We start from the raw sequence: 72,089 nt of genomic DNA on the forward strand, positions 1-72,089 counted from the left end.
AGGAGGCCATTCAGCCCATTGAGTTTGCACTGGCCACCATCCCATCCAGGCCCTATTCCTGTAACCACACATATTTACCCTGCAAATCCTCCTGATACTAGACTCAATTTATCAGGACCAATTAGCCTAACCCGCACATCTTTGGACTGTGGGAGGAAACCGGAGCATCTGGAGGAAACCCGTGCAGACATGGGAAGAATGTGCAAACTCCACAGGGACAGTGGCCTGAGGCTGGAATTGAACCCAGGTCTCTGGTGCTGTGAGGCAGCAATGCTAACCACTGTGCCACCATGCTGCCTGAGTGAGTTGTGAGCTCATAAGGCCCAAGTGTGAATGCAGGACCTGTCCTCTCAGCAAATGGTTCTGCTATTCCCTTAGAAGTCTTAGAGAATGTCTTAGAGGGCTAGAGGAGATGTATCCTGATGATCAGATCTTCTTGGAACCTTTCAGCTTTTAGAGTATCGTGGGCACACGTTCCCTCCTCCATGGCATCAGCATGCTCATGTTGTCCCTCAGCATCCTTTAAGTTTCCTGCACCTCTGATTCATGAGCCAATTTTTCTGTGGGAAGTCCTCACCCACCAGCAACCATCCCTGCAGATGCTCTGTCCCCACACCAATCCCAAACACCATGGAGTGACTGACGATGGAGTGACTGAGTTACGGGGTCTCCCCGGGAACCATACACACAAGTGCGGCATGGCGACACAGTGGTTACCACTGCTGTCTCACAGTGCCAGGGACTAGGGTTCAATTCCGGCCTCGGGTAATAGTCTGAGTGGAGTTTGCACATTCTCCCCGTGTCTGCATGGGTTTCCTTCAGATGCTCAGGTTTCATCCCACAGGCAGATATGCTGGTTAAGTTGATTGGCCATGGTAAATTGTCCCTTAGTATCAGGGAGATTAGGACTTTACTTATTTGGGGTTACAGGGATAGGACCTGGGTGGGATTGTTATTGGTGTAGGCTCAATAGGCTAAAAGGCCTCCTTGCGCTCTGTAGATTCTATCTATCTAAGTGCAGGATTTGCAATTGATGGTCACGCACCGACTGTAAGTTGATGGAAAGGAAGACTGAGAGGCAGACTAAGAAAAACATAAAATTATGAAACGTTTTGATTAAATGAACATAGGGAAAATGTTTTCTCTTGTAAGGATGAACATAATTAGGGACTATCAATATAAGAGTCACCATGAAATCCAATAGGAAATTCAGAAGACATTTCTTGATGTAAAAACTGATGACAAAATGGAACTCATTACCACAGGGAATAGTTGGAGTGAATAGAAAAGATTCATTTGAGGGGATGAAGGAAATCGAGGGTCACAATGATAGATTTAGATGAAAAAGGGTGGGAGGATGCTTGGGTAGAGAATAAATTGCGGCGTAAATTGGTTGGCCATCCATCCTATATATTCCTTTCAACATAGTGCCAGACAGCGAGATGCCATTTTCAGGAAGCTTACAACGAAATAACGCACCTTGTTTTTTGATTTCTGCATTTAATTGTGCATCCGCCCTCACCTAGAGTCGTTGTGTCATTTGCCCTTCCGTAATGGTGAGGTCTATTAGACTCGCTGTTACTTTGACAGCAATACTTGGGCCATTATCTTGCTGATCTGTTTGTGCCATTATTTGTGTAGCTCTGGCTGTGCGCTGCATTAAAAAGTCTGCTCAGGTAAAAAAAAAAGACATGGTTCATTTAGCTTCATTAAAAAACAGACCTTCCTCCTTGTTCACAACCTTGCCAAAATGTGACAAGAGATTTATGTGTTTGGAGTCCTGTGTCTACAGAGAACCGGCACACTAGAGCAGTCTTGTCAAAATCTGTTGGTGCTTTGGGACCACCCGCACAATTGGAAGGGAGAGATTTGCCATTCAAGCAGCTACCCTGACTTTTACTTATAGTCAAGGGCTTTCGCGTCTCCGTGAGAATGTGTTTTCTGGTGACAAGGAAGGGAAAACACATCATTACCCTAGAAACGGACATTTGAAACCCTGGCCAAAAACACAGACTTCACACTTATCAAAACCTCCTTCCTGTACATTAATGAGTCCTCCAATTATGGTGTCCCCAAAACACTTTGCAATATGATAAATTGGACCGTAATGCGCGGCATACAAGTGCAATTTCAAAGATATGAATGCAGAGTTATACTGAGAGGTTTGCATCTTACTGATACCGTGTATCACCAGTCCCCTTAAAGCATATGATCTTATTTCCCTCTGGAAAGCTGCCTTCCTGAAGTCACCGTTACTTTTTCCACCAACATGCTGCCGCATCCTGATTAAATTGATGCCAATTAATTTACTGAAGTTGTCCTTTGCAGTTGTGTGTAAAGGTTATTAATAATTTATGTTTTCAATTTTTCCTGATGTTCGTCCACATTAAGATGGCTTAAAATAAACTTTTGATTATTTAAAACTGCTAAGGAAATTTTTGGAACATTTATCTAGATTTGGTGTTGATTAAACAAGAATTTAATTGCATTGACCAGTTCCCAAAATACTTCAATATTCTTAAGGAACATTACTTTGATGTTTCCACATTCATGTTTACCAATGTCCCACTATTATCAGGAGTTTTCAATTTCCATAATTACAGAGAATGCACCTTCAGCCTCATTATGTATGCTTAGTTGACAGCCTAGAAATTCACTAGTGTATTTAAACATCTGAGCCCCAGAGAAATATTTCTTGATTGACAGCTCTGTTTCTCTGATCTATGTTGTCAAATTCATAATGTTTAGTTACACAAAGTAACAAGGCTTCGAGTGCTTGCAATTTCAGCTATTGCTACTTTAAAGGGTCTGAATATTGACACCTTTATTGGGCTGCAGTGGAAAGATTTTTTTTAACAGAGTGGTAATTTATTAATGAATGTTGTTTTTATAAAGCATATCTTTTTGCACATCCTGCTGTTGCTATTGTGTTCTTTGTTTCTGTACCGTGTATAGTAGGGGAATGAGCATAGAGGTGCCACACCTTGGCATGGGAGCATGAAGGGACATAAGGGTTCTTTTGGTGGCATGATTTGACATAGTGGCATGAGGGAGCCATAAATGTCATCTGGTGGTATACCTTTGCATGGGGGCATATGGAGGATAAGAGGGAGGTGGGGAGCATACCTTGATGAGGGAGCAAGAGAGACAATAAGGGGTTACAGCAGGGGCATAATTTAGCATGGGGCAAAAGCACCATTGAAGTTATATAAGAAGACAAGCCTTGGCATGGGGCACACTGGCATTCTTTGAGGGACATACCTTGTGATAGGAGGCATGAGGTGGAATTTTCCAAAATGTTCCCTTATGCGGGCCATAGATCTTGACACCTCTGATGTTCCGTGAACCACAATTCTTTGAAAGGTTGGTTTAAGTACCTGAAAATTGAGGAGGAGGAGGCTTGAATTGCTGAGTGGCTTACTCCTGCTCCTAATTCATTTGAGTGGGTCATGACTACCCCCGCATTAGAATTGGCTGAGTCAGAAGCGCAGGGTACAGAATCACTACCTGAACCAGCCCGCACCTTTAAAAGGCACTCCTGAAAATTGTAAGCCCTGGAAATGGGGTCAGGAATCTCGGAACTGGGACAACTCAGCATATCTTCAGAGTCCCCAAGTCATCCTGAGTCAGTGAAAATCCAGTCCTAAAAATGAGAAATCTGACAGCTATCAACCCTCAACAGTGAATGATTCCATGGAGAATCAAGAAGTTTCGCATCTGTTACAGCCTTAAGTATCAGCTGATTATAACAGGGGGCATTGTCAGCACTGAATTTTCTATTGTTGGATCCTCCATAGACATATAGAATTAAATAGAGAGCAATTGAGAAGCTGCATCTAAGTCTTCACTGCAGCCAAGTAAAAATTTACTAGTAGAAGTTATTCTTTCAAAATAATTGGTTAAATTAGATCAATTTGCTATTTTCATACTTAGCGATCCCTGCTGTCCACCTCATGATCTTGCGTGTCAAAAGTGTCATTAACTATTATATCCTTGGCAACTGCTATATTTTAAATGATGTGGAGATGCCGGCGTTGGACTGGGTTAAGCACACTAAGAAGTCTCACAACACCAGATTAAAGTCCAACAGGTTTATTTGGTAGCACCAACCACTTTTGCTACCAGATAAACCTGTTGGACTTTAACCTGGTGTTGTGAGACTTCTTACCCTATTTTAAATGAGCAATGATCTATATCTAGATAGTAAGGGAAGGGAAATGGTAGACTGCTCTCCTGCAGACACATGGAAGAAAATGGACACATTTCCCTATTCAGCTGATAGCCATGACAGTGCTTTTAAAGTTAAGGAGTGTCACAAATTGAGAATGGTTGTTACTCTGTCATTTATGTGACACTGAAAACCTTGTGTGCAAAAATGACGACTTACCATGCTGTTGTTCATTCCACTGGGGGCTGGAGCAGTTCAGCATGAGGTGAGGTGAGCAAATTAGACCTATGGAGCTCTGAAGTGATATAATGTGTAACTCCACTGTGGTGGCAAGTTGGCTTGTAAAGAATGTCATGGAGGCTTGTTCACCTTAAACAGAGCTCCTCTGTAATGTTCAGAGGATCCTCCCATATTTTAGGCCCCAAATTTGCTTTTGTCCCACTTTCTCAGGGAAAATATGACAAGGCAGAACTCCTAGCCACTCATTAAATGTGGCCCTATCCCAATTTGTAAATACTTTGGGCTCTGCGCATGATCTCAGTTAGGGAGCAGGATTTTTATTTACTTCTGCACTGGGCAGGATTTTTCTTCCTCTCTGCGGGATGTTTGGTAGTGGTGGGAGGTGACACACCAGTTGCTGATGGTAGGATTTTATGGCCCCTGTGTTGTCAATAGGGTTTCCCAATGAACGCACCCTTCACCGCCAGGAAACCGACAGGGGTTGCGGGGGGTGGAGGGGGGGGGGGGGGGGGGGGTCGCTGTTGCCAGGGCCGTAGGATCCTACTGGCGGGAATGGAAACAGGATTTCGACAATGATCTCCTTCAATGTCAGACTGAAGGATAGACAGCTATCTGTGCCATTCAAAGGCTTAAAAAATGATCTCAATCTTCTCATCTTTTGCCCTTGATGCCTTCCTTACTGCAATGGTCCATGATATATTTATTTATTCATCACAAATAAGGCTTACATTAACATTGTAAGAAGTTACTGTGAAAATTCCCCAGTCACCACACTTTGGTACCTGTTCCAGTACACTGTGGGAGAATTTAGCATGGCCAATGCATCCAACCAACACATCTTTCGGGCTGTGGGTGGAATCCCATACAGACACAGGGAGAATGTGCAGACTCCGCACAGACAGTGATCCAAGTCGGGAATTGAACCAGGGTTCCTGGCGCTGTGGGGCAGCAGTACTAACCACTGTACCACCATGCCACCCAATGATGGAGAAACCAGCCACCCACCAGCCATCTATGGCATCACAAGGCCAACAATCCCTATGCAACACTGGGTGCCTCAGTTTGCACTGGCATCCATTATGCAAATGCTGAAAGAGGCTTTTTGCATGATCTATTCATCTCATTAGCAGGGCATCTTTGCGTCCCCACGTACTGTTTATCAGTTGAGAGCAGAGCTCTGCACATCTATAGAGCAAATGGTTTGCAGAACTCTCTCCTGGCCTGAGAATTCAACGCAGAACCAGAAATGATAAATCAGGTGCTCCCAAACTGGGAGCAATTCTTTCGCTATCAGCCTCACACCAATGGCAACTTGTCTAAGTGCAGCCTCCAAATCACTGAAAACGCATGAAGCCCGCTAAGGCAGGATCTGTACATCCTCCCTGGAGAGACAACTAGGCCTTGCCAAACTTGCAGTTGCTAGCTAATGAGGTAAGTTAGCCTTAGCCAAGTATAACAGTAATATTTCTCTGCTATATGGAAATACAGTTCATTCCCTCCATATGTTTCTTGATGAATTTCTACTCTTGAAGGCATACAGAGAAAAAAAAATTGGAAAACTGCCAACAAAGTACAGGGGAAAACACATAGCTGCGGGAGAAGTCTGCCAATGAACTATGAATGCTGGATACATTCCATAAAATAACCTTTCATTGTCATATAAATATGGCTTCAAGATTCTAAATACCTGCATAGTAGAGTTTGTTACCAAACCAGTTGATCAAAAACCACACACAAGCCCGAAATAACCTGACAAAAAAACAATCCTATGGTAGATAAGTGGAATGCAAACGGAATCACTCTGGGGCTGGATCTGAAACCAATGTTAAATCAGTTGGAAATAGAATATTCCAATATAAACTGATAACCCAAATTTGTGCCTACATCAGAAAATGTAGTTTAACTGTTAATTAATATCATTTCTCCTCATAAAACTTGTCATGTTTTGTGCAAACACCAGGCCCTCTGTTCTCACCATTGCTGATGGCGGGATTCTTTACAAGCCAACTTGCCACCACAGTGGAGTTACGCATTATATCACTTCAGAGCTCCGTAGGTCAGATTTGCTCACCTCACCTCATGCTGAACTGCTCCAGCCCCCAGTGGAATGAACAACAGCATGGTAAGTCGTCATTTTTGCACACAAGGTTTTCAGTGTCACATAAATGACAGAGTAACAACCATTCTCAATTTGTGACACTCCTTAACTTTAAAAGCACCGTCATGGCCATCAGCTGAATAGGAAAATGTATCAATTTTCTTCCATGTATCTGCATCCCACCATTCAATTTATTTGAAGAGAACAGTCTGAATTTGCGTGCTGGTTTTTGATTTTTGAATGGACCTTTTTTTTAAGGTGAAAGGTCGATGTAAAGTTTATTTATTGGACACAAGTAGGCTTACACTAACACTGCGATGAAGATGCTGTGAGAATCTCCTCATCGCCACACATCGGTGCCTGTTTGGATACAGCTGAGGGAGAATTCAGCATGGCCAATTCCACCTTTCGGACTCTGAGAGAAAACCAAGCGCGTACCAATGTTAATCACATTTATTGAAGGATTTGCCAGTTCTATCGTACAGACTTGGTGAGTGGGCATGGAAATGTGGCGGGGTGAGGGTATGAAGGAGGGCATGGCGCTGGCATGGGGAATGGATGGGAAGAGTGAGGCCTGGAGGGCCTCGCAGTCATTTTTCCATCTGGGACAAACTCGCAGAGAGCTGAGAGATAGGGTGAGATTTTCCCATCCCGCCTGTCACAGGAATTGTAGCAGGCGGGAAAGGACCATGCAAAAGTCTGTTGACCTCAGACGGGATTCTCCCGCCTTGGGTTAGAAAGTTCAACCCATAACATTTGAACTCACCCACCTCTGAGCCCGCTCCAGAATTGCATCCAAAGCTGTCAGACCCGAATCCATCCCATCATCTCCCACCTGGAAGGAAAATATCAAAGAATGAATGGGGGTCTTTTTAAAGGAGATAGTTCATATAATCTACAACATGGAGACAGGCCGTTTGGCCCAACAGGTCCATGCTGACCAAAATACCCAACTAAACTAGCCCCATTTGCCTGCCTTTAGCCCATATCCCTGTAAACCTTTCTGATCCATGTTCTGCCAATTCTGACTCAGAATTTCCACTACAATGGTGAGGATCTTCCCGTCTCGCTGAGGTGAACGGAAATTCCATTGGCTCACTGACCCTGCTGCAGGGGATTTAACAAAAAAAATTCTAAGCACCAAACAAGCAAGAAAATAGGAGAGTTTCACACCTTTTATTTGGGTGAGTTAAAAAATGCAATCTTATGACTTTTAGTGGAATAAAAGAGCCAGGACGTGATTCTTGCCAGCAAGGACCTGGGTAGTGGAGCCTGAGCTCACCAAAGGACTCAGTTGCTGAGCTCGAGTAGCCCAAAGTTGGGCGTGGTGAGGTCATAAGATTGCACCCAAGTCTTTGAGAAAGCTTTTGGTCATGTAGGTCAGGATTTTCTGGCCCCTCCCACTGACAAGATCTTCAGTCCTGCTGAAGGTGACCCCGACCCCCCCTCTGCCCCCGCCCCCGTGGCAATTTCCCCATTGCACAGCCAGTGGGCATCACAAATGGCCATCGATTTTGACAGGACTGGAAGATCCAGCCGATGGCCAATGGTGAACCACCTCTGCCACCACTGAAAAACACGCCACGGAAGGAAGGGGTGGCGGGAAGCCTGGCCATAATCTAATAACCCTTGTGTGGCCGAGCATCGCATTCTGTCAGTAAACGCTCCTGCAAGGCAGATTGGGATGTCTTCCAAAACTACACATGCTGCCAAACTATCTTATTGTTAATGTTGCACTGACACAGAATAAAATCAAAATAATGTGTCGCAATGTAGCGTGGCAGGCATTCAAAGCGAAAGAAGCCAAGTTAAACAAATTAGTTTTCACATTTCATGCTGAAAAAGAGAATAAGTTGAAGACAGAAATTTGCATGAGCTTAATCTCCCTCTCTCCATTCCTAGTGTTGTTAGGTTCAAAGGCAAAACTGAGCATCTAAATGATATTGGAACTTCAGGCATTAAGGTGTGTTCACCAGATGAGTAATGTATGGATCATTTGTTTAGCTAAGGAAAACTTAGCAAGGGCTGAAACTAAGGAAATTGACAGGACTGTTGGTATGCAACAAACTAATCAAACATTTCATCATTTGCAAGATACATTGCATCAATATGCTCATGCCCTACAATGCACTTGTGCACAATATAGTTCTGCAATAAATAAGTCTATTTAAAATACTCAATAGATAATTTCACAAGTGTGGAGCCTCACTCATCCACTCAAAGTGTACAAAGAGAATTGGGGTGCATGCCTGCTTTGAATTTATTTTCTAATGAAGTTATTGAGTAAAATATCATGGGGCACATAATTGCAGATACATTCTTCCAGCAGGTGAGACTCTGCATCAAGACAAATATAAACCATACAAATAACCCTTTCTTCACTAAGCAGGGAACACAGAGATGAGCCACATCAAGAATGTCATTCATTTAAGAAGCAAATCTCGCCACCTCCTTTCTGAAGTAGACATTACAACAGTTACAAAATTGGGACCACCTATGTTGTTGAGCAAGTACAGAGTGAGGCAGCAATAACTGATGAGGAAATTGTGGTACTGATGGTTCTTTTATCTTTAAAACCCCTACCTCCCACCAGACCCATCCTGGCAAGGTGAGCCTATTCGCTTGAACATATTGCTGGTTTAAAATCTTAACTAAAAGAAATTTCTATGCATTAAAGGAACAAAATCATAGACTGGGTCCTCAAATAAAAAGTTATCTTTCCCCAGGAGTCTCCAAGTTGGCAAAGTCATCAAAGAATGGGACATACATTGAGGCATGTCTTAGTCAACCAAACGTCTTTGGAGGTTTACTAATACAGCCCCCTTTGTGGTCTAACTCCTAGCAGAAATGAATGTGTGGGTCCTCGATATAATGGTGAGGAATTACTGGTCTCCCTATGGTGTGTTTCTCATGGCAGGTGGGGGTGCGCTGTTCACCAGTGGTGGAATCCCACCACCGTCAATGAATTTCACTTTGACTGCACCCATGCCATCGGGAAACCCACGGCAGGGATGCACCATCAGCAGGAATAGGAGAACTCCCAGGCATGAACAGCTGGAAAATTCTGGCCAATATATACTTGCGAATACAACGCTTTGTATGCGTGATTGATACGTGCCTTTTATTGAGCCATTTTTGGTTCATACATGAGATTATAGATACTGACTAATGCTAATCATAACATGTTAATAATGTTATAAAAAACATATACATATTAAATCCACCTTCTCTGAAATTTTGGATCTTCAAACAAGTATTGATAGAAAATTATACTAGTAATTCCAATATAGTTATATTAGATTTTGAAGCACCTTCATCTCAAAATCAAACGAGGGGAAATTCAACAAAGGAATGGCACAGTGGTTAACACTGCTGCCTCACAGTGCCAGGGACCTGGGTTCAATTCCAGCTTCCGGTCACTGTCTGTGTAGAGTTTGCACATTCGTCCCGTGTCTGTGTGGGTTTGTTCCATGTGTTTCAGTTTCCTCCCACATTCCAAAGATGTGCAGGTTAGGTGGATTGGCCATGCTAAATTGCCTCTTAGTGTCAGGGGGATTAACAGGGTAAATACAGAGGGTTAGGGGGATAGGGCCTGGGTGGGATTATTGTGAATGCAGGCTCAATGGCCCAACTGGCCTTCTTCTACCTACACTATCAAGATTCTATGATTCTAACTCACCCCTTGTATACAAAGATAGCTGGCCTGTTCAGCTAATAGTCAGTGTTGTTAAAGAAAATTTCTTAGCAGAATTTTAAAAGGACTTTGCGCATTGTGTTTCTGAAAAATAATCAGCCTTGACTGAGTGAGATCTCACTTCATCAGGGATCCAATCATAGTGTTTCACTCTTGGTAAAGGCATGTGGCTAATCTGGCTGTTCCAAATTGACAAACTCTGAAGGACATATTATTTACTCAATACATTTTGACAACAATTCAAAAATTTTCATGTCATGCTACATTTTTATTCTGCTATTTTGGAATTAACATTTCAGTTTCCTTATTAAATGTGTAATATCTTGAACTGTATCAGTTGCAGACCATGATGAGGCATTGGTTGGTGTAGGGCAATTGTCCAAAGTGGCAGGTTCATTGGATTACAGAACTTAAATCATCCAGCATTCAAAGTTCTGAAGCAGCAGTCTCTGGCCTCCTTCCAAATAAAATACAAGACCAGATCAAGAATCCAAAAAGAAGCAGAAAGGCAAAATACTGTGGATGCTGGAATCTGAGACAAAAACAAAAATGCTGGAGAAACTTAACAGGTCTGACATCATCTGTGGAGAGAGAATAAAGCCAACGCTTCAAATCAGGATGACCCTTCATCATCACATCATCAACATTATCACATGTGAGAACACCACCCCTCAGGTATACGGTACATACTCATGTAGTTCAACCAACGTTGTTTACCTCATATGTTGCAGGAAAGGGTGTCCTCAGACATGGTACATTGGCAAGACTATGCAGACGCTACGACAATGGATGAAAGGACACTGCTCAACAATCACCAGGCAGGAGTATTCCTGTCCTGTCAGGGAATACTTCAGCAATCACAAGCATTCAGCCTCCGATTTTCGGGTAAGCATTCTCCAAGGTAGCCTTCAAGTCACATAACAACACAGAATCGCTGAGCAGAAACTGACAGCCAAGTTCTGCATGCTTGAGAACGGCCTCAACTGGGACCTTGGGTTCATGTCACCCCCATCAAATGACTTGTGCTTGCAAAATCCTACTAACTGTCCTGGCTTGAGACAATTCACACCCCTTTAACCTGTGATTGAGCCTTGCTCCACTGCATTGTCTGTACTTGTAAAGACTTGATTACCTGTAAAGACTTGCATTCCAACCATTACCTTGCAATTGAGTTTGTGTCTATATATGTCCTGTTTGTGTATCCACTCACCTGATGAAGGAGCAGCACTTTGAAAGCTTATGATACCAAATAAACCTGTTGGACTTTAACCTGAGTCTTGAGATTTCTTGCTAGGATGGCCCTTCAACAAATCTGATGGGACAAATAGAAACTATGTTTCATGGGAATAATTACCAACAGTTGTATGCACTGAAGTCAGCCTTTGAGTATAGAGTACCATTCCACAGCACTAATCTGTGACATTCAGAGTCCCTTCTGAGCAGATTATCCTCTGCGGCCAAGGCTTTGGTACAAACTCCTACCAACATCAAGAACAATTATAGTGAACCAAAAGCTTCTGAAATCCCATCCTTCTGTGCAACGTGTATTGTGAGGAGGGGCAGGGTAGTATAACATCAGCTGGTTGACATCTTGTCCACGGCTGTTCCATGCTACCACAAGGCAAGCGCAAACAACACAGACGGTCTTAGTGTTACAACTCACCATTTGGCAATGCACCCATTGACATTCTTTCCTCTGAAGTACAAATACTCTAATTGTGGATATCTCCATAGCCAATGTGGAGAAATCACATCACACAAAGATCAAGATGCATCAGCAAAACACATTAGATCCCAGTGCCCTACAACTTCAAAAGAAGACATCTTTTAAAATATTCCACACTGCCATTCTTTCATTGTGAAGGAATATAAAGTATCCATTGTCCAGTAGTGAATCAAAGTTTTCCTTGTGAGTACTGGGAAGGTCCCAGTGGCGTACAAATTAAATGGGACCAATCACTTCCACTGCCTTCAAAGTGTACTGAGGGCAATCTATTGTCACTGCGCGCCTCTTAGATCTGATGGGACAAACCTCTGTTCAGAATTTCTTACATACTCCTTCTAAGCCATCCTTAGATAACTGACCTTCTTTCACAGCATACAACCCCTGGTATAGTTAATACTGTAGCTTGTGTTCCTTTCATGCCCTCTGTACTCTGAGACAGTCCTCTTCTCCTCCTCCTCCTCCACTGTGATGCACTGACTAATGGCTATTATATCCACGTTCTCAGCAGAAAACACTCTCCGTCCTAGCCACTTCTGTGTTACATTTCAAAATCTTCCCCTTTCATCAAACAGATAAAGGTCGAGAGTAAATTATTCCATTTCAGTTTGAAACCCCGAGTGCTGCGCAATCTCACCATTCATATACATAGTTTGTTAAAAGCTGCTTTTTGCTACAAGTCTTTTTGCTGGCCTTTTGAACAGCCTGTGTGCAGGGGTTGGAACATTCAGAAGAGCATTCACAAACAGTACATCATGAAGGTATTTGCACTTTTCTGTTTATACTACACCACAATTTACTTGTGCTTATTTTTTTTCATGAGGATTAACACGTATATCGGTGTCATGTTCAATATTTGCCCTTGTTTTTCTCTCATAATCCTCCTATTTATTGCAATACATCTTAGAATAAAATCCCTACTGTGCAGAAGGAGGCCATTCAGCCCATTGAGTGTGCACCCACTCTTACCCAGACTTACTATGTAACTCCTTGTATTAACCCCGCTAAGCCACTGAATCTATATATCTTGGGATACTAAGGGGCAACTTTGCATGGCCAAGCCATCTCACCTGCACATTTTTGGAGTGTGGGAGGAAACTGCAGCATCCGGGGGAAACCCACGTAGACAAGGAGAGAATGTGAAAAATCCACATAGCCACCCGAGGCCAGAATTGAACCCATGTCCCTGCCGTAATGAGGCAGCAGTGCTATCCACTGTTCCACTTGATATTCAAATTGTTACTACAAATGGAAAATACCTTGATGGCTTGAAGGCTTCCAGCAATGGCTTGAATTGTCCCTAGGCCTCACTTTCACCACAAAAAAGAAAATACATCAACAAAATGAAGTGGAAAGAAAAGAAGAGTTAACTTTATGACTTAAATTTACGATAAATAGCCTTCAAGGCACAAACATACCTCAAATATCTGAACCTACTTTACTATAAAAGAAAGAATTGCATTGAAGACTGACACCCTTAGTTTGAAATACAATTTTCCATTAGCCTTACATTTTGGCATCTGCTATTAAATTCTCTGATGCATTTTAAGTGTATCAGGGTCATCACTCAGGGGTAAGGATTCTCTAATAATGAGGCCTTTTGATGCTATAAAGAATCATTAGCCTCTAATGCAGATTCGGTGCATTCACAACATGTTTCTCAGCAGTTGAACCAAATAGCCGAAACAATTATTACTCAGCGGTGGTTTCTGGCCTGGATATGAAATGTATTTTGCAAAAAATTATTGATATTTATACTGCTAATGTTCTTACATGAATAAAGGTTAAAAAAGAAGTTATAACTCATACATTGTCATGTTTAAGCAGCAGAAAGAGGGCAGGGAGCAGCTTTGTGGTGTTTAGCATCATGGGGCAAAGGTCACATTATTCAGAAGGTAAGTATCTTTATAGATATTGCTTTGTTCATTGGATAAAAGCAAATTACTGCAGATGCTGGAATCTGAAACCAAAAGAAAAAGTGCTGGAAAACCTCAGCAGGTCTGGCAGCGTCCAAGGAGAGAAAAATGTTAAAGTTTCGAGTCCAGATGATCCTTTTGTCAAAGTTGATGAAGAACCATCTGGAATTGAAACGTTAACTTTTTTCTCTCCTCACAGATGCTGCCAGACCTGTTGAGATTTTCCAACCTTTTCTCTAATGCTTTGTTCATTGACTGGTTTTGATCACACAAGAGGAATTTTCCAGGCATTTTTTTTTTCGTTATTGGTTCTGGTATTTTTCTCTTTTTTATACTTCTCCTTTGCTGTGGAGGTAGTGGTGGGGCAGTGGGGTATCAGGGGTGAGTAACAGAGGGGAACAAAGTAAAGAGCTTCTCAGTAATAATGTTCTAGCCATGAGCGTCAGGCATGCATAATGGATCCCATAGCCCCTTCCTGCCCCATAGGTTTTGGATGCGCATCTGGTTAAGGTGTACGGGCCAAGGGCTGTGGAGAGCAGGCTTCAAGCATAAATTTTAAATCACACTGCAAGGACACATGGAGGAGACAAGGTAGCAGAAATTAACCGCAAAATATTGTGGAAGCTGGAAATCTGAAATAAAAATGGAAAATGCAGGGTAAACTCAGCAGGTCTGGCAGCATCTATGGAAAGAGAGAAAGAGTTAATATCTAAAGGACCCTTCTACATAACTGAAGGGGATAGAAATGTAATAAATGATATAGCTAGAGGAGGGAGGGGCAGAATGGAAGGTCAGGGATGGTCAGAGTTAAGGGGAAATTGACAAAGGTGACATGGTCATAAGACAAATGGGGTGTCAATGGTGCCATTAAGGACTGAAGAAGTGCTAACAGTGGAAGAAGTGTAAGAAAGCAGAATGCTATCCCAACCCATTAGCAGCTTCCAACCTCTCCCTACAGCATCAACTCCCACCGACCTTGTTACCCTCTGCCCAACACTTCCTTCCAACCCTCCCATATCCCAGCCCATCACACTACCAACAACATCAGACTGGTTCTAAAATAAAGACTTACCATTTTTCTAGCAAGAACTCCCTCAGCTGCAGCACAATTGCTGTTGACCTTTGAGCAGTTTCATGACCTCCAGGCTGGCTTTTCAAAACAAAATCCGAAACCATAGATGGTAGGAGACAGTTGGCACAGCAACTCAATGAATGGGAAAGGCCTAATTTCTTTATCTAAAACCGGTTAATGTCAGTGTTTCAGGTCTGCCCCCTGTCTGTGAGTGCTCTGGCTATGGTACAAGGAACTCCCTTTGAAGCAACAAACACCCCCCTAGCCTCTGGGCGCTGGTGTTTGGCACTGTCTGTACCTCCTTCCCCCAGCCCCTGCACACAGTAGATGCTAGCTCCAGGAGATTCAAACTGCAGATCAATCAGTAAAAATCGATACCTACTTGTATTTATAGAGCACCTTTAACATTGTAAGGTTTCCCAAGGAGTGTTTTCAAACTAAATTTAACAGCAAGCCACATTCAAAGATATTACAGCGTGCCAAATGCATGGCCATGAAGTAGGTTTTAAGAAGCATCTTTAAAAATTGAAGGCAGAAAAGTGGAGAGATTTCTTGAGGAAGTTATAGAGTTCAGGACAAAAACAGCTGAAGGCTAGCAATTATGGAGTGACTGAAACATGGGATGTACAATAGGTTAGAATTGGAGGAACGCAGAGGGCTCAGAAGATTATAGGCCTGGAGGGGGTTACAGAGATGGTGGCCAAAAACAGATTGGAAAATAAGGATGTGAATTTTAAAATCAAGACTTTGCCAGATCAGTGGGTGGCACAGTGGGTAGCACTGCTGCCTCACGGCATCAGGATCATGGGTTTGATTCCTGCTTGGATCACTGTCTGTGCGGAGTCCACATGTTCTCCCTATGTCTGCATGGTTCTCCGGGTGTTCCGCTTTTCTCCCACAGTCTGAAAGACATGCTGTTTAGGTACTTGGCCATGCTAAATTCTTCTTCAGTGTGTACTAACAGGCACCTGAGTGTGGTGGCTAGGAGGTTTTCAGAGTAACTGCAATGCCGTGTTAACGTAAGCTTACATGTGACACTAAAAAATTAACTTCATTTAAATTTTAAATAAGCAATTCCAGTCTTGGACGATTGTCTGTGTGGAGTTTGCACATTCTCCCCATGTTTGCGTGGGTTTCCTCCCATACTCTAGAGATGTGCAGGTTGGGTTGATTGGCCATGCTAAATTGCCCCTTAGTGTCCCAAGATGTATAAATTAAGGGGATGAGCAGAATATGTGAGGTTATGGGGATAGGGCCCAGGTAAGATAAAAAGATGATTCGGTGCAGGCTCAATAGACCAAATGCGCTCCTTCTGCACTGTAGGGATTTTATGGTTCTATGGATTGGGAGTCAATGCAAGTCAATGAGGACAGGGTGACAGATGAATAGGACATAATGCAAGTTGGTTTTGGGCAAAAGAGTGCACATTCTTCCCATGTCTGCATGGGTTTCCTTTGGGTACTCCAGTTTCCTCTCACACTCCAAAGATGTGCAGGTTAGGTGGATTGACCATGCTAAATTACCCCTCAGTGTCCCAAGATACATAAGTTAAAGGCATTAGCAGGGTAAATGTGAAATAGTAAAGTGAAATGTGAACTTTAAGTCAAAACTGCTGGCGATGTGCCACAGGTTATTCATCATCTTAATGAATTGAGACAGTTGAATGTTTCAATCTAAAATGTGGACTTAACCTTTTCCTAGCCAGCATTTATTATCCATCACTAGTTGCCATTGAGAAGGTGGTGAATTGAGTGGCTTACTTCAGAGGGCAAGTGAGAGTCAACCACACTGCTGTGCCTCTGGATTCAGACCAAAGATTTTTTTGAAGTTTATTTATTAATGTCACAAGTAGGCTTATATTAACACTGCAATGAAGTTACTGTGAAAATCCCCTAGCCGCCACACTCTGGTGCCTGTTCAGGTGCACTGAGGGAGAATTTATCATGGCCAATGCACCTAATCAGCACGTCTTCCGGACTGTGGGACAAAACCGGAGCACCCAGAGGAAACCCATGCAGACACGGAGAGGATGTGCAAACTCCACACAGACAGTGACCTGAGCTGGGAATCCAACCTGGATCCCTGGCGCCGTGAGACACGAGTGCTAATCACTGTGCTACCCAGAGTCAGGCCTGGAGTCAGGCCAGGCCAGGTAAAGAAGGCAGATTTCCTTCCCAAAAGGACATCAATCAATGCTTCAGTCCAGATATTTTTTATTGAATTCAAATTCCACCATCTGCCATGTCGGGATTCGAACCATGATGTGCAGACCAGTAGCTGATTTTCTGGATTAAAAGTCTAGCGATAAAAGTCTAGGCCGTCATCTTCCCATTTCCAACAGTCACTGTTATTACCTCATTTTGTTCATTCAAACTGTGTCAACTACAGTTGAACTGTGCTTAATACCTGTGACCAGCTATTGAAGATCCCTTGACAAGTATGGTTCTCTTCATCAAATATTGATAGATCTTTACTTTATGCAATAGTGGAAAGAGATAATGTTTTAATCGACTTCAATGGAAATAATAATTGGGAGAGATGTAAAACAGGTCACCGACTTGCTATCACCTATATTACACTGTCATGCAGAGTCAAAATCTACCCCATTAACCTAAGCCACTTAATTAATGCTACAAAATTAAACAATCAATAGCTCTTTCAACCGAGGATGTTATTATTGAGTAAAGAATTCTGGGAACTCATTTAACATCTCAATGTTGTTTCGTACTCCTTTTCTGAGCCACCGACTCATTGCTGGTGTATCTCGATACTCTCCAGTAACCTGATCAATATTCTTTCAATGTGCATGATTGCAGATAGCAAGTGCTGGCAGGTTATTTGGCCATGAAAGATACCATGAGCACAGCTTAATCCTGCCCTCAACCAATGTGTACACATTTGCCAACAAACGTCAGTGGGGCACAGATTCGAAGGACAGTACGTTACAGAAAAAAAGCAACCTGCGTGAGCCATATCACTCGGTCTCAATTCTGTTTCCAAACTGGAAAATGCAGTACGCAAGAATTATCAGAGCCCCTGTCATGAATGCATACTCTCCACATGAAAATGGCGTGGATCATTTCTTCACAATAGGGAAAATGCCACCGAAACTGGGGCTGCAGAAACCAATCTTTGGCAGAAGAACATGCACTTCATAGACAGGTTGACACAAATCTGATATCCAATTCTGCTGAGTCCTTGATCATAGTAATACCACTGTGGGGAGACACCATGGAGACAGTGGACGATAAATCATTGGGAAAAACCATCACCAGGGTGCTCTCGTACACTTGCTGACAGCTACCACCGAGCAGCATTGATGTGGACTTGCAAGCGAGTTATATGCCTGTCCTTTCAGCCACATGTAGTTTGACCAGAAAAGGGAAAAACGGGGAGTAAGTTCTTATATATATAAAAACGGAAATTTAAAGTGATTCATTGAAAGTAAATAGAAATATTTAAATTATTAGTTGCAAGAGATGCTGAAGTTAAGTACATTCTAGTAAGACATCCGCGCGTCCTGGTCTAGCCAGATGTAGCCAATCAGTAAATAGGTACCAGCTGGAGCTAAAGGCCTGCCAAAAATTACGAATAAAGCCAGATTGGCGTGAAATAGTCCGTGCCAGATAACCCTTAGAGAAGACCTTGAGAAAGAGCTGTTACAGGAGTGTTGCATTCTCATAGTGATTTGGACACTTGGGGGGAGAAAAGAAACAGGTAAAGAATAATTGGGAATATCAATAAGAATGAAATTTGTCAATTAAAGCTCATGACACAAAGGCCCGGATTTTTGCATCGATGTCAGGTGCACAGATATGGGAGAAATTCCAACTTTACAAGTCCAGCCTGTGAAAATGGCTGCCAGATTTGAAATCCAGGAGGTGGGGGATTGGGTGGGGGGCATTGGGTGGGTGGGGTGGGCGCCGGGGGTGGGTGGGGGGAGGTGTGGTGTAGGGGGTGGTGAGTTGGATGGTGCATTGAACTAGATAGCTGGATAAGACATGGAAGTAGGTGACCCAGGAAGAACTGAGGAAGATGCCAGGTATGGAGACGAGCTGGGCAGGCGACTTGCCTTAGGTCTCTGCTGCCATCTTCAAAGTTTTAAGATAAAGATTAAAGCATAAAACATTCCACCTGCCCTCACCCCACACCCCATCACATATGCTTCATCCATATCAATCCATTCTATCTCATGTCCCCACAGGAGCCCCATGCACTTGTGTAGCCGCTATACCAACTTAGTGCTCATTCATGTCAACCTATATCCCTCACACACTACCCTTTGCCCTTAACCTACTGTGTCAACACACCCAGTATCCACTATGAGCAGACCTCAGCACTCATGCAGAGATGAGGTAAAATAAAGTTCTATGAAGTAAAATTCTCTATTGCAAACTCTCAGTCATAAACAAATCATTTACTAAATTTACATCCCTCCAACTAAATAAAACCCTGTAACAAACATTTCAGTCAAGTGCAAGTTCCCTTATAATATCAAGCATTAGAAGTCATAGGCCAATATCAAACATCTATAAATATCATAGCTGTCATTCAAACTGAAATAGCAGGCACCCTAATGTGATAATGGATGGTTGTAAACTAGGCCACAGAGCAACGATATAGTAACAGAGATCCATAGGCTTATCATAGAATCACTATAGTGCAGAAGGACGCCATTTGGCCCATCAAATCTGCACAGACTGTCTGACAGAGAATCTTTTCCAGGCCCACCCTCCACCCTATTTATGTCACCCCACACACTTACCCAGCTAACCTCCTTAATCCTATATACCTTGAGACACAAAGGGACAATTTAGCATAGCAAATCCACCTAACCTGGGCATCTTTGGATTGTGGGATGGAACTGGAGCACCCAGAAGAAACCTATGCAGGCACAGGGAGAACATGCAAACTCCACACAGACAGTGACCCAATCTGGGTCCCTGGCACTTTGAGGCAGCAGTGCTAACAACTGTGCTGCCTCGTAATCCTGTGCTGTAGCTTTACCAATTTGATACTTCATTTTTAGGCATGTGTGGTGCTGCTCCAGGCATTCACCCTGCACTAGAGTGAAATAGCATGCATTTTTTTAATACTCCATATATTTAAAGGGCAGGCAATTAAATACCTTGACAGCTCTTTTTGACAGCTTCCTTTGACGAATATTCCTGACAGTTTTGACAGTTATTTTGGGCAGGTCTGGTGACAGTTCCATTGAGCTAAAAGTAATGAGTTGATATACTTCCTTACACACATTTATGCCTATTTTTAACAATTTCAAAAAGCACTTAGCACACCCTAAAGGGCATCTGACCTCCACCACAGAGCACAAAGTTGTCCTTGAACCAGATCCAAAAGGGGTACTTTACCTTTCTAAAAATGGTTTGACACCACAAAGTTCAGGCCTGCTTATAATCCGAACATTGAGTCCAACCTTCTGTTCAATCAAAATCTGCCTTCAGTGGAGGCAGTTGATTTAAATGCCCGGCTGCCTCTGTAGAATGCGTGTGCTTGAAATATGTCCCATCCCTGAAAAATTGGGGAGAGCAATGTTTGGGCACAAGCTTAACATTTTTCGGCCAATCCCACCATTTCTCAACAATAGAGAGGCTCTCTGCTGTGGTGAAAATCTAGGCCATATTGTTTAATTGTATAGTCATTCATAAACCTGAATTGTGCACATTTTTTGGCTATGCTATTTACGTTGGGTTGTTCCTTGTTATACTTTAACACATTTTAGGTCAGACATTACCTATCTACCTCGAAAAGTGGTGGACACGATCCTACCTGCTGTTCACGCCGTTCTCCGACTGCAGCGAGGTCAGAGAATTTGGCAGCCAGTCAAATCTCCGTCCACCGGAGCAAGATGGGAAAGTCCCATCTGCGTGAACGGTGTTAAGATTTTGGTTGTTGATTTTCAGAAAATGTTATGAAGTTTTTAAGGAAGATCTTGAAAAGTTGAGAATAATATTTAAGAGTGCAAAGTTAAGAAAGCTTTAAACATAAGAACATAAGAACATAAGAAATAGGAGCAGGAGTAGGCCATCTAGCCCTTCGAGCCTGCCCCGCCATTCAATAAGATCATGGCTGATCTGTCGTGGCTCAGTTCCACTTTCCCGCCCTCTCCCCATAACCCTTAATCCCCTCTCTTATCAAGAACCCATCAACCCACTTCTTAAAAATATTTAGCGAGGCAGCCTCCACCACTTCAACGGGCAGAGAATTCCAGAGATTCACCACCCTTTGAGTGAAGAAGTTCCTCCTCAACTCCGTTCTAAACCGCCTCCCCTTTATCTTGAGGCTGTGCCCCCTAGTCCTACTGTCTTTTTTGAGCGGGAAGACTCTCTCCACCTCTATCCTATCCATCCCATTCATCATCTTATACGTCTCAATGAGATCTCCCCTCATTCTTCTAAACTCTAACGAGTACAAGCCCAGTTTATTCAGCCTCTCCTCATAGCTCAATCCCCTCAACTCCGGTATCAGCCTAGTAAACCTCCTCTGCACTCCCTCCAGGGCTAAAATATCCTTGCGCAGGTGCGGCACCCAAAACTGCACACAGTACTCCAGCTGCGGCCTCACCAATGCCCTATACAGCTGCAGCAAGACCTCCCTACTTTTATATTCAATCCCCCTCGCTATGAAGGCCAGCATCCCATTCGCCTTCCTGACCACCTGCTGCACCTGCAAGCTGGGTTTTTGCGACTCATGCACAAGGACCCCGAGGTCCCTCTGCACTGTCACCTGCTGCAGTTTTTCGCCACGTAAGTAATAGTCCTTCCTACCATTCTTCCTACCAAAGTGGACCACCTCACACTTGCCAACATTAAATTCCATTTGCCAGTTCCTGGCCCATTCGCCCAGCCTATCTAGATCCTTCTGCAGACTCTCCACACCCTCCGCACAATTTGCCTTTCCCCCAATCTTGGTGTCATCAGCAAATTTCGACACCCTGCACTCGGTTCCCTCCTCCAGATCATCTATATAAATGGTAAATAGCTGAGGCCCCAGCACCGACCCCTGGGGCACCCCACTAGTCACCAACCGCCAATCCGAATAGCACCCATTGACCCCCACTCTCTGCCTCCTATTTGACAACCAATCCTCTATCCACGCTAACACCCTACCCCCAACTCCATGTCCCCTGACCTTCTGCAATAACCTCTTGTGAGGTACCTTGTCAAACGCCTTCTGAAAATCCAGAAAGACCACATCCACCGGCTCTCCTCTATCCACTGCCCTAGACACATCCTCATAGAACTCCAGTAAATTTGTCAGACACGACTTCCCTTTCATGAAACCGTGTTGCATCCGCCCTATCAAGCAATTCCCTTCAAGATGCCTCGCAATTTCCTCCTTAATGACGGATTCTAACATTTTACCTACCACAGACGTTAAACTAATCGGCCTATAATTCCCCGCCTTTTGCCTGGCACTCTTCTTAAACAACGGCGTAACATTAGCCGTTTTAAAAAAGGTTAAATACTTAAATAAAGGCAAAAATAGAAATTGCCAAATCTAAGACAACAGTTTGATTGCACAAGTTTAATAGTGTACAGAAAAAAACATACAACAGTAACAGAGAATCGCACACATGTGAGATAAGCTAAATCTGAAGAGAATGAAAGAAGAAAGTTAGCCACATTCAATCACTCACTCACTAGACGTGAAGGCAAAACTATCCGACACCACAGTGGGGTAGAGTATGATGTTATGTCACATTGCAAAATGATGGTCTGACCACTGGAAATTTACCAGTGATACATTTGTCAGAATGTTCCCGCCTCGCCCTCCCAAGAATTGCAATGGGCGATGCCCGCAGAACAGCATTGTCCGTTGGCCACCAACGGGATCTTACCAGCCTCAGGTGGGCAAGGCTCTAAAATTTCGGGAATTGTGTCCAATCTAGAAAATTATCCTTCCTGAAATTTTGGCATATTGATGATAATCTTGATATAAGAAGCAAAACACAGCAGGATGTTGAGGTATTGGCTACTTTTAAATTACTGGAGGTAAATTTCCACTTTGTCACCTAGCTTTCTAACAAGAAAGGGGGCACCCATGGTAACACCCTTTAGGAATAAAAACTACCTCAAGCTTCTGATCAGATTAGCACCGAGGTGATTGATGTTGAAGGTACATTAAATTCTTGTTTAATATCTTTCATTTTGGGGATAGTGGGATAAGCTAACAAGGGTAAAGTTAATTTGGGCACCAGGTACTAAACTTGAGTCACGAATGGCAAATTCCAGACCAAATGACTGCAGCGCAGGAGTTGGTGAATGCAGTGGGAGGATTTGCCTGATATCCTTTAACTAATATCCATTCTATAAATGGAATTTTCAATGCAATATTGTGTGTAAGATTTATTATGAATTCATCCTACATATTTCCCATATATTTAACCTCCAAAATGGCGATAACTTCAATTGTGCCTTGAAGCAAATATTGATTGAATCAACAGCAGTTAGTGAAGCTTACAAAGAAGGAATATCTACAAGGAAAGGAGGCAAAAGGGCAACCTGCATGGATAGAGCCATATTTTATGATTAGTTGGAACCTTTAGGGAAAGAGTGGGAAATAGATACATTGGCAGGTGCCTCCTATCTTAACCGCATTCCTTGCTCAATTTACACAACAGTTTAAAATAATTTCTTGTATTATTTCCAATGCAAACAGCTCTAATTGAGATTCTTATTTACAGAAGCTTTAAGGCTTCTCATTGAGGTATTGCTTGATTACTGAATGTTTTAAAAATTCAGAACACTGATGTAAACACCAATTAAAATCTCCACTAAGATTTCCTTGAGGCTCCGCTGGGTTATCCAGTGAGTAATTGAACTATTGGCATTGGATTTGATCCTTGGTCGATGTTGAATTGGCTGATCTCAACCAATGGTAACAATCCCTTCAGTTAAGCTCAGACGGTACTCCTGAGGGCTATCGAGCAACCCTTGTTGGTATTGAGTATAACTGGGCAATGGGAGGTGACAGAATCTCCTTTGGTTCTTATACCTCCTCCTAACCATTAATGTTCCAGATGCAGAACATTCAGTTAGACAAGGCGATGGTTAGCTGAGAAACTGTACCATGATAACAAGTGAATGTTTTCAGAAGAGATGGGGAAAAGAAATTGCCTCTGGATTGATCTGATATATATATTTCTGAACATGGAGATAGTGAAAGTGTAGCATGATTGATTCAAGGCTGAAACCTTCCATTTTCACGGTACACATTATTTACCTTATAATCCTTCAAAAAGCATACATTACCAAGTAGACAAAACAATTGCAACAAGCGACAAATTGGTTTCAATGGAAAGGACGTAATTACATAAAAGTGTCTAATTCTAATATGCATTATACAAATGTTTCTCTTACTCTCTTAAGAAGGATAAAGGAACGCTGGGTCAGAAACCTCCTATCCCGCTCACCCATCACGGAAATTGTAGCGGTGACACGGGAAACTTGACAGGCCATTTAAAGATCCATTAACCTCAGGTTGGAATTTCCAGCCTCAGGGCACACACAACTGGAAAACCCCACCCTTCGTGTTTATTGCAAGGAGAATTAAATATAAAAGTAGGGAAGTTTTACTGATGCTGTACAGGGCTTGATGAGACCACATCTGGGGTACTGTGCACACTTTTGGTCTCCTTGTTTGAGTAAGGATATAATTGCATTTATAACTGTTCAGAGAAGGTTCACTCGACACATTCCCGGGGTGAAGGGCTTAAGTAATGAATAAATGTTCAACAGGTTGGGCTTGTATTCATTGGAATTTAAAAGGCTAAGAGATATTGAAACTTATTAGATCTTGAGGGGATTTGATAAGGTGTACACTGGAAACATACTTCCTCTTATGGGGAGACTAGGACCAAGAGAAACTGTTTAAGAATAAGAGATCTCTCCCTTTTAAGACGGAGATGAGGAGAAATATTTTCTGCCATGTTTCTGTGGATTTCTCTTCCCCAGAGAGCAGTGGAGACAGGGTCAACAAATTTATTTCATCATTGAATCCTTGTAGTGCAGGAGGAGGCCATTTGGTCCATCGGGTCTGCACTGACTCTCCAACAGGCATCTTATCCAGGACTTCCCACCTGCTCCGTTTTAAACAAATTAGAGAAGAACCTGCTTAGGAACCAACACAAAAATATCAGATGCTGAAAGTCTTTATGGAAAATAGGGAACCCAGGAATAAAGGACTTAGGACCCTGTTCCGCCATTTGATAAGATCGTGGTTGATCTGTTTTTGGTCTCAATGCCACTTTTCTGTCTGCCCCCTGAGAACTCTTGACTCCCTTGTCTATCTAAAATCTATCGAACGTCACCCTGGGCGGCATGGTGGCACAGTAGTTAGCACTGCTGTCTCACAGAGTCAGTGACCCAGGATCAATTCTGGCCTTGGGTGACTAAGTGGAGTTTGTACGTTCTCCCGTGTCTGCGGGGGTTTCCTTCGGGTGCTCCAGTTTCCTCCCATAGTCCAAAATGTGTAAGTTAGGTGGATGCTAAATGTGTCGGGTGGCAAGGATAGGGTGGAGGAGAGAGCCCAAGTAACACAGTCTGTCAGAGAGCTTGTTGATGGGCCAAATGGCCTCATTCTGCACTGTAGGAATTCTGTGAGTTAATAACTGGAAATGTTCTGCCTCATAGTATTGTGGAAAATCAATAGATCAAGGACACTTCCCTGAGGAATAACTGGACTGCTATCCTGGAATGTGACGGTTAATCTATGACAATTACAACATCCTCTGCACCTGGTATGTCTCCAGCAACTGGAGGGATTTCCACTTAACCTCTGTTGATCTCAGTTTTGCTTGGCCTTCTACTTTAACGGTGGCAGTAATTCATAGAAAATGCCTTTCTTGAAGAACCATAATGGGTAATAAATGATGGCCTTGTCTACTTATCCAGATAGCAAGAAAAATGTTTTTTTTCAAACTGTGCATTTGATGGGTGTGTGAATATCTACAGAAGAGCACTTTGGAACCACTCAATGACTGAGGGATAATGACTTCGTAAGATGTCACAGGAAATTAAAATGATAGTCGAGTTTAAAGGTTAATATGACAGGTTTAGAAATAGTGGAGTCAACTGTTCAACTTACTTAAAAGACTTAGCTATGCACAAATATTATTTCAATCTTTTGTACAAATGGAGTGCAAACTGAGATGAAAACATTAGGCTGTTTCTAAGTTGTTTGCAATGTTCCACAAATACTGTAAGTATCCTTTCAATTATTGAATATAGTGCATTGTTATTTTAGAAATGGATTTCAATACAACTAACAATAACACAGAATGACTATCTCAGGAATTCCTGTAATCCCTTCAAAATGCATTTGAGTAAAGGTGAACTTTGTTTACAAACATGTTCTGCCTATGGGATAGAAAAGATAAAAGAACAGAATATTAAAATTTCAGTAGCATGATAACGTCAAGTTCAAATAAAAATGAGTTTAAAGAGTTTATTTATTAGTGTGACAAGTAGGCTTGCAATGAAGTTGTTGTGAAAATCCCCTAGTCGCCACACTCTGGCACCTGTTCAGGTGCACTGAAGGAGAATTTAGCATGGTCAATGCACCGAACCAGCACATCTTTCAGATTGTGGGAGGAAACGGGAGAACGTTGAGAAAACCCCCGCAGATACGGGGAGAACATGCAGACTCCGCATAGGCAGGGACAATGACGGGAATCAAACCCAGGTCCCTGACACTGTGAGGCAGCAGTGCTAACCACTGTGCCGCCATTTCGCCCTTCTGGCAGGTGGCTACAGCGACTGGATACACATTTAATTTCACAGTAAAACATCAGTAATTATTTTCAATTTCTTATAGGCTAATTTTCTCCAATTAAATATTGGAAAGACTGAAGCTATTATGTTTGATCCCACTATAAACTCCATCTCTCACCCTGGAAAATGTCTGAATCAAATTGATGGCAACCTCAGAATCACGGAGTTGCTACAGTGTGGAAGTAGGCTACTTGGCCCATTGTGTCTGCACCAGTTTCCCAAATGAAAATCATAACTTAGTGCGATTTCTCCATACCCCTGTTTATATTCCAATAATCATCTCATGCCCTCTTGAATGTCTCGATTGAACCTGCCTCCATCACACGTACAAGCAGTGCATTCCAGACCTGAACTACTCGCTGTGTTAATAACTTTTTTCTCACATCACATTTCCTCTTTTGCAAATTACTTTAAACATGTTCCGTCTCACTCTCAGTCCTTTTACGAGCAGGAGCAATTTCTCACTGTCTACTCTATCGAGTCCCCTCATCATTTTGAACGCCTCCATCAAATTCCCTATTAGCCTTGTTCTCTCCAAGGAGAATAGTCTCAGCTCTCCAATCTGTCCACATAACTGTAGTTTCTCATCCCTGGAACCATTCTTGTAAACCTCTTCTGTACTCTCTCCAATGCATTCATATTCCTGTATAAGACCAGCACAACCTGCTTACTCTTGTACTCTATGCCCCTATTAATACTAAAAACCCAGGGTACTATATGCTTTATTAACTGCTCTCTCCACCTCTCCTGCTACCTCCAATGATCTATGCATATATACAACCTGGTCCCTTTGCTCCTTCACCCACTTAATTATCCCCTTTGTTTTATATTGCCTGTCCATGTTCTTCTTACCAAAATATATTACTTCTCAGTTCTCTGCATTGAACTTTATCTGCCACCTACCTGCCCATTCTACCAGCTCTTTTGAAGTTCTAGACTATCCTTCTCACAGTTTACAATGCTTCCAAATTTTGTACCGTCCACAAACTTTGAAATTTTCCCCTGCACATCAAAGTCCTGATCAGTAATATATATATCAAGAAAAGCAAGGGTCTCAATGCTAACCCCTACTGAATTCTAGTACAAACCTTCTCCCAGCCCAAAAAAATCTATTCATCTTTACTGTTTCCTATTACTCAACCAATTTTGTATCTAAGTTGCTACTGTCTCTGTTATTCCATGAGCTATAACATTGACGTCAAGCCAGAACACATATCTGTCTTAGTATTAAAAGTGACTATTTTCATGACTATACTGTAAGCCATCTCTGTCCCACTTAAGGAAATCTGCAACCAACACCCTCATCTATATTTTTGCTATCTCTCGACTGGACTATTCCAAAGCACTCCTGGCCAGAGCCCACATTCCACCCTCTGTAAACTTGATACTGTCCGAACCCCTGCTGCCTTTGGCCCTGACAACCATCACTCCTATCCTCACTGACCCACATTGGCTCCCCTTCAAACCAGGTCTAGGTTTTAAAATTCTCATCCCTGTTTCCAAATCCATCTACAGTCTCATTGCCTCACATCTAGAGAGTTTCCTCCAGCCCCATTACTCTCCGTGACATCTCCCCGTCTCTAATTTGGCTCTTTGAAGGATCTCTGGTTTTAATCGCTCCACCGTGGGTGGGATTTTTTTTGGCCTTTCTCACCGGAAATTCCACTGAAGTGGACCACCCACCCTATGTGAGGTTCCCTGGTGGCAAGATGGGAAAGCCATGCCAAGCGCCATAGATATCAGCGGGATCAGCAAATCCCAGCAGATCAGCAGATCTCATCCATGGCCAATGGTGTGCCACCTCTGCCACCACAGATCATGTCTCCGGAAAACACTAGAGTGCAAAACCCTGCCCCAAGTCTTCTGTTGCAAAGACCCTAAGTTCTGGAAATTCACCCCTTCAAATGGATTCAAAATGGGTCGATGTTAGGGAGCAATACGTGATGGTCAATGGTTATTTCTCAGACTGAAGGCCTGTGACTGCTGGTGTGCCTCAGAGGTCAGTGTTTGGACCCTTGATATTTGTTATTTATGTATATGATTTAGATGTGAAAGTACAAGGCATGGTCAGTAAATTTGCTGATGATACTAAATTGGGAGGTGTCATTGATAGCGAAGAGTATTTTCAGAAGTTAGAAGGCAATCTTGATCAGTTAAGGAAGTGGGCCAAGGATTGGTAAATGGATTTCAATATGGATAAGTGTGAGGTGTTGCATTTTGGGAAGTCAAACCAGGATTGAGCTGCCAGAGAAAGTGGTGGAGACAGTATAATAACAACACTTAAAAAACTATTGGATAGGTAAGTGGATGGGAAAGGATTAAAGGACTATGAGCCAAACATAGGCAGTAGGGACAAGCTGGGAAGACATCATGGTTAGCATAAACCGGTTGGGCTGACGGGCCTGTTTCTATGCTGTATTACTCTATGACTCTTAAACCACTCTGCCTCTTAACCACCCTTTCCTCCTGTAAGATGTTCCTTAAAAACTACCTCTTTAACCAAACTTTAAGCCAACTGCCCAAATAACTGCTGCTCTGGCTCAGTGTGAAACTGTATGCTGGAATGTTTTATTACAACAAATGTTCTAGATAAATGTGAACAGTTGTTTGTTAATGGAGGATGTTCTAAAATTCCAATTGTTCCATGCTGTTCTCGCTATATAAATTTATTGCAGTTCGGTAATTGTAGGAATAAAAGAAACAGTGCAGTTTGTACAGGAATAACTATGTGGGATCACTTGCTACAAGCAGCACCGGCAGAAGATGAATGAGCATTGATTAACATTGACTCCTCTTGTATACGATAAAGGAAGCAGGTACTCTTGGTCAATCTAGGATGCAATGGAAAAAAATCTACCAATCAATGATAGCTTTCTTCTGAGAATAATTAAATGTTGGGGACTTCCTGGCAAGAATCCTGGGCAATAAATAACGTTACATGTGTAATTCAGGCAACAACATCATCACTGTAACTAAAACCCATCAGTTAATGAGGGATAAAACAAGGGACAAGAATAATAGGTTTTGTGTATTTTCTTAATTCTATTCAACCAACGGATCTAATCATTCATCAGTTAGTCACTTCGGTTGAGTGAACAGTGCAACAAACAGAGAACATTTTCCAACACTTACAAATTACAGAAGTATTGAATGTTTCACATTTAATTCCTTGATGGTATGATAGAGTAAACTGACTCACCACTTTTCTACGCTGAAGGTGACAGAACATTCCAGAACCAAGAGGTAAAAAATTTCAAGCTCTTTGCTGAAGGAACTGTCACCCAGGTGACACCCACATCCCTGAAAATTGACAGTGCAGTGAAAGGGTTCTAGTTCTTTTCTCTTTGCTTGTATGCAACAGTAGGCTTACACGATAAGGATATATTTTCCAACATTTTGGTTTATCTTTCCCTTTGAACAAAATACTCCCCTTTTGGTTCACAAATTATTTGGTCTCAACTTGACACCCACCCTTCCATGAAAGAAAGCAAAAAATGGCAGAAGTGTTTTTTTCTGGGCTCCAAACTTCATGATATCAGTAACATTTACAATTAACCTCAGGAGTTGAAGGTCTTCCATTACCAGATATAGCCATGACCCTAATTTTTGTCTTCTTTAATGCACTGCAGGAAGAAATGGTAATTGCAAAGATTTAAGTGAAGCAAACTTTACAAAATCCTTCAGTCCACTTTTTTTATTCGTTCATGGGATGTGGGTATCGCTGACTGGGCCAGCATTTATTGCCCATCCATAATTGCCCGAGAACTGAGTGGCTTGCTGGGCCATTTCAGATGGCAGTTCAGAGTCAACTACATTGCTGTAGCTCTGGAGTCATGTGTAGGCCAGACCAAGTAAGGATGGCAGATTTCCTTCTCTAAAGGATATTAGTAAACCAAATGGGTTTTTTCGACAATCGATAATGGTTTCATCGTTCAGCAGTAGATTCTTAATTCCTGATATTTTTTATTGAACTCAAATTCCATTAGCTGCCGTGGCAGGACTTGAATGCAGGTCCCCAGAAAATTGGCTGAGTTTCTGGTTTAATAGTCTAGCGATAATACCACTAGGCCATCACCTCTCTCGAATCCACACATGTACGAGAGATTTTCATTTACTTTCCTGAAAATGTCAGGCTGCAGGAAATTGACTTTGAGCTTTGATGACCACACTGTACTGGTTCTGTTAATAGAACAGAAAATACTTCTGATCAATAAACCCTTATTTCTATTTCAGGACATGAAGCCTACTCTACCATGAGGCCTAACCTGTTTTGGTCTACATTACTGGTTTACATTACCTTGGATCATAGCAGCTGATCATCAGATTCAATGTGCTCACATGAAGTAATTTTATGCTATAAATGGATTTGATCTGTCAACTGTGCTTTCGTTCTGCTGAGGGGGAGGTTCAATTAAACATTATTGGAACTGCCTTTTGGGGAATTATAGATAATTGACATTTTGGCATAAATAAGAATTTATGGCAACCCTTTTCTTCCAGTCTACCTCGAGACTGCAACGGGCCATCAGATTTACAAATAATTGGAAACTTATTTATATTACTATTTGAGAAACAAAGATGAAGGCACAAAACCCATTATAACTGGCGTTACTAAGAAAAGGAGATATAGTGCAAGTCGGGGTGATGAAAAGTGTGAAGGAAAGACAAAGAAACGCAGTTCTACAGTTCAAACATCAGCGCAGTGGCACCGTTGTCAGCACTGCTGCCTCACAGCGCCAGGGATCTGGGTTCAATTCTGGCCTCGGGTCACTATCTGTATGGAGTTTGCACATTCTCCCTGAGTCTGCATGGGTTTTCTCTGGGTGCTATGGTTTTCTCCCACAGACCAAAATTGAGCGGGTTAGGTTGATTGGCCATGCTAAGTTGACCCTACCGTGGGGGCATTAGCAGGGTAAAATATGAGTTACAGGGATAGAGCCTGGGTGGAATTGTGATTGGTGCAGACTCAATGGGCCAAATGGCCTCCTTCTGCACTGTAGGGATTCTATGATTGTTTGAAGAGTGAGTTAGAATAACTGTTTTTAAATTTCAACCATCTGATGAGCATGAAGCACGTAAGAAAGCATATTTTGCAATTAGAACTATAGAACCATAGAACATGACAACACAGAAACAGGCCTTTTGACCTTCTTGGCTGTGCTGAACCATTTTTCTGCCTAGTCCCACTGACCTGCACCTGGACGATATCCCTCCACACCCCTCTCATCCATGTACCTGTCCAAGTTTTTCTTAAATGTTAAAAGTGAGCCCATTTTCACCACTTCATCTAGCAGCTCATTCCACACTCCCACCACTCTCTGTGTGAAGAACCCCCCCCTCGCAATATTCCCTTTAAACTTTTCCCCCTTCACCCTTAACCCATGTCCTCTAGTTTTTTATTCTCCCCTAGCCTCAGTGGAAAAAGCCTTCTTGCATTCATTCTATCTATACCCATCATAATTTTATACACCTTTATCAAATCTCCCCTCATTCTTCTATGCTCCATGGAATAAAATCCTAACTTATTCAACCTTTCTCTGTAACTTGGTTTCTCAAATCCCGGCAACACCCTTGAAAACCTTCTCTGCACTCTTTCAACATTATTAATATCCTTCCTGTAATTAGGTGACCAAAACTGCACACAATACTCTAAATTCGGCCTCACCAATGTCTTATACAACCTCACCGTAACATTCCAACTCTTATACTCAATACTTTGATTTATAAAGGCCAATATTCCAAGAGCACTCTTTATGACTCTATCTACCTGTGACGCCACTTTCAGGGAATTATTTATCTGTATTCCCAAATCCCTCTGTTCTACTGCACTCTTCAGTGTCCTACCATTTACCTTGTATGTTCTACCTTGGTTTGTCCTTCCAAAGTGCAATACCTCACACTTGTCTGCATTAAACTCCATCTGCCATTTTTCAGCCCATTTTTCTAGCTGGTCTAAATCCCTCTGCAAGCTTTGAAAACCTTCCTCACTGTTCACTACTCCCTTAATCTTTGTATTATCAGCAAATTTGCTGATCCAATTTACTACATTATCATCCGGATCATTGATATAGATGACAAACTACAATGGACCCAGCACTGATCCCTGTGGCACACCATTGTCACAGGCCTCCACTCAGAGAAGCAATCCTCCACCACCACTCTCTGGCTTCTTCCACTGAGCCAATGTCTAATCCAATTTACTACCTCACCATGTATACCTAGCGATTGAACCTTCCTAACTAACCTCCCATGCGGGACCTTGTCAAAGGCTTTACTGAAGTCCATGTAGACAACAGCCACTGTCTTCCCTTCATCCACTTTCCTAGTAACCCCCTCAAAAAAGTCTAATTTGGATGAAATTTTGGATGAAAATGGTGGTGGAAAGCACGGGGTGGGGGGGATCATGATGTTGATTTTGATTATCAGCCATGATCATAATGAATGGTGTAGCAGGTTCGAAGGGCCAAATGGCCTACTCCTGCTCATATTTTCTATGTTCCTAAAAGGGGAAAGTAAAAATTAAAAAAATTAGTCATGAGGTGGAGATGCCGGCATCGGACTGGGGTGGGCATAGTAATAAATCTCACCACACCAGATTAAAGTCCAACAGATCTAAAAGCCTGCACATAGTTTGTACTTGTAAAGCTTTGATTATCTGCAAAGGCCCACATTCCAACCATTCTTCACATTCCAATCTGTAATTATCTTGCAATTATGTCTTTACCTATGTATGCCATGTTTGTAAACCTACTACCACTCACCTGATGAAGGGGCAGTGCTGCAAAAGCTCGTAATTCCAAATAAACCTGTTGGACTTTAACCACAGTGGCGTCCATACAACCAAGAAAAATGATAACATGTTACAATTCAGAGTGTGACTGTAAGATATAAGAGGGGATTTTCCTACTATTTCCTTATAAGTGTCTGGGAGATTCAGAGCGATCAGAGTTCCTGCTCAGTTATGGGAAAAATATTCAAGTTTCAGGCAGAATTGAATGTTGCAAAGAGATTTGTTAAGGGGACAAGTTCTTGGAATCAAAGAGTATCCAAACAAGTTGGGTGTTGCGGTATAATTTGGATAAACGTGAGGTTATTCACTTTGGAAGTGAAAACAAGAAGGCAGATTACCAACTGAATGGCTGTAAATTGGGAGAGGGGAGTGTGCAGTGGGACCTGGGTGCCCTTGTGCACCAGTCACTGAAGGTAAGCATGCAGGTGCAGCAGGTGGTAAAGAAGGCAAATGGCATGTTGGCCTTCATTGCACGAGATTTCGAGTACAGGAGCAGGGATGTGTTGTTGCAATTATATAGGGCCTTGGTGAGCCCACACCTAGAGGATTGTGTGCAGTTTTGGTCTCCTTTCCTGAGGAAGGATGTTCTTGCTCTTGAGGCAGTGCAGCAAAAGTTTACCAAGTTGATTCTGGGGATGGCAGAACTGGTGTATGAGGAGATATTGACTAGGTTAGGATTGTTTTCACTGGAGTTTGGTTGAATGAGGGGGTTCTCCTGGAATAGAAAAAGTAGTGCATTGAATTGGTCCTGGAATATAAGCGTCAGATCCCCTTGGAATATCAGTCCAATTCCTGCTCAGATGAAAGATTCCAAAACACCATTCAAAGTTAAAGCAGGAGAATTTCCTGCGATAACCATAGAATCCCTGCAGTGCAGAAGGAGGCCATTTGGCCCATCAAGTCTGCACCAACAACAATCCCACCCAAATCCTATGCCCATAACCCTACATATTTACCCCACTGATCCCTCTAACTTACACATCCTGGGACACTCAGGGTCAATTTAGCATGGCCAATCAACCTAACCCACACGTCTTTGGACTGTCAAAGGAAACAGGAGCACCTAGAAGAAACCCCCACAGACGCAAGGAAAACATGCAAACTCTACACAGAGAGTGACCCAAGCCAGGAATCGAATCTGGGTTCCTGGAGCTGTGAGGCAGCGGTGGAAACCACTGTACCACAGTGCTACCCATGATGATCAATGTCATTCGATCCCACTGATCCCATTGCTCATTATGACATCTTGCTGAATACATCTTTGCTGACAAATCTGCCTACATTGTAACAGTATAACAATGATTTTGCCAGGAAGTGCTAGGGGACATCCTAAAGATGTGAAAATTGCCGCATGAAACATTTGTTTTCTTGTTTTTAGATCCATTTCTGCACTCACCACCACTGTGCCATTTTGAAGTAAATTTGATTAACTTTTATTGCCAAATTATGATTGCTTTGGGATTTAAATGCCAGTCAGTCAGACTTTCCTCAGACAGTCCCAGCCTCTGTACTTGTGGAACTGGGAGATTATTTAGCTTATTAAAAGGTTCACATTGAACCTCTGTGAACCAACACAGTCAAAGCGGAGTAATTTTATTGGATGAAAATATTTGTGCAGAAATCGTAACCAGTTCTGAAAAGCCATCTTAGCTCACTTTTAAACCCAGCTCCTGCTGGTGGCACAGTGATCAGCACTGCTGCCTCACAGTACCAGGGTCCCAAGTTCAATTCTGACCTCAGGTCACTATTTGTGTGGCATTTGCACATTCCACCTGTAATTGTGTGGGATTCCTCCCACACTCCAAAGTTGTGTGGGCTAGGTTGATTAGCCTTGCTAAATTGACTAATGTGTTGGGGGGGGGTGGGGAGGTTAGCAGGCTAAATGAGTAGGGCTTGGGTGGGAATAACACTAATATGTCAGTACTGGTGAAGTGATTGAACATTAAAAAGGTCAATAATACTTTGGCTTACACATCTCTGTCCTGAATGGGTGACCTTTTAGTTGTAAACAGTGGCCTGAAGAACTTGATGGGCCAAATGGCCTCCTGCTTACATAGGATCCTATGGTTCCCTAGGAGTGAAGTGCCAAGCCCATGCTTAATCCACAATGCAACATAGTTTTAAGGCAAAAAAATGTATTTGTGTTTTTATCTAACCGATGAGATTGCTGTTGAGGGAGACATGCAATCATTCCAAACAATTGAACCACAGTTTATCAGAGATTCTACATTTGAACTTAAAGGTATGAATCAGTGGGGATTTTAAATTTTCATCACTGCTCTCCTGTCCGTGAAATAAGATTAAGATAATGGAATTGTTGTTTTAAAATGATCAACAATTTGTTTAAAGAAAATAACATATGCAATAGATTTCTCCAACATACAAGCGTTGTACTAATGCTGAAAACAGCAGGGACTGCACTGAAACATGATTGTAAACTCATTGCTTTCGATTTCTGAACCCAGGCACTTCCTCAGTTCAACTCCAATCCCGCTACCATTCCTTCACAAACGGTTTCTACTTTAATCCCATTTCAAGATACAACATCACGGTAGGAGCTACGCCCAGCCTATGCCACGAAATATCCAGCTAATAATCAATCTAAATTTGATGAGTTATGATTGCCCAAGAGTAGCAGCAGACCCTAATTCAGTCCCAAATATCAAAGATTCATTTCCCAACTGAGCGTCCAACAGGCGCGATGGCGCAGTAACATTGTCAGAGGCCTGGATTTAATATGATCTGAAGACATGAGTTCAAATGCCACCACTGCAGTTGGAGAAATTTAACTTCAATTAACTCATTCATCTGGAATGAAATGTTAGTTTCTGAAATGACTGGATTGCTGCAAAAAACTGATTCGCCAATGCCCTTGAGGGGGACAAAATTGTTAATTTGATTTATTGTTGTCATGTGTATCATTATACAGTGAATAGTATTGTTTCTTGCTCGCTATACAGACTGTACATAGAGAAGGAAAGGAAAGAGTGCAGAATTTAGTGTTACATCCTTCACTAGAGTGTAGGGAGAAATTAGTGCAAGGTAGGTTCATTCAAAAGTCTGATGGCAGCAGGGAAGAAGCTGTTCTTGAGTCGGTTAGTACATGACCTCAGACTTTTGTATCTTTTTCCCGATGGAAGAAGGTGGGAGAGAGAATGTCCGGGGTGCATGGGGTCCTTGATTATGCTGGATGTTTTTTCCAGGCGGGGTAAGTGTACACAGAGTCAATGGTTGGGAGGCTGGTTTGTGCGATGAATTGGGTTACGTTCACAACCCTTTGTAGTTTCTTGCATCTTGAACAGAGCAGGAGCCATACCAAGCTGTGATACAACCAGTAAGGATGCTTTCTATGGTGATTCTGTAAATCTGCTGGCTTATACGTGATTCCAGACTCACAAAAAAAATGGCTCATTTTACTTGTCGTAAAATAGCCCATAAGTTGTAGCTGGCTCACCATCACCTGCTCAAGGGCAATTAGGGATGGGCAATAAATGGTGGCCTTTCCAGGTTTACACGCATCCCAGAAACAAAATTTAAAATGTGTTGGGGATCTGCAATCAATTGTAATTAGAACAAAAATCAAAAAAAATTACAGCACAGGAACAGGCCCTTTGGTCCTCCAAGCCTGCACTGACCATGCTGCCCGACTTAACTAAATCCCCCTACCCTTCCGGAAAGAACAATTATTTAGGACCATCTAAGATAATCGCTGAAATCTTGTCCCGTCCATGCCAGCGGATTTCCTGGCAGCCGATGGCGTATCCCTGCCATGGGTTTCCTGGCAGTGAAGAGTACGTTCAACAGGAAACCCCGGTGACAATAGTGGCAATGTAAGATCCCTTCGCCAACAAGCTGCACACCATTTCCCACTGCTGTCACCACGGAGAGGGAGAAAAATCTTGCCCAATATTTTTGATAGGGTTGGAAATAGAAAAGCTTAAGATGGAGACCACCTTTCCTTAATAAACTTCATTGTTATAACAGAGTCCAAGCACAGGATTTTGCCTTTTGAGTTCGGACCTTGAAATTGGATCAAATGGTTGAGGGTTGGGGAGGGTGGGTTAACAACCTGGCACTCTGAAGGGGAACAGTCACTTGTCAATGATGTTTCCCAAATCGAACAATTAGCAGACGGAGATAGGCTTGTCACCCAATTAAAGATGGTGGTTGGGCTCTTGAATTTTGGGGCAGGGGTGCCACGGTGGCACAGAAGCACAGTGGTTAGACTGCTGTCTCACAACGCTGGGGACATTGGTTTGATCCCAGCCTCATGTGACTGTATGGAGTTTGCATTTTCTCCCCATGCGTTTTCTCCAAGTGCTCCGGTTTTCACCCACACTCCAAAGATGTGCAGGTTTGGTGGATTGGCCGTGTTAAATTGCCCTTTAGTGTCCTGGGGTGTGTACGTTAGGGGGATTAGCAGGTTAAATGTGTGGGGTTACGAGGTTGGGGTGGAGGGATGGGTCTGGGTAAGATGCTCTGTCGGAGAGTCAGTGCGGACTTGATGGGCTGAATGGCTTCCTTTTGTACTGTAAGGAGACTGTGATTCTGCGATTAATTGGAAGCTTCCCAGCTCGTAAGGAGGTGAAGACTGCAATTCAGGTAACAGATGCAGAGGCCTCCTTATCTCCAACCTTTAAAACTTTCGTAGAATTATACAGTGCAGAAGGAGGCCATTCAGCCCATCGAGTCTGTATCAACCACAATCTCAACTAGGCCCGATCCCCAAATGCATTTACCCAAGTTAGCTCCCCTGAGTCTAAGGGGCAATTTAGCATGGCCAATCGATCTAACCTGCACATCTTTGGACTGTGGGAAGAAACTGGAGCACCTGGAGGAAACCCACGCAGACGTGGGGAGAATGTGCAAACTCCACACAAACAGTGAACCAAGCCAGGAATTGAGCCCGGGTACCTGGCGCTGTCGAGCAGCAGTGCTAGCCACTGGGCCACTGTGCTGCCTCAAATTAAAAACTGGCCTCAGTAGCCAAGCCACCATTCTGGAGAGAGAGCCTTTCCACAGAGCCATAGCTGAGACTTAGCGTATCAGATGGACCTCAAACCTAGCTGAGACGTTGGTTGTCTGACCTATCACTGGAAGGCCACGTCCTTGGTGCTTTGGGTGCATTGCAAGAAAATCCAGTTGACCTTCAACAATAGCCCTTAATTAGGCATGTATCTTTTGGAGTCTTGAAGAGTAAGAGGCAATTTGATTTAAATATGTAAGTTCCCAAGAGGTCTTTATAGGGTGGATGTGGAAAGGATGTTTCCTCTTGTAGGATAGTCAAGTTCTTCAGGTCACTGTATAAAACTAAAGGGTCACCCATTCAGGACAGAGATGTGTAAGCCAAAATATTATTGACCTTTTTAATATTCAATGACTTCACTATATAACCAATACTGATTACTGATTGTATGTACTTACATATTAGTGTTATAATGCAACCAATGGTAACATGCTGTGAGGGTCAGCTGACCCAGTAGACAATGTAACCAATGGCAAAATGATGTGGTGGTCAGCTGACCCAGTATAAACAGAAAGCAGATGGGATTTGTGGGGAGTTTGTGGCCTTGCTGGTGTTGGAGTGGGAGTGGCTGCAGAATTATGGCCTCCGGTACTCAATCGTGTGATGTTATTTCATCATTACATTCACACCATATGCTTTTAATGTTAATCCCTTACTCCACAGTTACCACCAGTCAGCCATTGGAATTGCTTACACATGTCAAAGTACATAAATTGACTGAGGAATTCATTACAGTTTGAATACAAATTTGTTGAAACTACCAAGTGAGCTCTATTCTGAAGATGCTCTCTAAATAAAACTAAAATTGTCAAGTGCATTCATAATATTTGGGGAATGGTCTACTTTGTAACATGGAATGCAAATTTCTTCTTCCATTTTTGTGTTTGAACTTGGCTGATTGTTAACTCTTTCTAGAAAGATCTTTTTCAGGTGAAATAAATGCTGCAGGCCTTTCTTTCCCAATATCCTCTGCTGAGCCCAGCTTCTGAATGCTCATGTCGACTCGATAGAGTGACATGGGAAATGCTCAAATCTACAAATAGTGGGACATTGTTCAGAATCTGGAAAATGACTATTTTTAGAAAAATCTGTGCCAGAAGCAATTAATGCATTCAAGAAAATATTATATTATATTAAACTTTTCACTTCTTCTCCACAGATATTGCCTAACCTGCTCACTGTTTCCAGCATTTTCTGGCTTTCTTTATGTTAACCCTTGTGCCTGACTCATTTTATTGTTTCTTTTAGCATCTGTGCTATCATTATTTTGTTGTGCCCATCTAAGGTTTCAGTAAAACAATTAGTCACAACCTGAATGCAAAAGTCTGACATTGTGGTATTTGGCATAGAACATAGAACACTAACAGCACCAACAGGCCCTTCGGCCCACAAGTTGCGCCAATCATATCCATTCCTACCAGGCCATAGAACTATCTATAACTCCCAATCCCGTTAAATCCCTTGTACTCATCCAGAAGTCTTTTAAAAGACCCCAGCGAGTTCACCTCTACCACCACCAAAGGCAGCCGATTCCACTCACTCACCACCCTCTGAGTGAAAAACTCACCCCTGACATCTCCTCTGTACCTGCTCTCCAGCACCTTAAACCTGTGTCCTCTTGGGGAAATAGTCTCCGAGAATCCACCCTATCTATACCTCTCAACATTTTATAAACCTCTATCAGGTCGCCTCTCAACCTTCGTCTCTCCAGGGAGAAGAGACCTAGCTCCCTCAACCTATCTTCATAAGGCATGCCTCCCAATCCAGGCGACATCCTTGTGAATCTCCTCTGCATCCTCTCAATAGCTTCCACATCCTTCCTGTAGTCAGGCGACCAGAACTGCGCACAGTACTCCAAGTGGCATCTTCCATAATATAGAGAGCTACTTCTATCGTACTTTCGTAGTGCAGAATACATAGATGAGGATGAGGAGCATTTAATAGTGGCCTGAGATTCCCCAGTCTCCTTTGCCTCATCTCAGCTGCCAGCGAGAATGGAGAACTTGGCGCTCGGCCTCAACCCCACCTCCTGAAGCAGGACCAGAGAATCCCAGCCACAGCCAAGTTCAGAGAATTCCAGCCATTAGGGGAAATGGTCACACCCTAACACTACTACCACTGGGGAGAATTCTCTGGTCTCCCATCCGTGTATTCCAGTGGGAGCTGGCACATTTTTCACTGGTGGCGAGATTCCCTGCTGTCAATGGGATTTCTCACTCCACTGCGAAAAAAGCCGGAGCAACGAGTCCCCCCATTGTCTTCTGTATCAAATACCTAAAGTGAACCATATATTCTGTTAACATACAGTATCATTTGCAGCATGCAAGTGGGTGCAGATTTCACTTACTTCATATCTGATTCATTTTGCTTCCAGAAATCACCTTTCCTTAGTGCACACAATAGGTAATTGTGTTGGAGGAAAGGAAACTGATTGCTATCATGAGGCTATTTTAATTGGAGAATTGTGCTCACAGTTTATGGAAATGTATCTGGCACAAAATGGTTAGAAAAAACAGCTCGTCACTGAATAAGAAATTCCCCCCCAAGAAATATTCAGCATTATGGGACATAGCTAAATCATTAAAGGAAAGGGAATTCAATTTTTGATTTTAATATGTCAATAACATTTCCATTGCATTTCAACAACAATTATGGAGCTTGTTTTTCATTTATTTTGATATGGAAAGAAAGAGAGGCATATGGAAAATGAGAGCAGACTGGGGATCCTAACTGACAATAAATTGAAACTAGTGCAACAGTGCTAGCCGAACCAATTAGACGCGATGAATAAGGAGGTCAATATTGAGCCAAAATAATGACACATTTCCAGCTGTTTTAGCTCATTGGTGCAACCTTACTTCGAATGTTGTATTCGGAAGAGGGCACCCAAAATGCCTGAGGAGGTGGAGTGATAGGATTAAGAGAAGTGATTACACAAATTGGACACGTTCGTACTGGAAAAGAGAAGAGCGAGAGGTTACATTTGTTTCTGTGTTTTAGAATTCTAAAGAGATTAGATAATATGGATGGTAGCAGCTGCCTTGGTTCGCCCAGTAACAAGTCTCACAACACCAGGTTAAAGTCCAACGGGTTTATTTAGTAGCACAAGCCGTTAGCTTTCAGAGCGCTGCTCCTCCATGATGACTTTAACCTGGTGTTGTGGGACTTCTTAATGTGCTTACCCCAGTCCAACGGCGACATCTCCACATCTTGGTTCACCCAGGACACGGAACCCAAAGAGACAAACTGTGGATGATAAATCTGTGGAATAGGCTCTCTCAAGGAAACAATGGAATCGAAAAGTATCAATTCAAATACAAATCTCTCAGAAATTTTTTGGAACGCTAATTTGACACAGTGCATATGGCAAACGTACAAGGTTGAATTTTTAATCTTGAGGAATGCTCCTCAATAAGGCTTCGTGCTTAAGATTCAGTTTTGCCTCATGTGAGATGCAGGTTGCCTGTGCTGCTGCAGTTAAGTATGAATAACAAACACTAGGAGAGGTTTCGAATCCTTATCCTTGTCTGACGCAGAAGGCTGTGTAACTTGCTACTATGAGGCGTAGTTGAGGCAAATAGCATGGGTGCATCGAAAGGAATGTGCATGAGGAAGAAAGAATGAGCAGGTTAAGGACGGGGTTCTCTAGCCTCATCAGATGGCCAGCGGGACTCCCAAAGTTTTGGGCAAAATTTGAGATCCCCGACGCCCAGGAATGGGCAGCAACACGATAATTAAGCAAACAGGGGACCCCTCCCCAAAGGAAATCCCTCCCTTCCTCGCACAAGCAGCCTCTGCAGTGAAAGCTGCCAGGCAGTTTGCCATGCCCCCACTTTCACACCACCTGCATAGATATGGAGGTGGAGCAAAGCTCTTGAGGGATGTTTAGTTGTCCGGTTCAAAGCCTCACTAAGCCTGAGAGTGAGCCTGATTCTTTGCCCCCACCCCCCCAACACCCCCACCTCCCCACTCCCCCATATGAGTGACAGTTTGGGGGGAGTGAAAGACAGCAGGCTGGCAACCCATTTCCCTTGATGTGCTCTCTCCATCTTCAAGTAAACTAATAGTAGGGGGTGTTGGGGGTGGGGTTTGGGGGGGACTGCAAATCTCACCTCATCATCTCTTTGTTCATTCATCTCTTTACGGACAGTCAGCATGGCTTTGTGTGTGGAAAATCATGTCTTACAAATATGATTGAGTTTTTTGAAGGGGTAACCAAAAACGTAGATGAGGGCAGTGCAACTGCTGTTGTCTACATGGACTTTAGCAAATCCTTTGACAAGTACCACATGATAGGTTGCTGCATAAGGTTAAATCTCACAGGATCCAGGGTGAGGTAGCTAAATGGATACAAAATTGGCTTGATGACAGAAGACAGAGAGTGGTTGTAAAAGGTTGTTTTTCAAACTGGAAACCTGTGACCAGCAGTGTGCCTCAGGGATCAATGCTGGGTCTATTGTTATTTGTCATTTATATTAATGGTTTGGATGAAAATATAGGAAGATTGGTTAGTAAGTTTGCAGATGACACCAAGGTTGGTGGCATAGTGGACAGTGAAGAAAGTTATCTTGGATTGCAACAGGACCTTGATCAATTGGGCCAGTGGGCTGACGAATGGCTGATGGAGTTTAATTTAGATAAATACGAAGTGATGTGTTTTGATAGATCGAACCAGAGCAGGACTGGTTCTTGTTCGAACCATTGACTACCATTGTCCTACCATTGACTTAGAGAGGTCAATGGTAGGACACTGGGGAGAATAACAGAACAAAAGCTCGAGGGCTACAGGTTCATAGCTCCTTGAAAGTGGAGTCACAGATTGACAGACTGGTGAAGAAGACATTCAGCATGCTTAGTTTCATTGCTCAGGATATTGAATACAGGAGTTGGGACATCTTGTTGAAGTTGTACAAAACATTGGTAAGGCCACACTTGGAATACTGTGTACAGTTCTGGTCACCCTATTATAGAAAGGACATTATTAAACTAGAAAGCGTGCAAAAGAGATTTACTAGGATGCTATCAGGACTTGATGGTTTGAGTTATAGGAGAGGCTGGATAGACTGGGACATTTTCCTCTGGAGCGTAGGAAGCTGAGGGAAGATCTTATAGAGGTCTATAAAATAATGAGGTAGCTCGATCGTTAATATCTTTTTCCAAAGGTAGGGGAGTCTAAAACGAGAGGGCGTAGGTTTAAGGTGAGAGGGGAGAGATACAAAAGTGTCCAAAGGGGCAATTTTTTCACACAGAGTGTGGTGAGTGTCTGGAACAAGCTGCCAGAGGTAGTAGTGGTGGCAGGTACAATTTTGTCTTTTAAAAAGCATTTGGATAGTTGCATGTGGATGATGGGTATAGAGGGATATGGGCCAAATGTGAGCAATTGGGACTAGCTTAGGGGTTAAAAAAAGGACAGCATGGATAATTTGGGCCAAAGGGACTGTCTCCATGCTGTAAACCTCTATGACTTTATTTGCTGTTTTTATAGAATCCCTCCAATGCAGAAGGAGGCCATTCAGCCCACTCGGTCTGCACCGATTCTCCGACAGAGCATCTTACCCCAGGCCTTATCCCCATTAATCCACATATTTACTCCACTAACCCACCTAACCTACACATCTTGGAGCAATTTAGCATGGCCGATCCACTTAACCTGCACACCTTTGGACTGTGGGAGAAAATTGAGCACCTGGAGGAAATTCGTGCAGACACGAAGCATGCAAACCCTGCACAGACAGTCAGCCAAGAGTAGAATCGAACCCAAGGTCCTGACACTGGGAGGCAGCAGTGCTAATCACTGTGCCACCATGCTGCCCATTTTGGGATCTTGCTGCGTGCAAAATAGTCACATATTGGCCTACAGAAAACAAATCATTTTGTTTGAAAGTAATTCAATGCATGTGATGTGTTTTGGTATGCTTGATGAGAAGCCACATAAAACAGTATTGCTTTTCCTTCAGAACATGTCAGTCTCCATTGCTGTTTTCTACTGGAATTATACTTCTGTTTTTATTAATGTGTGGTTTTCATTTCGAACAGTGAACGCATTAATGCCCAGTCAATAAGCACCAGTTAACCAATACGGTGATTAATGTATCTATTACATTGTGAGAGGAAGCTTGCTGCATGAGTAAGGTTTAGCCAAAGGTTTGAGAAGTTGAGAGAAGTAGCGGTCAAAGTATAACCACGTTCTAAACAATGCAGCCAACTTGGCTCCTACAACTCAGCCAAAAGTCGACTATCATTTGTTTGTTTTGCCTAGTGTATGTCTGGTCTATTTTTTACTCAGTACTGGGCATTTCACTTGGGTCTCTGTCTTTCCGTTGCTCCAGCTGCCACATTTATCAAAATCTATCTTTGCACTGTTAGCACATCTCTTCTGCTGAAACATCATGTGCTTTATCTGGAAGTTATGGCATTCTTAATTCATAGAATCATAGAATGTTACAGTCCAGAAGGAAGCCATTCGGCCCATCGAGCCTACACTGACCACAATCCCATCCAGGCCCAATCCCCGTAACCCCATGTATTTACCCGAGCTGATCCTCCTACACTAAAGGGCTGATTCACCTATCTCGCACATCTTTCGACTGCAATAGGAAACCAGAACACCGAGAGGAAACCCTTGCAGAACTGAGAGAATGTGCAAACTCCACGCAGACAGTCACCCGAGGCTGGAATTGAATCCTGGTCCCTGGCACTGTGAGGCAGTAGTGCTAACCACTGTGCCACCGTGCTGCAGAGATTAGTCCCGTGAATTACTTTAGTTAACAATTCATAGAATCCCTACAGTGCAGAAGGAGACATTGAATCTACACCATCAACAATCCCACACAGGCCTTATCCCCATAACCATACATATTTACCCTACTAATCCCTCAACACTAAGGGGTAATTGAACATGGCCAATCAACTTACCCTACACATTTTTGGACTGTGGGAGGAAACCAGAACACCCAAAGGAAACCCATGTAGACATGGGAAGAATGTGCAAACTCCATACAGACAGTGACCCGAGGCCGGAATTGAACCGGGTCCCTGTGCTGTGAGGCAGCAGTGTTTACCACTGTGCCACCATGCTGCTATTTGAGAAATATGAAGGAAGAAATAAATGTCAAACACTTTACAGCCCATGTAACCATTGCAGGAAACAAGCATGGTTCTTCGGTCATTGGTATCATTTGGTGCCCATGTTCCATGTATAGAATTTTGTGTTGTAAATTGTTAAAGGGGAACTGCACTACTCTGCAAAGCAATAAAAGCAGCGTGCAGGCAGATCACAGGCATGAAAGCATTACTGCCAGACAGTGTATACCTTGCAGCAATAAACTGGGAAAAACTGAGCTAATGGCTTTCAATGTATCCAAAACATATTTTAAAAAATTGTGGAATGTTCTAGCCCCGTCCACCACCGGGATCATCTGGTCACACCGAACATCAATGGACTTCAAGCCAAGCATCGAATCTCCCGTGGAGGGCCTTGTCATGACAAAACAAGGTCAACATGTATAGTATGCACAATGTTCATGTCAAGGTAGAGCTGGATAGACTCTTGTTAAGCAAAGAGGTAAAAGGCTATCGGGGGTAGGGAGGATGCCGATTTGAGGTTGCTATCAGATCAGCCATTATCTTATTCAATGGTAGATCAAGCTCAATGGGGCTGAATGGCCTACTCCTGCTCCCTGTTCATATACACTCTGCAATTGTGTTTTTTATCTCTGTATCTGTTCATTTCTTATTCCAGAAGAGATCTTGCTGCAGCCTTGGTCTTTTGTTGAGAAGACATTTATTTACAGGCCAAGGGTGCAATCTGACCAATCGTTCACGCCACACTCCCGCTTCAGCCAGCCAAATCTCCATTCAGCCTCCCATCCATTGACTCTGTCTACACTTCCTCAGCAAAGCAGCCAGTATATTTAAGGACCCTACGCACCCCAGACATTCTCTCTTCTACCTTCTTCCGTCGGGAAAAAGATACAGAAGTCTGAGGTCACATTCCAACTGACTCAAGAACAGTTTCTTCCCTGCTGCCTTTGAACGGACTCATCTTGCATTAAGCTGATCTTTCTCTACACCCTAGCTATCACTTTAACAGTACGTTCTGCACTCTCTCGTTTCCATCTCTATGAACTTTGTACAGCACTCAAGAAATGATACTTTTCACTGTATGTTAATACATGCAACAATAATAAATCAAATCAAACAAAATCATTCACTGCAGTGGAGGGGAAATCCCAACAGCGTGAACAGTGGTAAGATTCTGGCCCAAGTTATTCCAAAGCTTAAGTAAGACCAAGACCTCAACTGGAGCAACTGTCACAGATGTTTCTCAGTGAGTGATATCACTATGATAGAGCTCTCACGCGCTGAATAGCTATCATCAGGGTTACCCCTTCACACAATACACACCTCCTCTATTATAGTTTCTTAGTGTCACATTATAGCCGTCACACTTCAGCTGAGATCTGTCAATATAGCAGCAATGTCACAGGAGACCTCTTTAAAGTACATGTGTCGCGTGGAGTCAATGCCACCATGCACTTTCTACAATACTTTTGTGTCACACTTTCTGTTTATGTTTCTCTACAACAATTTTCACTCCACATCCAGTAAGATTTATTCTCACCCACACAATTGTTTTTTAGCAACTGACAGATTGGATCACTCCAAATGATTTCCAATTCCCTGATTACCAGTTCCTCACGAGCTAGAGCACATCACCGAGATAAGTTAAAACAAAGTCAAGACAATTTAGCAATCCCAATTCAGTGTAGAGGAGCTTAAACTTCACAATCAGTCATGCATGCTGTCACGACATTATAAATTTTCTATCTCCTGCGCACCATATTCTTACCGAAGCAAACAACCTTATAATACCCTCTCTCCAGGAAATGTCAGCTCCGCAACTTCCACAGAACTTCTAAAACTTCTTAATTGGCCTGTCAATCAAACCAAACCAAAGTTTTGATCCATGTCCTGATTCTTCAGGGAACCCAACATTCATTTAAGTTACAATGCCCAGCCTTGAAGAGAAACACCTCCAACCCATTTTACATATTTCCACTCCTCCATTTTAGTTTGTTATGACGAACATCTATTGTAGTTTCTTAACTTACTGGGTGGCACGTTAGCACAGTGGTTAGCACTGCTGCTTCATAGCTCCAGGGACCTGGGTTCGATTTTCGGGTTGGGTCACTGTCTGTGTGGAGTTTGTACATTCTCCTCGTGTCTGCGTGGGTTTCCTCTGGGTGCTCCGGTTTCCTCCCACAGTCCAAAGATGTGCGGGTTAGGCTGATTGGCCATGCTAAAATTGCCCCTTAGTATCCTGAGATGCGTAGGTTTGAGGGATTAGTGGGTAAATGTGCGGGGATATGGGGTTAGGGCCTGGGTGGGATTGTGGTCAGTGCAGACTTGATGAGCCAAATGGCCTCTTTCTGCACAGTAGGGTTTCCATGAAATATCTCTCACTCTCAGCCTAGCTTTGATTTTGCTTGGCTATTTTTGTAGGTTCTGCCTGGCCTCAGTGCTTTCTGAAGCTATGGACAGGGCTCACAATGTATTATCTTAAAAATTGTGGCCAGTCTATTATTATCTATATCATCTAGTCATATATTTCTATTAAACAAATGTGCATCTCTCACCAAAAATGATAATTTGCTAAGAGAGTGATGATAGTGGATGATTCACTAAAGCGAAAAAATACGTTAAGAGTTGCAAGCTTGGACAAGAAGATCACCAAAGAACCAGCAATGTTGGTCAATATTTGCTTATTTCAGTGAACTGTTTTAAAATAGTAAATATATGAGCAAAGTTCACTCTGTGGGCCTCCTTAACTAATTAATGTTTATTTATTAGTGTGACAAGTGGGCTTACATTAACACTGCAATGAAGTTACAGTGAAAATCCCCACTCCGACACAAGTACACTGAGGGAGAATTTAGCACAGACAGTAGTGGTATGGCAGCTAACCAGCACATGTTTCGGACTGTGGGAGGAAACCAGAGCACCCCAACTCAAGCAGACATGGAGAAAAAGTGCAGGTTCCACACAGACAGGAATTGAACCCAGGTCCCTGGCACTGTGAGGCAGCAGTGCCAACTACTGTGCCACCATGCCAACCCTTGTACAAATACAGTTGAACATGTATTTCTAGTGCATCTTGCAGTCGAAATGTATTTCCACTTGCAAAGCATTTTCATTCACAGTCATGTTTGGGCCCCACATTTAACAGAACAAAGTAGATAATAAAGAGCAACTAATTAGACAGTAAAATCTCTCCTGATCTATCCCAGCTGTACACCTTATTACTTGTACGTCAGAGTAAGATTTCAATTCTCCACAACTTTTCTCCTTTCTGTATTTCCAAAAAAAGCATTGGAATTAGAGGCAGCTTTCTAGTATTTCGACTGAATACTGAGTGTTTGAAGTCACTTTGCATAGGATATTTGCAGTCTTGAGAAAGGTATTTAGACCCCCCTGTCAGTTAGGAATGAATTTAAGTTTGCAACCTCGATGGCTGACCTGTATTTGAACCCACAATAATTTTGTACTTTTGACAGTCATGATGCACTACCATACATTATTCACAAGCTGAAAATATCTTAGGCAGAGTCAGCAGTTCCCCTTCCCCTCGACTTCTGATGGTTGATGTCTGTGGCCCTGTGATTATAGTGCCTGCACCGCTCTTGTAGATATTATTAATAATAACAAATGTGTCACAATGGCTTGCAACAATCTGATTTTCAGGCTACAGTTTACAGAAGTGGCAATGGTACATGAAACAGGGAAACACACTTGCACACAATCCTACAGCAGCATTATACTTATTATACCATCTCTTGTCTGACTATGAATCCTGACCAGCATAATATCTTAACCTGGTTAATGCCCAACATGGGAGAAAACTTATAATGGCACAAAGTTAAAGTTTATTTATTAGTCACAAGTAAGGCTTACTTTAACATTGCAATGAAGTTACTGTGAAATTCCCCTAGTCACCACAGTCCAGGTCAACACACCTAACCAGCACGTCTTTCAGAACATGGGAGGAAACCAGAGCACCCGGAAGAAACCCACACAGACGACATGCAAACTCCACACAGACAGTGAGCCAAGCTGGGAATTGAACCCAGGTCCCCGGTGCTGTGAAACAGCAGTGCTAACCATTGTTTTATTGTGCCACAGTAGGAAGTCTCACAACACCAGGTTAAAGTCCAACAGGTTTGGTTGGTAGCACAAGCTTTCAGAGTGTCGCTCCTTCTTCAGGTGAGTGATCTGTAAACTCACCTGAAGAAGGAATGACACTCCAAAAGCTTGTGCTACCAAATAAACCTGCTGGATTTAACCTGGTGTTGTGAGACTTCTTACTGTGCTTACTCCAGTCCAACACTGGCATCTCCACATTATGGCTACAATGCCACTTCAGTGGTTAGCACTGCTGCCTCACAGCGCCATGGACCCATGTTCAATTCCAGTCTTGGGTGATCGTCTGTGTGGAGTTTGCACGTTCTTCCCTATGTCTGCGTGTGTTTCCTCTGGGTGCTCCAGTTTCCTCCCATGGTCCAAAGATGTGCAGGCTATGTGGATTGGCCATGCTAAATTGCCCCTTAATGTCCAAAGATATTCAGGGTAAATTGTGGGATTACGGAAATAGGACCTGGATAAGATGCTCTGTCGGAGAGTCAGTGCGGACTCAGTGGGCCGAACGACCTTCTTCTGCGCTGCAGGGATTCTCTGATGAAAATTTATGAATTAGCATGTACATATACAGCTTAAACAAAGGTGTAACCATGACGTGGACTCACCAGATGAAGGAGTAACGCTTTGTGATTCCAAATAAACCTTTTGGACTTTAACCTGGTGTTGTGAGACTCCTTATTGCACAAAGATGTAATCGTACTACTCGCTATTAAACGACAAATGTGATTGTTTGACCAGTCGCTTTCTGCGGAATCTTAGACCTCTCCTGCCATCAACGGGATTTCTGATAGGCAATGGCGTACAATATGGCGGAGAACAAATATTTGGTTTCCCGCTATCGAGAAATCAGATCAGGATGTTCACCTCCCAACATACATGACAGGTTGAAGGCAGGTAGGCAGTACTTGCTTTGCATCATGTGTAGGCTTGTTAAAACCCAAACAGATTGGTGTCATGACTCCTGTCAAGCTTTGTACCCTGCCAATGGGTATGTATGCCATTCCGTTATCCGACTATGCATTCTGGCATGCACCCAGCAAGGGAGAATTACAAAACACTTGCCTTACAGTCAAAGCTGAATGTGCCAGTGGAGCGGACCCCGGATAGGTGGCATTTGGAAGGCATTGGGAAAAAGATACAAAAGTCTGAGTTCATGTACCAACCAACTCAAGAACAGCTTCTTTCCTGCTGCTGTCAGATGTTTGAGTGGAATTACCTTGCATTAAGATGATCTTTCTCTACAGCCTAGCTATGACTGTAACACTACATTCTGCATCCTCTCCTTTCCTTCTCAATGTATGGTATGCTTTGACTGTATAGCGCTCAAGAAACAATACTTTTCACTGTATACTAATACATGTGACAATAATAAATCAAATCAAATCAAACCACTATGTCACCCCCGATGGGACTGAGCACAATCAGTTCCTGAGAAGGCCTTAAACCTATTGCACTCAAGAATAGTCAAACCATCTCTTGCTGTGCTGCCATTTGTAGGATTTTCTTCATTTCATTTAGTTGTTGGGTAGGACAGAACATGCCAGACACGTGGCTTATGATTCCCATCAGGGACTTGGGCACAGATGCTAAGGAACTCTGCAAGGATGGCAAGCTGGCACAATGGTTAGAACTGCTGCCTCACAATGCCAGGAACCCAGGTTCGACTCACAACTTCAGTCACTGTCTGCATGGGGTTTGCATATTCTCCCTGTCTCTGTGTGGGTTTCCTCCAGGTGCTCTGATTTCCTCCCATAGTCCAAAAGATGCGCTGGTTAGATGCATTGGCCGTGTTAAATTCTCCCTCAGTGTGCCTGAACAGATGCAGGAGTGTGACGACTAGGGGATTTTCAATTATTTCATTGTAGTGTTAATGTAAGCCTACCTGTGACACTAATAAATAAACCAACAACTTTAATCAAAGCCACATTTGCACATCGAATGTTCATCTTGTGAGGCATTGTTCTTCTTTCTTGATATCACTGTTATCACCGGGAAGTTATAGCAACTTATACCTCCTGGTGAGCACCTGAACTGACACCTCCCAAAGCAAGAGGACCATGTACCTAGATGGTTACACGAATAGGGAAGAAATAGACGGTGTATGGTCCGAGTAAGGGCAGAAGGTTTTTTTGAGTTCAGCTAAGGCATCATGATTGGCCTGGGCTTGGCGGGTTGAAGGGCCTGTTCTTGTGCTGTACTTTTTCTTTGTTCTTTGATCTCAGCACTATTTGATGCAGTTCCTTTGCTTGCTATTTTTCACCAGGCTAATGGAAAATCTGGAGCCAGAGTGCCCCTTTAATGGATGCAGGCTGCTTTTAAGTGGTGCCAGTGATACCACATTTATCGTCCCCCCGAAATCAGCAAGCTGCAATACATAGTGCTTGGACAGCCAGCAGCTCACCAAAGGCAAGGAAGCACATGGTCCAATTTTCTATGTCTCATTGATGTCATTGGGTATGCATTTTCTACTCCACATGCCAGTTGCTGGCGTATTCATATTTTACCACTTAATTCCTTTGAAATAACCAAGAATAACTGACCAAAGAACACACTGCAAAATAAAAAGCAGCCTAGCCCTTAATGAGTGACATAAAAGATGTTAATCGGGCTAGATCTGACCTCATTGCTCACACACAATCATCAAAGATACTTGCTTAACAGTGGCTACCAAACAGAATAACACAGTGAGGATCGTTCCTCTCTTTGCTTCCTGCTTCAGGGCTTTAAACATGATCACAAGCATCTGGAATAGGCAGCAGTGCATTGCCCAAGTAAACATGCCAAGATCCAGCTGTGTCTTTCCCATTCATAACACAGCCCAAAAGCAAGGAAAGTGTTTGCAGTTGGCCTGTTAGCTTAGACTTAATAGATCAACTTTGCTCAGCGTTGTGAGGTCTACCAACATTTCTCTTAAAAATGGCACTGAATAGTGATGAACAGATCAATTTTAACCTAAAACATCCCACCAGTCCCCGCCTGCCCTCAGCCCTCCCCCTCACAGGGGAACTGACCAAATATTGGATGAAACATTGATTTCTCCACCAACTCCAGTCCCCAATTTTACTGCCCATTGAAATGAACTGAATGTAATTTCAAAGGAGTTAGAATCCCCAGCTGAAACAATTCCTCAGAGCCCTGTGTCCGTTCACCAGATTCCCTTTATTTATAAACTTATCTCAACTCCTAAAAGTGCTTCAGATACAAAGTCAGAGGCTGGTGTGTCAGTAAGCGTTACCTCAATCAGGGAGCTCGTAATCCAAGAGGCCCACCTCATAAACCTCATTGAGGTATTAAACTGGTCTTTTGGCTAAGATCAAACCCAAGATGGGATGCAATGCCTTTTCTTGTCAGCTTGGATTTTGTATGTCTCTCTTGTGAGGGCCATGAATTGGCATCAATATGAATTTGGTTTTTGGAGCAGGCGAGGAGATGGATTCAGGTCTACCTGGTTCACTTCTCATATTGGCTTTGTAACTTTAACAATGGAGCAAAATTAAAATAAGGCAGGATTCCATCTGAGCCAGTGGAAGGGTTGGAAAGCCACTGCAGTCATCCAAAGGTATGACATTTCGTTTTGTGAAACATTCCAACACAGTTTCACATCAGTTATCGGCTGCGGTTTATGACTTCTTCTGACTACAGTTGCTCAATGGAATTTTCATTCACAATTAGAGCTCTCCTATCTCCTTTCAAAAGTTTATCTTTTGTAAATCTCTCAATATTCATCCTCATTTGTTCTGCAATTCCCTTCAACTACAGCCACACCACCATCTCTGTAATAATCCATAAAAATAATATAAAGATTTGCTTGTGCATAAATGCTCAATTGGGACATGTATATGATCAGGTTGAGGACTTGCAGTCATTTCCAATCAGATTTGATTTGATTTGATGCGACTTACATGTATTGGTATACAGTGAAAAGTATTGTTTCTTGCGCGCTTTATAACCAAAGCATACTGTTCGTAGAGAAGGAAGGGAAAGGGTGCAGAACATAGTGTTACAGTCATAGCTAGGGTTGCAGAAAGATCAGCTTAATGTGAGTAGATCCATTCAAAAAACTGATAGTAGGAAAGAAGCTGTTCTTGAATTGGTTAGTTTGTGATCTCAGACTTTTGTATCTTTTTCCCAATGAGAGAAGTTGGGAGAGAATATGTCCGGAGTGTGTGAAGTCCTTGATTATGCTGAAAGCTTTACTGATGCAATGGAAAATGTGGACAGAGTCAATGAATGTATGGGAGGCTGGTTTTTGTGATAGACTGAGCTTCATTCGTGACCCTTTGTAGTTTCTTGCATTCCTGGACAGAGCAGGAGCCATACCAAGCTGTGGTTACAACCAAAAAGAATGCTTTCTATGGTGCATCTGTAAAAGTTGATGAGAATGGTAGCAGACATGCCAAATTTCCTTAGCCTCCTGAGAAAGTAGAGGCGTTGGTGGGCCTTGTTAACTACAGTGCTGGCATGGAGGGACCAGGACAGATTCTTGGTGATCTGGACACTGAGAAACATTTCCACTTCATTCCCATTGATGTAGAGAGGGGCATGTCCCACACTACAGTTCCCGAAGTCAATGACTGTCTCCTTCATTTTACTGACACTGAGGGACAGAATATTGTCGTCACACCAATTCACCAGATTCTTTATCTCTTGCCTGTTCTCCATCTCATCATTGTTTGAGATCCAACCCATTACTTTTATTGCTGCTCTTTGGGTACCTACTCAGAGATACTCATAAGCGAAGCATTTAAAGTCTGTCTCCACTCAAAAAACTTGGCAAATGCTGGTGATGCATACTTTCTAAAGGAACTACTGATGTGAATACAATCTAAGTTTGGGATTCAGAATCAATTCCCCTGGACAACAGTCCAATGATCTTGAATGTGTAAGGAAAAGACAGCTAAATGTCATTAAAAAGAACAATCAATCCCCTTCAGACACTAAAAACTAATTTGCAGGGTTGTGACTAACATAAGGATTTTAAAAGCAGGCCACAGCTTCTAATCAATAAGCTTTACATACGAATGCTTACAATGGTTCTCTGCTCCTGCACATTGTATCTAAATGCAGATCTTAACCCATTTATTGTAAAAATAGCACGGGAACTACAAAGTACATTCAGTCTTCATTTGGCAATCATATATTCTTTGTTAGGATATCAGCAGCACGGTGGTACAGTGGTTAGCACTTCTGCCCTACAGCGCCAGGGACCAAGCGTCACTCCAACCTTGGGTGATTGCCTATGCGGAGTTTGCACTTTCTCCCCGTATCTGTGTGGGTTTCCTCCGGGTGCTCTGGTTTCCTCCCACAGTCCAAAGGTGTGCAGGTTAGGTTGATTGACAGTGCTAAATTGACCCTTAGTGCCAGGGGGATTAGTTGGGTAAATACATGAGAACAGAGCCTGGGGTGGGATTGTTGTCGGTGCAGGCTCGATGGGCTGAATGAACTGCTTCTGCCCTGTGGGGATCCTATGATTCTATGATAAAAGGTTTATTTAGCCATGGCTGTTATTTCTACAATGCAGACATATAAAGTGTATAAAATAACAGAATTGTGGCACAACATGTTGGCCTTCTGAATGATGTGGGCTTGATTTGTAACCCAGGTTACCCTGTACAATGATCTTCAATTTCTGTCTGAAGTCTGATGCCTTGAGGTGAGTAGAGTGGCCATGGAGCCCAATTAAAGCAAGCAGTGGAAGGCCTGAGCCTCGTTTGGCTAAATCTTCATTTAACTGCTTCCAGTGAGCATGTAGCTTGTGCAATCCATTGGTTGTGACCAGATGGAAAATCGGCAGCCATCTGAAAATTGCATCAGATCTTGGGCAACAATGCTGTGACTGAGGCCTTCACCCTCCGTATCCTGATAGTCAGTTGCTGGCTGCCAATATTTTCAGGAAAGGAAATCGAGTTCTAAGTCTCTGTGGTGCTGAAAATAAGGCCATGTGGTTCTCTAAAAGGAAAGCTGAGGTTGATAAGGGCAGTCCTGAACTTGCAGTGGTCCACAATAATATGTGGTACACATTGCTGCCTCACAGCGCTAGGGACTCGGGTTTGATTCTGGATTGGGTGACTCCCTGTGTGGAGTTTGCACATTCTCCCCGTGTCTGTGTGGGTTTTCCCCGGGTGCTCCGGTTTCTTCCCAAAGTCTGAAAGACGTGCTGGTTAGGTGCATTGGCCAAACTAAATTCTCCCTCAATGTACCTGAACAGGTGCCAGAGTGTGGTGGCTAGAGGGTTTTCACAGTAAATTAATTGTAGTGTTAATGTAAGCCTACTTGTGATGCTAATAAATAAATAAGCAAACATTAATGAAGGTCCAGTAACACTTGCAGGCAATAAACCCTCCCCCTCCCCTCAGCAATGCCAACACTGGTTGATGTCACGTTGGCATGGAATGAATATTCAGAGAGGGTGGCAGTCCCAGAGGGACTGGGCACATGAGATGCTAATGCACTAAAATAAGGTTCCTGAGCTTTCTGTGAAGGAACTGCATTATGTCATGGTTGAAGGGTGTGGAAAATTAGGAGAGGAGACCTTGCAAGCAAAATCTCATTTCCTGACCCTCATGGGATTTTGCATCTGCATCACCGTTTACTCTGAGACTAGACACAGGATCAAAATTCCATCCATAGGCTTTAAACAGTCTGAACAATGGCTTCTATGGTGAATATGAAGATCAACCTGGGATTGAGCTCCAGAAACTCTTAGGGTGGCACAGTGGCACAGTGGTTAGCGCTGCTGCCTCACATTGCCAGGGAACCAAGTTCAATTCCCAGCTTGGGTGGGAATTTCTGTGGAGTTTGCACATTCTCCTCTTGTCTGCGTGCGTTTCCTCTAGGTGCTTTGGTTTTCTCCCACAGTCCAAAGATGTGGGGGGTTAGGTGCATTGGCCATGATAAATTGATCCTAGTGTCAGGAGATTAGCAGGATAAATATGTTATGGGAATAGGGGCTGGGTGGCATTGCGGTTGGTGCAGACTTGATGGGCCAAATGGTCTCCTGCTGCACTGTGGAGATTCTATGAACCAGGGAAGTTCCAAATTCAATCTTTGGTTTGTGTTGACTTAGTTGGAGTCAGCAATTAGGTTTGCCACAATTAGTCTCTTGGATTAGAGAAGGGAAAGGTTCTCAGATCTATTTAGTCAACTATCTTAGTGAAAAGTGAATATTTGTGCATTTTGGATGAATGCAGAATCAGAGTTATCTGTATCGCCTTCATGTTTCAGTAATCTACTGAGATTGACTTAAAGGGATAAAAGCCTTGGTTTGGGTCATTAACACCAGTTATCCCTTGATTCAAGATAACATCTACTCAAGATTATATGTTCTGTTATTGGTCCTCATGACTGGTGAAGCCTATTTTTAGCCAGTAGACCTTTGGATCTGTGGGGCAGGGTATCCCACAAGGTAGTGGAATTAGAATGTAGGATTTGCTTCTGTTTTTTTTCCCCTCTGCTGCCGTCACTCTGCCTCACCATTAAGATATTGAGATTCAAAGCATGTTACAGCTTGATGAACAAGTTGTCATCATACTGAATCAATCATCGGAAATTTTTCTTAGTCACTTGGGAGAATTTTATCATCCTGCCTGCCACGGAAGTCATAGTAGCCAAGGAGGAAAGGTCTGTTGGCCTCGGGCGGGATTTTCCAGTTTTAGGGCAAGTGCAGCTGGAAATTCTCATCCAGTAAGTTCAAGAAAAGTCGTTTTTCAACCATGTGGATATAGGGCCCAGACCATCAAATTTAAATTTACAGGAATTTTGCCTGATTGCTTGTGGGCCTGGTTCCACCTGAGGAAGGAGCAAGGCTCCCAAAGCTCGTGATTCCAGATAAAGCAGTTGGACTTTAACCTAGTGTTGTGAAACTTCTGACCCCAGTCCAACACTGGCATCTCCACATCATAACCTGGTTTCAAGCAGGACAATAGCGTTTGTTCACCGGTCCTCCTGTTGAATCCAAAGGATATGGCAGAGACGTTGCTGATGGAATTCTTCCAGTGCTCTTTTGTGTCTCTGATGCATAAGAGGGTGGCAAGGCAGCACAGTGGTTAGCGCTGCTGCCTCACAACACCAAAGTCCTAGGTTCAATTCCGGCCTCAGCTCACTGTCTGTGTGGAGTTTGCACTTTCTCCCCATGTCAGCGTCTCGGTGTTCCAGTTTCCTCCCACAGAACAACGATGTATGGGTTAGTTTGATTGGCCATGCTAAATTAATAATTCAAAAATGAATGGGTATACACTTGATAGTGTCAGCGGATTAGTAGGGTAAATGTGTGGGGCTGTGGGGAGAGAGCCTGGGTGGGGGATTGTGGTCAGTACAGGCTCAATGGGCCAAATGGCTTCCTTCTGTTCTGAAGGTATTCTAAGGTACACATCCCAGATCTCACTACAGCGCAGAAGCATGCTGACAGCAGCTACTTTCGGACTTTTGTTGATTTACTGAGGTCTTTGCTGTCAAACACTCACTGCTGTACTTTGAACAAGGCTGAACTAGTGAAGCTGATCTAATGCTGCATCTCCTCCTCAAAAGTTTCATTTCGATAGAGGTTATGCCAATTTATGGGAAGCACTCAGCCTGTTCCAGAATTTCTCCTTCAACATGTGGGTAGCATGGTAGCACAGTGGTTAGCATTGCTGCCTCACAATGCCAGGTGTCTAGGCTCAATTCCAGTCTTTGGTGATCGCCCGTGTGGAGCTTGCACATTCTCCCCACTCAGAGAATTGAACAGTGTGGAAAGAGGATATTCAGCCCATCATACGCGGTTGCCCAGTGGTTAGCAGGGCTGCCTCACTGCATCAGAGACCTGGGCTTGATTCCCAGCTTGGGTCACTATCTGTGCAAACTTTGCACATTCTCCCTGTGTCTGCATGGGTTTCCTCCAGGTGCTCTGGTTTTCTCCCATAGTCTGAAAGACATGCTGGTTAGGTGCGTTCATCATGCTAAATTCTCCCGGAGTGTACCCAAACAGGCTCCGGAGTGTGCGTAAGTCTGATAGCACGTCTATCAGGACTTCCTAGAGTCTGCGTGAGTTTCCTCTGGGTGTTCCAGTTTCCTCCCATGGTTGGAAAAGATGTGCAGGTTAGGCCATGCTATAATTGCCCCTTAGTGTCCCATGATGTGTAGATTAGGAGGATTAGCAGGATAAATATGTGGGGCTGAGGAGTAGGGCAGGGCTGAGCCTGGGTAAGATGCTCTGTTGTAAGGTCAGTGCCGTCTCGATGGGCTGAATGGCCTCCTTTTGCACTGTCGGTGTTCTATGATCAATGATACTGTTCTATAAGGGTAGTGGAATTTTTATCTGACATATGAGTTTTGTTTTGACAACATTCAGGCTGAGTTTCCTGCATGCTGAGTTGAAGGGATGAGGAGTGGCTCACAAATCTGCCACAGAATGGGTAATAACACTTTTGAAAACTTTGGGTCATGTATTTCTATGACAGTCTGTTTAGATTCAGCATGGAGGCGCCTGAGGCTGAAGAGTCTTCCATCTAGTTGTTCTTTAATACCAACAAAGGTGGGCAAACAACAACAAACAAGCATTAGTTTACGTACCACCAAATGGCTGATATCAGGGGAACTGCAGCCAAAATAGAAACAAAAAAGATTGATGATGACGTGGTCGGAATACGATATATTCTTGAAGAAATGTACTTAATAACAAGTGAAAAGCGTTTACTGCGGATGCTGGAATCTGAAACCCTTTGTCAAAGGTCATCTCCATTTGAAGCATCAGCTCTTTTCTCTCCTTACAGATGCTGCCAGACCTGCTGAGATTTTCCAGCAGTTTCTCTTTTGGTTACTGACAAGAGAAACTATTTGCATTGGCTGAAAGGTCAGTAACCCACGGGCATGGATTAAGATAACTATCAGACAAACCAGAGGAAGGTGGGTGGGGGAGAAGAATTTTTTTAATGCTGTAAATTGTTGTTGCCAGGGATACACTGACTGAAAGGGTGATGGAAGCAGATTGAGCAATAACATTCCAAGATGAATAGGATATACACTTGAAAGATAAACCGGGCTATAGGAAAAGAGGTGTGGTGCTAATTCTTTCCAAACAAAACTGGCACAGCTATGAGTTTTAAGTTTATTTTGTTAGTGTCATAAGTAGGTTGATATTCACACTGCAATTAAGCTACCATGAATGTCCTCTAGTCACCACACTCTGGCATCTGTTTGGGTACACTCTGGGAGAATTTAGCATGAGGAACATACCTAACCAGCATGTCTTTCAGTCTATGGGAGGAAACCAGAGCACCTGGAGGAAACCCATGCAGACACAGGGAGAACATGCAAAGTTTGCACAGAGAGTGACCCAAGCTGGGAATCGAACCCTGGTCTCTGATGCTGTGAGGCAGCCCTGCCAACCATTGGGTTACCATATATGATAAGCTGAATATCTTCTTCCCACACTGTTCAATTCTCTGATTTGTTTGGTCACCTGTATTTTTTTTTCTACTTTGATTTTCCCTGATCTGTTAATTGAGGACTGTACACTTACTGATTAACATCAGAAAAGCCTTGCATTTTTAATAATGTGGAAATGAATGAACATGTGATGCAGTTAAGGTAAATTTAATTGAACTGCTGCAGAATTGATTAGTTAGGGTTTTTTGAATGTCCTTTTAGGAAGTCCTGATAGACGTGCTATCAACCTGGACCCAAAGGGACAGAAACAGGACAGAAGCCCAAGCTCGGCAGTCAGTTTAAAAAATTCTGCCTTAGATGTTGCAAAACATTTTAATGGTGAGAGAAATAGCAGTTTTCCTTCGAGCTACAAAATGCAAAAGGAGCCTTCTCTGGTCTGTGAAGAACATCAGCTATTCCACATAGTGCTCTAGGTAAAGCTTATCATTACAAGAAGTCCCCAAGTGTGATCTTAAGAATGGCTTAAAGGATAGTAGGATGAAGTGAGGCAAAATTTATCAAAATCAATCCAGAAGTGTTTCTTAAAAAAAAACTTCTAATCCCTGACCTTGGGGAACAGCTGTGGGGTTCCAATGCTGCAGACAGCACAAGAGACTGGGAATTGGCGAACCGAAAATTAGATGCAGAGGATGCCTATAATGTGTAATCTGCCTAATCACAGAAAGACACAGCCCTGCCAAATGTTTTGAATGTGGCCTATTGCTCTTAAAAAAAAAGACATGCTTTGAAGCGCTAAGTGGCAAAGAAGGATTTTCTCATTCAATATTTGCTCACTTGAAGCGCATTAGTTAAATTAATTCCTTAATGTAAAGTCAAGGACGAGGATAGTCTGGCAAGCTGTTTGGTACCAGGCCTGCCAGCACAGAAGGTCCAGTACTCAAGGAGCTGGGACTGATATCATTCGACTCACTTAGCTCTGCCTAATGAGCATTGTCCATTCTTATCCTTGCAGAGATGAATTTAAGCAATATTGACAGTGAAGTAAAATACAGTACTTAAAGATTATCCTATAGAATTTTAAAGATAACTGAAATAGGCTGTCAATAGATTTTTAACTTGGATACTTCTGGAAGACACACTGTGGGTGGCACGATGCAACAGTGATTAGCACTGTTGCCTCACAGTGCCAGGGACCCGGGTTCGACTCCCGGCTTGGGTCGCTCCCCGTGTCTTTCCTCCAGTGCTCCGGTTTCCTCCCACAGTCCAAAGATGTGCAGGTTAAGCGAATTGGCCATCCTAAGTTCCCTTTCTGTGGACCCAAAGAGGTGCCAGAATGTGACGACTGGAGGATTTTCACAGTAACTTTGTTACAGTTTGAATGTAAGCCTACTTGTGACTAATAAACTTTAACTCTACACACCAACCCAACGTCGTTATGAGCTGTCACAGATAAGGAGAGGCGATGGCCTAGTGATATTATCACTAAACTATTAATCCAGAAACTCAGCTAATGTTCTGGGGACTCCGGTTGGAATCCTGCCACAGCAGATGGTGGGATTTGAATTTGATTTTAAAAATCTGGAAATTAAGAATCTACTGATGACCATAAAACCATTGTTGGAAAAATCCATCTGATTCACTAATGTCCCTATGAGATGGAAAGGGGCCATCCTTACCTGGTCTGGCCTACATGTGACTTCAGAGCCACAGCAATGTGGTTGACTCTCAACTGCACTCCAAGGGCAACTAGGGATGGGCAATAAATGCTGGCCAGCCAGTGACACCCATGTCCCATAAATGAATTTTAAAAAACCCTAATTTCAAGAGACAGTGTCAAACTGAAGTTTAAAATTGCAGTTTTAGGACAAGTTCTGAACTTGGGTCACTGGGATTGAAACAGTGTCAGCACACAGATACTGATTTACACTCTTCAACATTCTGAGATATGTTTTATTTTTCCCTGGAGATAGATTCATTTCTCAGTTTCTTGGAGATAGAAAGGAATAGCTTAGGGCTAGATATCTTCAATGCAGGTAAGACCCCTGATGTTGTGAGTTTAACCCCAAATATTGCTGAAGCCATAGGGCACGATCTTACCTGCCATTCACACCATGCTCCCATTGCAGTGAAGTCGAAGGATTTGGCAGCCAGCCAAAATTTGGTTTTGGGAAATCGGGAGCTGAGTTACTCGCCTCAGAATTCCCAATCTCTGACCTACTCTTTTATCCATAGTATTGGTATGGTCCAGTTCAGCTTCTGGTCAATGGTAACCCACACAATGTTAATAGTAGGAGTTTCAGCAGTGTTAATGTCTTTGAATGTCATTGAAGGGGAGATGATTAGATTTCCTCTTATCAGAGATGGCAGTTGTGTGGCATGAATGTTATTTGCCCACTTGCCAGCTCAAATCTGAATATTATCTGGGCCTTGCTGCAAATGGACATGGAATGCCCCAGTGTCTGAGGACTGATGAATGATTCTCAACATAGTGCAGTCATGGATGAACATCCCAATTCTGATTTTATAATGGAAGGAATGTCATTGATGAAGCAGTTGAAGATGGTTAAGCCTGGGACACTAATCTGAGGAACTCCTGCTGTGATGCCTTGGGACTGAGATGATTAACCTGGAATAACCATATCCATCTTCCTTTGTGCTAAGTATGCTGCCAACCAATAGTTTCCACCCTTATTCCCATTGACATTATTTTTTCCTGATGTTATCTCCTACTTTTAATCCCATAACATGAAGGCTTCTTACCTGTATTACAGTTGTCTAACCTTAACCCATTTCCCTATTGCCTATATCAACATATTTAGTACAGCCATAACTAATGGTTCGCATCGATGAGCTTTCTTTGATAATCTGATGATTCATAAATGATGTGGAATGGGAAAATTCTTGCAGCACTTTCTGAAGGCCCTGAGCTTTGTGGCCAAATAATAAGCATAAGACATTGATTATTTTGAAAGGGATTTGGACCAATTAAGGAGATGACTTAAGAAAGGGTGATGAGTTACAGTAAAGCAAAAACAAGGATTGCAAATTGAGAGGAGGAAGGTGGACATGGCACACAGCAAATAGATATCTATTACAAAACTTGGAACAAGACAAGACTTACTGATTATTGGTCATTCATTGATTTGATTTGAGTTATTATTGTCATGTGTGTTGGGATACAGTAAAAAGTATTGTTTCTTGCGTAGCAACCAGACAAAACATACCATTCATGGAATACATAGGGGAAAAGGAAAGGTCAGGGTGCAGAATATGGTGCTGCAGTTACAGAAAGGATGAAGAAAAAGATCAACTTAATGTAAGGTAAGCTCATTAAAAAGCTTGAGGGCAGCAGAGAAGAAACTGTTCTTGAATTGGTTGAGACATGATCTCAGATTTTTGTATCTTTTCCCTGACAGAAGAAAGTGGAAGAGAGTATATCTGAGATGCCTGGGGTCCTTGATTATGCTGGCTGCTTTTTCAAGACAGCGAGATGGATGGGCGCTTGGTTTGAATGATGAAATGGGCTACATCCACAACCCTTTGTAGTTTCTTCAGCCCTGGTCAGAGCAGGAAACATACTAAGCTGTGAAACAACCAGACAGGCCTCCATTCAATCTGAAGGTACAATATCAAACAAGTATTTGGATATACCTCAGAGGTGCATAATTAAGAATCAAATGGGTGATTTTATAGGTGTAAGGGAGCATTTTGAATACAGTATGAACTTTTCTGTGATGCACCTTTGGTGGATGATGGTATCAAAAGCTGTTCAAGAAAATTGAAATGGTATTTAGCTCCCTAGTTATTAAGAAAGACTTACAGAAAAGAAAAGGAATAATGCAGCTTTTAAACGTGTGACAGTAATTGCTAATGTAAGTGCATACAAGCTATTTTAATTAGTGTGATTTCAAACTTTAAAAAAAGTGCAGTGTGTTAAACTCTGTGCTAGGCTGCACTAGGAATGGACTTCTTTCCCATGTAAAATAGTATATACGTAGAATTGAATCTCAATAACCAAAGCAGTCAAGAAGATTGAAGGTTATAGAAATCAGCATAGACATAACTAATCAAGTGAATATGAAATACAATGGTTCTTGGGCTGGTGGGACTGTCAAAGGATACAGTGTCAACATTAACAGGGCAGTAAGTCTATCAACCCCATTTTGAGTCATCAGTTCCTCGTTAACACTAAATTGGCCAAGTCAGGATCCGCCACAGACTGCTTTACACCTGAAGGTGAAGATTAACTTCTATATAATGCCAAATTGTTTTCAACTGGATCTCATACTGAGTAGCCAGTGGGTGAGATTAATGCTGTGAAATGCAACTGCCTAGTATTGAATACCATCATTCCTCAAGCTACAAACCTGGCAGGAATAGCTCAATTGATCCATCAAGCCTATCCTATGTTATGATGGTGAGGGCATCATAACTAAACACACTGAGTAACCAAGGTTCTTTAAGCAAGTAATTATTCTTGTAGCTGTCTCCTTTGGACCTTTCCTAACTTCAAGATATTATTCACCATGTGGGGGCTAGGGAGGAGGGTTGTAAAATTGCAATCAGAACTCCAACTTTGTGGTCAGAGCAATGATCTGCACTATGTTAGAATCATAGAATCCTACAGAGCATAACGAGCTCATTCAGCCCATCAAGTCTGCATTTACCACAATCTCACCCAGGCTCAATCCCCATAACCCCATGCATTTATCCTAGCTAGTCCCTCTGACACTTAAGGGTAATTTAACATGGTCAATCCAACTATTCCACATATCTTTGGACTGTAGGAGGAAACCCAGGCAGACACGGGGAGAATGTGTAAATTCCACACTTATGGCCACCCGAGGCTGGAATTGAACCCAGGTCCCTGGCACTGTCAGGCTAACCACTGTGCCACCGTGCTGTTCTTAGTTTCCTTTGTTCATAGAATAGAAGGTCACAGAAACTCTGCAGTGCAGAAGGAGGCCATTCGGCCCATCAAGTTTGCACCAACTCATTTATTTCAGACCATGATCCTGGAGATTTGCTATTGAGAAGCAATTTTCTAGAAGTTCCACTTAGAGATTGTCTTTCATGAGGAACAAATAAAGTCCAAGATGGAAAGGAATGTATCTATCTCACAAAAGGGAGACAATAAGTTTTTTAAAAAAATTTGATTTGACTTATTATTGTCACATGTATTGGGATACGGTGAAAAGAATTGTTTCTTGCGTGCTATTCAGACAAAACATACCATTCACAGAGTACATAGGGAAGAAGGAAAGAAGAGAATGAATGCAGAATTGCTGTCATAGTTAGGGTGTAGGGAAAAATCAGCTTAATACAAGGTAGGTCCATTCTAAAGTCTGATAGCAGCAGGGAAGAAGAATGGTCTTCATACATTTCTTACGTGTTGTTAAGACATAAATATTTGCAGAGAGGGTCTTGAGAGAATAAGTTGTTCAGCAAACAGCAAGCTCTCCTCACTTCCAGAATTTTTATTCCTCAGATTCTGCTGTAATAAATAACAGTAACTTTCTCCTGTGAACTGGGATTGGGATAAATAGACACTCCCTTCAAACAAATCCCAAGCCATCATTTCTTTTCAAGTGACGCATTTTAGAGAAACATTATTTTTCAAACTGCCACTTTGAAATTAACCAAATATCACTATGTAAAATCCTTGTAGCTAACCCACTGTGCAGTGATCATCACGCCTCAAACTTATTATCATTTGAACCATGGAATTTATAAGCAATCAAGCTGTTAGCAGCACTGTATCACAGCATTTCAGGATGATGAAATGAAATGGGATGTAATTTATTCCACAGCTACGGATCCAGCATGAGCAACATGAAATGATGATATTCAACACTTGCTGCTCCCCATTTCCATTTCAGACAATCAAAAGAAAGTGGGGGCAACCATGCCATAAGATTTTCCTTTTACCCGTAAGACGAATAAGACATTTCGCCAATACACTGGGACTCGCAGTCTGCAGGGGCTAGCTAACAACAGATCATAGCCTCCTCTCTTATCCGCTTCTAATTATTTATTTAATCATCAGTTCATTGCTGGGGCAAAAAGCAGTGGCTCAACACAATACCTGACAAGGATTTATTTTAAACTGCTCACGTTAACCTTTAAATTAAAAACTTTATACGTAGCTTTATAGGATTTGTTGCCCTGTTTTGTCATCGCTTAGAATCCACATGAATGACTTTCAGTGAAACTGTTAATTATCTTACGTGCGAAAAAAGCCAGGAATGTGTTAGTTAAGCAATGTTCTGAGTTCAGCTCTGGGATAGTGTGCCCCAGTGCTGCAATATTAGCCTATTAAAATATAATATTTGGGCAGCACAGTGGCACAGTGGTTAGCATTTCTGCCTCACAGCACCAGAGACCCGGGTTCAATTCTGGCCTCGGATGACTGCATGGAGTTTGTACCTCCTTCACGTGGTTGTGTGGGTTTCCTCCAGGTGCTCCAGTTTCCATCCACAATCCAAAGATGAGTGAGTTAAGTTGATTGGCCACGGAAAATTATCCTTTAGTGTCGGGAGGATTAGCAGGGTGGATATGTTGGGTTACAGGAATAGAGTCTGGGTGGGATTGTGGTCGGTGCAGATTCGATGGGCCACATGGCCTCTATCTGCAGTATAGGGATCCTACGAACATTGCTGGGATGCAGTGAATCTGTGGATGATGTCAATGCATGAGTAGCCAAAGGTTAGTCCATTCACAGAGAAAAGAGAAGTGCTCTAGGGAATGGGAGGTGCCTGTTAATCAACTACTCTGGTTGACTAAGATGTAAGGTAGCCTCTGTGCTTTCATCTGATCAGAAAGCTTCAGGATGGTTACCTGGGTGTTGAGATCTCACGAGAGATGCCCTGGAGCATGCAACTTGAGTGAATGGCACTCAAGGGCAATGGGACTGTGGAACAATGTGAGACTGGGTGGCACGGTAGCACACTGATTAGCACTGCTGCTTCACAGCTCCAGGGTCCTGGGTTCGATTCCCGGCTCGGGTCACTGTCTGTGTGGAGTTTGCACATTCTCCTCGTGTCTGTGTGGGTTTCCTCCGGGTGCTCTGATTTCCTCCCACAGTCCAAAGATGTGCAGGTTAGGTTGATTGGCCATGCTAAGAAATTGCCCCTTAGTGTCCAGGGATGTGTAGGTTAGAGGGATTAGTGGGTATAATATGTAGGAACAGGGGGATAGGACCTGGGTGGGATTGTGTTCGGAGCAGACCCGATGGGCCAAAGGGCCTCTTTCTGCACTGTAGGATTCAATGATCAACGATCAACTGAGACTGGAGTGAGGCCAGGCCATTGAGAGCAACTAAAGGCGAGTAACTTTATTCTATCATGGGATATAGGTATCTCTAGCACTTATTTCCCATCCTTAATTGCCCTTGACCTGAGTACCTCGCTCAGCCATTTCAGAGGCAGTTAAGAGTCAACCACATTGCTGTGGGTCTGGAGTCACATGTCGGCTAGACTGGGCAGGGACAGCAGACTTCCACGTTGGTGAACCAAATGCTTTTCTTTGCATCAATCGATGATAGTTTCATGGTCACCATTACTGAGACTAGCTTTCAATTCCAGATTTATCAACTGAATTTTAATTCCACCAGCTCATAAGAACATAAGAACATAAGAAATAGGAGCAGGAGTAGGCCATCTAGCCCTTCGAGCCTGCCCCGCCATTCAATAAGATCATGGCTGATCTGTTGTGGCTCAGTTCCACTTTCCCGCCCTCTCCCCATAACCCTTAATCCCCTCTCTTATCAAGAACCCATCAACCCGCTTCTATTTGAACACTTGTTCCCAGTCTGGGCCTCTGGATGACTGGTCCAGTGACATCACCACTACACCATTATCTCCCCAGTGTTTTGATAACTCCAGTGGAAACATCAACTCAAAAGACCCCGGATCTCTGGTTAAAAGAGGAGTCTGGTTAATCAAGTGCTAGATAACAGACATTTTACCGTATATCTTGTTTACAATATGTTTTAAATTTAATGCATATAATTGCACAAAATAATGCATCAAATCACATATAAGACTAAAAATTTGATAGCCCAAACTGCATGCTGCCTGCTAATTTAAATCGTGCTAGCATGCAGCTCTTTGCTAAATGCAAAGCCAAGTGGCGAAACACCTCAGCAGGAGGCCCAAACCCATGAACATCTAGCACTACTTAAAGCTATTCATCTCTCAAAGGTGAGATGTCTTTTAGCTGCAGCAGGAACTGGTAGCAATTATAGTAGAGTGTCTGAGTAACGATCATACTATCACGGAATGCATACAGCACAGAAAGGGGACCATTAGGCGTATTGCGCCTGTGCCAGCTCACTGCAAGCGGCAATTCAATGAGTGCCACTTCCCTACTCTTTCAGGGGAGGCAATGGCCTAGTGATACCAGAAACTCAGCTAATGTTCTGGAGATCTGATTTCGAATCCCACCACAGCAGATGGTGAAATTTGAATTCAATAAAAAATATCTGGAATTAAGAATCTACTGATGACCATGAAACCGTTGTCGATTGCCGGAAAAGCCTATCAAGCTCACTAATGTCCTTTAGGGAAGGAAATCTACTGTCCTTACCTGGTCTGGCTTCCATGTGACTCCAGAGCCACAGCAATATGATTGACTCTCAACTATCTCCCGCGGGCAACTAGCGATGGGCAATAAATGCTAGCCAGTCAGCAAAGCCCATGTTCCATGAATGAATAAAAACAAATTCCCTGTAACCGGACAGATTTTTACTTTGCGGTTATGGTGCAATTCTCTTTTGTAAACCAAGGCTGAATGTCCCTCTATCACAATCTCAGGCAGTGCATTCCAGACCCTAACCATTCCCTGCCTCATAAAGATTCTTCTCCTGTTGCCCCTGCTGCCTTTTTTAATCACCTTATAGAGCTTGAAAACAAACTCCAAGATCTACATTTGCAGCAGTCAAGACCTTTAGTGCAATAGGGAGACAGGACGAGAGATGTTATCTTCCTACAAGGCGTCCGGAAGCTCTCAGACAAGTACTTAGAAGAGAATGGGATCAGATAGACCTGGGGGGGGGGGGGGGGGGGGGGGGGTCAATATAAACAGTGCCAATCTAAGGACATGGATACAGTGCTGCGAGAAGTAAGGGGTGGCATGGTGGCTTAGCGGTTAGCACTGCTGCCTGACAGTGCCAGGGACCTGGGTTCAATTCCAGCCTCATGTGGCTGCGTGGAGTTTTCCAGCATTTTCCTCGTGTCTGGGTGGGTTTCCTCCGAGCGCTCTGGTTTCCTCCCACGTGCCAAAGATGTGCAGGTTTGGTGGATTGGCCATGCTAAATTTCCCCTTAGTTTCAGAGGATTAGAAGGGTAAATATGGGGATTGGGCCTGGGTGGGATTGTGGTCGGTGTGGAGTGGATGGGTCGAATGGCCTTCTTTTGCACTGGAGGGATTCTATGATGAAATTTGGTGCCCTCACATGAATGGTCAAGGTCAGTGGATCCATCTCCAAATGTTATGTGCCAACAACTGAATCACCAACCTCGAACACTGCTCCATTCACCACACCTCCTTCACTCACCTACCAATATCTTCTGTCAAGCACATTTCATACCTCACATTCATGGCTTCACATTGCCATCACACCCAGTTTGCACTACATCTCACACATTACACATACTGCCAACTATTCAAAGATGGCAGGCACATCACCCAAACATATTGCAATCCACTCTGTGATAAACATTGCTCTCCCTTATAGGGCAAGATGACACATAACTGAAAGCCAACACAAACTGAAGGAACAGCACCTGATCTTCTGATTGAGCACTTTACAACTTTCCAGACTGAACACTGAGTTCAACAACTTCAGAGCATGAACTCTCCTCTCCACTTCTATCCTTACCATTTATTTTATTTCATTTCTTCCATCTTATTGATCCATTTTCATTACTTTATTTTCTTACTATATATTTCAAATGCTAATTTCTTCCATTTTTTCATTTCTAAATCTCGCTTTCCATCTTGATTCCTCTGTCCCTCGCTCCCCTGCCCCATCCAGCCCATCTCACTAGGGCGTCTACTGTATTCGTCAAGTTGTCCTTTGACATTCTGCACCTTTGTTCCACCATTTACACATTCTAATCCCCCAATGGATGCTATTAGCACCATACCTAGCCTTTATCACCACTATTTACATGCTCTTTGTCCTTTTGTCTATGACACCTTGGTCAATTACAGAACCAACCCCTCTCACTCTTACAGCATAAATCTCATTTTATTTTCTTTGTCTCTAGCTCTGATGAGGGGGTCACCCTGACCCGAAAACTTGGCTCTATTCTTTCTCCACAGACCAGCTGAGATTTTCCAGCATTTTCTGTTTTTGTTTCAGATTCCAGCATCTGCAGCATTTTGTTTCTAACTGAAAACTGCGGCAGTCAATCGGCAAGGAGAATAGACATGACAGAATGTCTTCGCCTCAGTGGAGGTCAACATAGTTGGAACAGCTGTCACTGATCTCATGGCCATTGTTGGGTTGAGATTGTAGAAAATTTCAGTATGATCTCACCTAATCAAATTATTCATACCCCAGTCTGTCTCATCCCACATGAAAGCTGGAGACGAAATAACTATGCCTTTTCTTGTTCCCAAATCTTAACCCCGCACCACAATCCTACCCTTGTGCCTTTCTCCATTCAGATACCCAAAAACTTCCAGGCTCCAGTCAGGCATTCTTGCAAGAGTGTGATTTGATTTGATTTATTATTGTCACATGTATTGGTATGCAGTAAAAACATTGTTTCTGGTGCAGTATACAAACAAAACATTCCGTTCATAGAGTACCTAGGGGAGAAGGTAAGGAGAGGGTGCAGAATGTAGCGTTACAGTCATAGCTAGGGTGTAGAGAAAGATCAACTTTATTTGTAGAATCATAGAATCCCTACATTACAGAAGGTTGTCATTCAGCCCATCAAATCTGTTCCAACCACAATCCCACCCAGGCCCTATTCCCATAACCCCACACATTTGCCCTGCTAATCCTCCTGACACTAAGGTCAATTTTAGCATAGCCAGTCAATCTAACCCACACATCTTTGGAGTGCAGGAGGAAACCAGAGCACCTGGAGAAAATCCACGCAGGCATGGGGAGAACGTGCAGACTCCAGCACCCAGAGGAAACCCACACAGACACATGGGGAAAGTGCAGACTCCACACAGATACTCACACAAGTCCAGAATTGAACCAAAGTCTCTGGTGCTGTGAGGTAGTAGTGCTAACCATTGTGCCACTGTGCCGCCCTAAACATTTGCCATAAATGAAAGAGAAGCCATAATCAATAAGAAAAAAGCCATTTTTTGTGAACTGAAAATATACTTTCTGTAAAATGATTTAAAAATATATAATGTATCTCAGTGCTGCTGTAATTTTTTTGTGAATTCAATCTGTTTTCATTTGCAATGAAGCGTACTGATTGAAGTACCACTGCTGATCATTAATTAAGCATTGAACCATTAGCACAGTGAGCCATTAGCATCCCCACAGAGAAACACTGATGTTTAAGAATCTGCTTCTCATTCATGTTTCGACATGACGTTTTTACACTTTACTGGCAAATTTTGTTCAGAAAATCCGTCGGAATTGCTTGCATATTAAATTTGCTTCTGTGTTAATTAATTCAAAGGCGAGCCATCAAAATTCTGACTGTTTTTCATAAAAGAAGAAAGAACACACTCTTACACAATTGTTCTGCCACGTTGCCAAGATCTCTGAATGCTACTCGCACCTGTGGCGCGGTGCCTACTGGCATCAGGGACTCGGGTTCGATCCCAGCCTTGTGTGACTGCCTGTGCAGAGTTTGCACGTTCTCCAGGCGTCTGGGTAAGATGCTGTTTTGGAGGGTCCGTGCAGGCTTGGTGGGCTGAATGGCCTCTTTCTGCACCATAGGGATTCTATGGAATGGATCACGTATGAAGAACATCCACCATCATGTGAAGAAAAACAATGCAGTCCCAGAAAGAGCAAATGGACCAGAT

This window comes from Carcharhinus amblyrhynchos, chromosome 1 (assembly GCF_965287045.1).
Source record: "Carcharhinus amblyrhynchos chromosome 1, sCarAmb.v2.hapA, whole genome shotgun sequence".
In the NCBI taxonomy this organism is placed as follows: domain Eukaryota; kingdom Metazoa; phylum Chordata; class Chondrichthyes; order Carcharhiniformes; family Carcharhinidae; genus Carcharhinus; species Carcharhinus amblyrhynchos.